Source organism: Centroberyx affinis, unplaced genomic scaffold (assembly GCF_046629955.1).
Source record: "Centroberyx affinis isolate AG114_WGS23_722 - 3 ecotype Tasmania unplaced genomic scaffold, CSIRO-AGI_Caff_v1 ptg002102l_1, whole genome shotgun sequence".
Taxonomy (NCBI): domain Eukaryota; kingdom Metazoa; phylum Chordata; class Actinopteri; order Beryciformes; family Berycidae; genus Centroberyx; species Centroberyx affinis.
Genome location: NW_027280428.1, coordinates 559 through 72,647, shown reverse-complemented (window position 1 = coordinate 72,647; position 72,089 = coordinate 559). Strand labels below are relative to the sequence as shown.

The following is a 72,089-nucleotide window of genomic DNA, read 5'->3' as shown; positions in this document are numbered from 1 at the left end:
TCAGCTAGCTTGTCGTCCTTCTCTAAGGTATATTCAAACAATTTCAAAAAAAGACCTGCAGCAATGTCATTAGCATCGGCGTCCCAGTGGTGACACTTTAAGGTTTCTATTGTTCCACGGATCCCTAACTCATTCACACACAGAAACTTAACTACACCACCAATGCTCTTGACATAATATAGGTTCTTTTCAAGCTGTGTTTTACCTACCAGCATACAGTCAATGGTTTCCCCTGTTGCCTCTCTGCATTTGTGCCCAGACCAGGTGACTACAGCCTGTACATGACTGTGGCAGGATGCGTGCTTCTGTAACCCCGTCACGCTCGAGTGCTGCTTCCCAGTTGTTAAAACCACGCAAAGTAAAAAAAACATCCCTCTCATTGGCAGTGACGTATTTCTGACAGGGAAACCAGAAGCATGCATCCCGCAGAACAGAGTACGCTAGCTAATATTGGCTGGGGTGGTGCATCGCCAGGGTCGCTAACCACGTGAGGTGGGGCTGAGGCAGCCAAGAGAGGGAACTGCTTTAAGGCAGTGCTTGTGGAGGGTACAGGAGCAGTGCTTGTGGAGGGTACCTCTGATGTGCTAGCAGCAGCATTGCTAGAGGCAGAAGCAGCACTAGGCTTGCTTATAGGCTTAAAAAACGATACATCACACGGTAAAGAAAAACCAAGAAAAAGCAACAGAAGGTGCAGAAAAGGACAATAATATATATATATATATATATATATATATATGTATATGTATATATAATACTTCACAACTTCAACAATATACTTCAATTTCCAACTTGAGAGAGAGAGAGATCACTGGCCACGGTCAGAGCTCAAATGAGCTGCAGCTGTGCTTCTCTTTTTATAGTGTCCTGCTTGGGCTTTAGGCTCCTCTCAACCTACATGTCATTTCTCTAGGACTTAATTTTCTAACTCCTGAACGGTAAGTGATACAGACTTGAAACCAACTAGGGTGGAGTTTTCCTATGCGCTGAACATGCTGGTCTTTGCCCCGTGCCGCTACGACCTCCCGTTCTCGAGATAAAAAATGTTGAAACTTTGTGAAATATTCGAAACTTTTTTTGAATGAGAGTCTATGGCAGCTATATCAAAGGAAGACACTAGGGGCGCCAAACTTGGTTCACATGGGCAGTGGGAAGAGACAATCACGCACACCAAATTTGGTGGCTGTACCAGTTTCCGTTCCCGAGATATAAAAAAGTTGTAACTTTTTACAATCTTAGAAACTTTTTTGAATGGGAGTCTATGGCAGCTATATCAAAGGAAGACACTAGGGGTGCCAAACTTGGCAAACATGGGCAGTTGGAAGAGACGATCACGCACACCAAATTTGGTGGCTGTACCACTCACGGTTCGGGAGTTATGAGGACGTGTCTCCGTTAAAAATTACACATCCGTAACCCTGGTAGATTTTGAATTTTTAAAATCAAAGTGTCAAGGATAAAATTGTTCCCCCAGAAAGTGTTTAGGAGCATGTTTCAGGCCATTTGGAGTGGATTGGTCCCCATTTCTAGTCGCTTTGGATAAAGTAAATGAATGTAATGTAATGTAGGTCAAACTTTGAGCTTTTGCTAGCAACACAGCATTCACAAACTGAGAGAATGGGTAAACTTTCTAGAAAAGTCACAATAATTATGTCTTTAAAAAGGTAGTAGTGTGTGGAACAGTAGTAATCACCGATTGGTGGGGAACTATTCTCTGCTGCTGGGGGCGGGACTTTGGGTAGGGGTGTGGCAGACACAGATCATTCTCCTCAGTCTGTCCTTCTCCCTTCATCGAATAAATTTGAACTGATGTAAATGGACTGCTGATGGCAATTCGCTAGTAGCTAAATCTGGTGCAAAGTATCTCCTCTCTCTGAGATTACTGTTTTTGTGGACGACTTTGGAGGAGGGTTGTAGGCTGCCCGCCCAATCAGAAGTTAGAAACGGTATGGTATTTTCTGTGCTATTTTTCCATTGGCTGACCAAAAACAATTTTTTTCTTAACTTTTGATTGGGTGGGCAAGACACACGTGCCTTGTTAACCTGTAGTTTCTGACAGTAAAGTTCAGTTTTTTCCGCCATTGACATATCTACAGACCAGAACAGCAGCGCTCTCATTTTGTCCCACGGTTTGTCGAATACGTATTTTCCAGAGAAATCTATTCATATCATATCGGCGTTTTACCGATGCATGCTGCACTGACGCCGCGGCTATGGCTCGTCTGCTGCGGGGGATTCAGAGAGAGTGAGTTAGAAGACTGGACTGTAACTTTGGAATGCTTCAAACACCTCCACGAGATCAATTATGGATGTATGGACTTTTCTTCTTCATGGGAAGTCTACAGAGGAATAGGCGGCATGGACCTTCATCTATTACGATTCTGGCCATTGTCGGGATTTTCACCACAGAGGGAAAAGCTTGGGTAGGCCGTGTAAACACACACACACAAAATCTGTACATCTATAATATATTGCCGTTTATTCAGATGCATGTGCACAAAGACAGTCTGGTTATGAGACACGATTTACCACTAAGGAACTTTCAACGGTTCTGTGCTGTTAATATGTGATGAAAAAAACTATTTTTGCGGCCGAATGTTTAGTTACAATTAGGTCGAACTAGCAGACATGTGTTTTGTGTAAAAGATTTGGGATTTATTGGCGAATGCAAGACTCTGTCCCTCCAAATAAACTGAACTGTCTGTCTGTCTCTCTCTATCTCTGTCTGTCTCTCTCTCTCTCTAAGAAGTCAAATATTAGGCTATACATATTAAAATATAATAGTGCATATTCTACAACAACAATTCTGTTCATGTTCATTCAGATATCTTGGAAATATATACAGGCAATATTATTAATAAAATAAGTATAGTAGCAGAGAGAGCAGAGAAAATTTCTTTCAATTTAGGGTCATAGGTTTCTCTTGTCATTGGACATGAGAACATAAAGTGTATTTCTGTCTCTATTTCCATGAGATTGCAGTGCTGCAGAGCCTCTGCTCTTTGGTTTTCCATTATTTATTATTATTATTTTTTCAAACCTGGAATCCCAAAGACCAAACCTGGAAGGTTTTTTTCAATTTCCAAGTTATGGTCCCCCAGTCTATATTTACTAAGAATGTTTCTTTCTGGAACTTAATGAATGTTAAGGTATTTGGCCAATTTAATTTCTCTGTTAAGTGTGTGATAACGCTTAAGTTTCTGGTTTTTCGTTCTGTTATTCCAATTATCTGTGTAGCTGTTGTAAGTGGAGGCCAGGGCACTTTACTGTGTCTCTTGATGTGTTTTGGTCTCTTGGTGTGTGTTGGTCTCTAGGTGTGTGTTGGTGTGTATGCTGGTGTTGACATGCTGCTGATGTCTGGTACCAGCTTGTACCAGACATCAGCAGTTTTCCTTTTAACATGGAGGGGGAACAGTACTACTACTACTGCTACCACTACTACTACTACTACTACTACTACTACTACGCATACTACTACTGCTACCACTTCTATCACTACTACTAGTTCTACTGCAACTACTACCACTACCTAGTGCATACACCAAGTCAAAGAGACTGTTGCTAGGACAGCAAGCACACTTAGCCTTTTCTAGTTTAATTATATATGGTCCTCTTATTCAGAATATGTGGAACAAAAGGGATTTACTATGTGAACCTGTATATGAAAAAAATGAATGGTTTGATGTACAATGTAATATATATCTGAGTGCTGAAGGTTTGTTAAATGGAGGCTGACTTTATTTTATAATGTCTTTTTATTGTGTAAACAAATGTGAGGGAATGGAATTGTTTAGACCTACACAGTGTGACCAGATCAACGTGCTCTCACACAAATACGTGAAATGAACACGATCTCTAAAACGTCGATTTACGTGCTGTGGACATGTATTATGGGAAAATAACGTTTCTCCACCACGTAATGAATTACGTTCCCCCGCAACGAATTGAAATGCGTTCCTCCACCACGAATTTAAAAACGAATTGAATTATGTCCCCGAGGTTGGTTAATGGTTAAATTTAGACAATTAAAACGACATTGGGTAGCCTAAATTTAGGCAAGTAAAACAAGTTTGGTTAAGGTTATGGTAAAGTTTAGGCAAGTAAACCAACTTAGTTAAAGGATAAGGCCGGTGTTTTTTAATGCATTGCTTACCGTCAACAAATCCTATGAAAATAACAAAATCAGCAATGATTTTGTTTTGCCAACAAGTCTCGTCCATGTAGCCGGTGCCCAATGAAGCCATGTCAGATCTTTTATAGTGTAAACTTGGTTAACACTTTAAATTGCATTCATTTTTTGTAGGTTTAAATTGCTGGGGTCAATTTGACCCCAAACATAAGAGACGTTTGTTCATTTTAACATAATAGGAGGCCTAAGAAAGGCACTAGATTCATTACTTTAATCACATCTGTGTGTCTTTGCATTTGTCCATCTTCCAAAAAGGGTTCCACAACATTTAAAGATAGAGGTATCAAGCAAACCCCAGAATGCTCAGGGGGGCTGTGGGATAAAATCAAATCCATGACCTTGACCTAGAAAGGCTTATTGTGCATGTTGGTGGGCAACCGGGATGCTGCAGCCCTCTGACTGCGTTGTTAACTAAGAACCACCGAGGAGAAAACCTGCAAGGAAAAGACCTTCAGTGAAGGAAAAGGAAATGGAAATGACCTTTGGGGAAATAACCACCAATGTGTGGAGAGGGTTACAATCAGAGGGGTTAGAAACTTGAACAGCTATAAGACAGACAGGGATAATGAAAGCCACTGCTGAAATCCAGAGAAAACTGAAAACCATGCATAGAAACAAGCAATTGAGAAAAAAGAGACAGCTGGAAGAAAATGACAAGCTACAGGTGGAAACGGATATAAACAAGTTGGAAGAGAACATGTGAAGGGAGACAGGCAACTAGACACATCAGATAAGGACCTGCAATACAAGAGCAGCTTAATGGGCAACTTCAGAATTCTATTACAGGAGAAACAAAGTGAAGTGGAGGATAGGAGACGGGACAAGGGCAAACGAGTTGGAGAAAAACACAAATTACTGATAAAATTGTGTGCAGAGGAGATTAAACGTGGGAAGTAAAAAAAATTTGAGGAATTCAAAATGGAAAATGTGGCTTTTACACATTTTAGTAGATCTTTTGCAATTGCAAAACCTTTTGGGATTATTGCTTGATGTTAAAGGAACAATCAGTAATGTGGACTCTTTAGTGATCTAATGGCAGCCATAGGAACTACAACAACATCGGCAAACGTGTGTCCTCCTCCACAACTCTCAGTACGGTGGCTAGGTGGTTAGCAAGAAGGTCCTAGATCAGTGATTCTCAATCTTTTTCATATCAAGGACCCCTAACTTAGTGCACATTAGATGAGACCCCCATCTGATGAGATTTTTCTCTCTGACCCAAATCTGAGAATATTTTTTATTGTTAGATAGGATTTTGTCCAGAATCCGATGACTATCTGTATTGTAGGTAGAGAGATAACAGTGACACTACATTCTCTAATTGTGCTAACTTCTTGTAAATGAAGTAATGGTGAGGTTTAACACTTCATCAATTTGCTGAGGACCCCCAGGAACCCCTTCAAGGACCCCTGGTGGTCCCCGGACCCCACGTTGAGAACCACTGTCCTAGATCCATCTCGTTCTCCCAGTTTTCCCAGTGTTTGCGTTGGTTTCCTACAGGTACTCTAGTTAGTTTTCTCCTTCCAAAGACATGCAAGTCAGGTGAATTGGAGACTCTAAAGTGCCCATAGGCATGAATGGGAGTGTGTTTGTCTGTCTGTGTTAGCCCTGTGATGGACTGGCGACCTACAACTAAGGATTATTATTATTTTCATATCAGGTAGGAGCGTAGCTGTATTGGCTATCTGTGGTAATGCCTTGACCAAGAGAGTTGCCATATTATTAAGTCTAACGCAGGTGATAACCTTTGATGGTAAGTTCTGCTACTTATAAAGAGATTCGGCTACATGAATATACATAGAAAGCTACAAGTGTATATTCTTACCAACGTTATAATAATACTGGAAATGTCACTGTTACTACTGGTACTAGTTATAATTTGGGCAGCTGGGATGGCATTAAAAAAACAGATGTTCTGTGTCTAGCCTGTTTCCTAAGCACAAATACAAAAAAACTAATTTGTTACTCAATGTTAGTGCACTGGTGAGTGACTTCAGTGCACCTAGAGGCACATCACTGGCTCATTTTCATTAGGACAATGGCAAGACTGTGGAATAGCTGGGCTTCCTATCCATGTCATTAGGGAGCTTGCATAGTACTGATCAGGAACAGGCCGAACTGCAATATCTACTCATTTATTAGCCATTCCTGCAAATTAAATGATCAATCCATGGGCAACTATGCGATAGGTCAAAGGGCCAGGATTTCAGCATAAGGGAGAGAAATGGGATATTCACTCATTCATCCATGAATTCATTTCTTATCGTTATCAAGCAATTCTAAAATGTTTGATTTCAGTGAATATGTCAGTGAAAATGTCATAAACTTGGAATCTTGGATTTGAAACTAAGGAGTACGGTATACAACGGTTATACAACAGGTAGTTCCAGCCAAGTTTCTGACTGGTGAAATTGTCATTCTAACGTAGCATCTAATTTAGCTGTGGCTTTATGAATTGAAGTTAATTAGTGTTAACAAGGGATAGTTACCATCGTTCTTGTGTTATACAAATAGATGTTTACTGGTAAACAGGATAAAATGAGGCAGAGAAAATGAAGGTTGTTGTTCAGACAACAGATTCCTTTTGGCACAAAAGTCTTTTCTGTCATTTGAGTCATTGCATATCAATGACCTTGAAACTTAAAAGAGCTAGCCAACAAAAGTTAGTGAACTCTGGCACTCCTTTACCTCTGACACGCCAAACTCCATCTAAGATATTAATCTTGTTAATGTGGCCTTTTTTTTTATTGGCAAACATAACACACCTTGTATAACATCACTTAAGACCAGAAAAAGCTAAGATTAGGAGTGGTACTTGGTATCCAAAAAGCAAGAAAGCAGAAAGCAATCAACAGGTGCTCTTCAGAATGGGTGCTATATAAATGTATCAAAAATCAAAGAAGGTCTGAGGCACTCTGTTATGATGAGGTTTATAGCCTTTATCTCATATTGGCAATTTAAATAGTCAAAAACTGACCAAAGCATTTCAGCTCAAATAAGCCTGTGGTCAAGGGCAGGAAAGAACCATTTTTATACCCACAGTGATTTGACCCCAAAGACAACAGAAAGAGAAAAATTATATGTGTATATATATGAATTAAAAAATGTAAGAAAATGAACTTCAAAAAAATATGAAAGAAAATAAACATACAGGGACAAGTGTCCCTAGTGTTTTTTCTTTTCTATAAGCTCTGTCGAGGACCTCGTTTTTGTAACCCCTTTGTCGACATCTGGAATGCATGTCCAACGGCTGCTTGTCAAAATCTTCCTCTAAATCACATATCCTTTAAAATTGTCCAAAAGGGATTTTGATCAGGCTGGGGGGGTGAAAGCTATCAGCCTTATCAGTTTCTTTCTATCGACTGAAGTATGTAGATCACCATCAGAATCGTCAAAGAAGTTGATTTCTGAGTTACTGATTTCAAGGCTGAGTTTGAGGCTGGCGCTGGTGGAATGAAGGTACTTCTCGTGCTTGTCTTCCCACAGTCCCAAAAATAGGCTTGCATAATTTGGGGCATAGCGGCATCCCATTGCAGTCCCAACTCTCTGCCTGAATAACTGCTTCTGAAGAAGGAAAACATTGTTTTTGTGGGTCCACAATTTCTCTCATTTCCAAGAACTGTGTCAGTGCTGTGTGGCCCTCCTTGGGGGTACAAAGGAAAGAGTCACCAGTGTTTCCCAATTCATCTAGTGTTTTTCAGAGCATGCATTATGTCCCAAAGGAATGAAGGCAAGGTAGTGACAAAAGGTTTAATAAAAAAACAAAAACAAAACCTTGTTACTGGCTCTGTCGGCCAGGTGGATTTAAAGTTCTGTGAACCTTGGGCAGCATATAGACTGTTGCAAGTCTTGGGTTTGTTTCAAGCAAGTGATCATGCTCTTTGTCAGAGATCCAATGTGCCTCCTTAGCTTTGCCAGCTCTTTCAGCCAGCTTTCATGTGTTCTAGGGGGCTAGCCTTCAGTGGTTCACAATAGTGTGGATTGTTGAGCTGGTCTAAAGCCGCTTGCATAGTTTTCCTTACCCCATACCATTATGGGTCCTCCCTTGTTCGCAGGGTTCACCAAAATGCCTTCGTTGCCTTGCGGTCATCGGATGGCCTGGCTCTCTGCTCTCGTTATGTCGGACCTCATGTTTTTTGGGGGGGTCCATTTTAGCCTTTATTACACAGTACCAAGCTGAGAGAGACAGGAAAGATTGGGAGACAGAGGGGGAACACATGCAACAAAGGTCCAGGGCTGGATTCGCACATGGTACGCACCTTAGACCGCTGAGTCACCAGGACGCCCCACGACCTCATGGTTTTTACATTTTCCTGATAAACTTCTTCTGCATCATAGGACACAGTTTTCGTGACGGCATTGAAACATGAATTGGGGTTTGCAGAAAAAAATAGTTGTTTTCGGTTTAACGGGTCTACTAACAGTTCAGAATTGGATGCTCTGTCCATAATGGTGTATGGATTTTGGTGGTACTGCACTTTGAACGGCAAGTTTCTATAGAACTTATACAAGTCAACATCAGTCTGGAGTCTTATTATTATAGTCTTATTAGTAGGGCAAAATGTAAGGCCTTTTCTGAATTGTTAGGATCCACATGTACACTGGGTATATGAGCTCACATTTCAATAAAATCTCAAGTTTTATTGTAACCATTTGGCTTGTTATGCCTTCATCTCCTTTGCGGATTAAAATGCTGCCCCATATTGGTGAGGCAAGTACAGTACATGCCAGTAGGAGAACTCCAGCGACAAATACTGAGACATGAGGTATCTCTTATAAATGAAAGAAAACAATAACTGAAAATGTGATCACATTTTGTGTGCATCACATACACTAATATGAAGATTATCAGTTATATAGTTGCCATCTCCACCAATGTGGCAAGTGGGCTAAAAGAGCACCAATAATGATTTCTAAAAATATATGTGGGGGGATGAGAATGGGTATGAAAATTAGTTTTTATTGTTTCCTTTCCCCCCCCCCCATTTTTATTTTTTTTTAGATGTTTTCGTGTGCTTTTATCCTTCTTTTTGTTTTTGTTCTTTCTTTCATTTTTTGTTTGATTTGGTTTATTTCACATTGGTCTCTAAACTGACAATTAAAAAAAAGGATGGAAGGATGGAAGTCAAGGGTTTACTTTGTTGAATATCTATCGATGACAACAAAAAGTATGTATAAAAACTTGAGGCTTCCTGGTTCTTTATAGATAGGGGTAGTCTCCAAAACCAGTGTCGCCAGTGAGCCAGAGCCTGGGGAAACACTCACAAGACAGGTGGGTGGGAGAAAGAGCAAGTCCATTCATCCAGCATCCAGTCTCACAGTCCAAACCTCCCAAACTATCCCAAGAGCTTAATTCGATCACAGCTCAAGGTGCAGCATAGGCAATCATGAGGCAATCAGAAAGTGGCCTCTTGCCTCACTAGCTGCTCCTAACTGTCTTCTTGAGTAGAGCTGCCAACTCTGAGACTGCCGGACCGATGAGCAAGAAGGTTGGTTACCAAATTATGAAAGACAGAGGTTTTTCATCTCTGAACCGGGAGCAGCTGTGAGTGATAGTACTGGTTAAAAGCTTCAGTTACAATCATCGCACCTGAGTAATTCAAAGCAGCAGGATTTATCCCAAGTCGCAGAGAACTGGGCCTTCCTAAGATGCTGAGTTCCGTACTCATTTTTGTATTTCTCACTTGCTCTCCATTATTGCTTTAAAATCTTTTCCCTGGTGCCCTCATTATAAACTTCAAAAATACTTTTGATTGAAAAAAGCCAGCAGATGAACTATCCACCACACTTTCTGAGCATGCCTACTCTTAAGATTGCTCGGAATTTCATCACGCATTCCCCAAAAAGCCAACACGCAATTAAGGCGCTATTATATCTTTGGAGAATCCATAAATCTCGCTCCATGTTTGCTTACTGCACCGTAGCTAAGACAAAAAAAAATTGCCTGGGGGCGCTGACCGATGGGAGCTGCTTCGGCTCTGCTGAGCTATGAGAATGCCAACAAATGTTTCTTCAAAAATCTGATGCACTCTCATATGGCACTGATTGGTGTGCTAATTGTTAGCCCTCCCCAGCGTACATTTCAGCTGTAGCTAGCCATACACACCGGTTTAAAGGCTAACGCGCGCATCTGATTCAAGTCACTGGAGTGCCACTCTCAGCAATGTCGCTCCACTGGGTTTGACAGTAAGAGTTCCCCATATAATAGCCTGAGGCTGCTCCACGCCTGAGGGCTGGTGGAGGGGGCGGGCGGGGTGGCGGGCGTTTGGTTCAACACGGCTGTCCTCAGCCATGACAGAAAAAATGTCCACACAGCTCGAATCTTACCATGGTTTATTCAGCGAGCTGCTAGCACAAAGACACAGACACACTGTTGATTTTTTTTTTTTTTTTCTTCTTGGCATCGGGAGATGAAAGGGCAATCATCTCCGTGGGATGTGGGAGTTCATCAGACAGGGTTCTTGTACTTGACACGCTGTCAAAGTGTTTGACACTCGTCTTCCAGTCAGGAAATGGTTGTGAATATTAAACCCTGCAGACTGGCACAGGAGAGGCTTACAGCGAAGACAATAGCGGTGTCTCCACAGCATGAGCCCATGTCGGCCCTGAGTAAAACACATACTGAGTTCTCTACTGCATTTACACTAGCAGAACTGTAAGAAATTGTTAAGGTGGTTGTATTGTAAAATACACAATACCTGTGTCAGTTTGCCCAATTTCTGCTCTACTGTGAAGCACAAAGGTATTATGTGCTGCTCTTCAGTCTGTATTGTATTTCTAATAAGTCAGTCTCAACCTGTGTTGAATAAAAGTGATTCAGATCTGTACCTAGTCTAGACTAGGCTAGACTACTGCAATGCACTGCTCTCTGGCCTTCCAAAGAAATCAATAGGACTACTACAATAGATCCAGAATGCTGTTGCAAGAACTTTTACCAGAACCAGGAAGAGAGACTGCATCGCTCCAGATTTTAAAATCACTACGCTGGTTGCCAGTAAATTTTAGAATCGTTTTTTTAAAATCCGTCCATGGACAGGCCTGGCCCCTGAATACATACTTGACACGTCGACTGAATATGTTCCAGGTAGAGCACTCAGATCCACTAAAAAACCCATCTTTTAGTTATCCCTAAAACTAATGCCAAAACATAAGGAGAGGCTGCTTTCAGTTCCCATGGCCCCAGGCTCCGGACACGCACAGCCTCCCACACTGGATGTGAGGCCCGCTACAGCAGCTGAATCCTTCAAACGCAGGACTTAAAACACACCTTTTTAATCTTGCTTTCGCTTAGAAACTGCCACTGTGTTTTTGCCGTGTGTATTTGTGTTTTTGCCTTGTCTTGCATTTCAATGCGCTACATACATAATATTTGCTTTGATTTGATAATGGCACAGCTGGAGGGCCCTTGCAAATGTAAGACCCACCCATCTAACAGTCTGGGAAGACCAAAACAACAGTGAATGATAGTGTTTCATGACTGATTCAGGTCTGCTCTCGATATTTAAATCTGCCTTAAACTACATGTTCTTTGATGTCTCATCAAACCAAGCTCCTCTCAGAACTATTCCAGCAGTAAAGGGATTCTGGCAGTAAAGGTGACCTGGAGGCGATTGTTCTCCCAGTGAAGAAGGATTAAAGCTTTGTATATAGGATGGGGCCGACCTAGCCTGGGGCTAAATGATCTTTCTGTGTCCCAAAAGTGATTGTTATCCACCAATAAGAGGAACCTGGAGATGAACTATCATTTCATATGGATTTTCCAAATGGCAAATCATGGACAAGGGACCTGCAAATGAACGCTCTCCCCTTCTTTAGCATAAATTCATGCGCAGGAACACGGGTAGCTAATGAACGAGGTGAAGGGAGATAAATAGCTCGCATATACTGCCACTACCAATCTGCCATTCCGCGTGGAGCCGCACATAGGGAATGGAGCCGGCTGAATCTGTAATGACACGGCGCTCTGTTGCGGCGCGCCATTAGAACTGTCTCCTTTTTATGTTTTTTTTTTATCGCAAATAGGACTCACCTGCTGCTTTTCACACCGCTTTTGTGCACGAGCGTCTGTTCGGAGAGAGAGAGAGAGAGAGAGACGGCGTTAGCACGGCGGCGCGCTACGAGTTCAATCGGTCCCCGACGTTTCTTTTTCCGCGCGCACGCCAACCCCTGAGGATTGTCAGATGTGGGGAAAAGTAGAAGGCAAAGCGTAGCCTAAAGGTAAAGCCATGCCTGCCTCAGAAAAGAAAAGAAAAAAAAATCCAGAGCTCTTTCTTATTTTGCTCATGCTCCTAGCTTGCTAGCATACGGTGAGGGTGATTTATTAGCTCGGACGACAAGAGGCTGGCTCTTTGAAGTCGAACCGAACCGCGACTGTGTGATCTTAGCAACTCCTGAGACCCCAGATGAAGGGTTTATCTATAAATCTGCATGCCTTGCTTATGATACAGTGATACGTCTTAAATTAAAGGTGTCTGCTCTATAATCAACATTGCCAAACCTTGATCTTCAGGATACCCTTCCATGTTTTCAAGGCTTGTTTCTAATTGTCTCTACAGCATATTGAGTTGATTTACTTCCAGAGTGTAGTGTGATCCATTTCTTTAGAGACAGATGTGGGAAATAGGATCAAATTAATTTTACCTCCTATGGAAATTGCAAAAGTATTGTAAAGGTGCAGGGTCTTTAAGTTTTTGGATTGAGTGTGTAATTTACCATAGCAGGGGGGAATGATGAAATGAAATTGGAGTTGCTGCTTCAACACCTGACCTGCATGGAAACACAAGAGTCTCGCTATTGTTGCAAACCTTGTATCTCCAAAGTGTCAGGAACAAAGAAAAATAGCATTTTTCAGCTCATCCAATGGGGTTTTTTCGAAAGGGTTTCATGAGCCGAAGCGTCGTCGAATTTCCCCCGACCTATAGAGGAGCGTTCGACGTAAACGTGAAAATCGCCAAAACGGGAGTTACGAGGTTCTCACCCCGGCATCGACGATACGTTCTTTCTCTCCCCCGGCGTATGTTCCGTCTTTCTTTTCCCAAGTCCAGGCTGTCGGGGGACGATAAGCAGGAGTAAACCCGGAGAATAATGATTTCCCTGCTTCTCAGAGGTTCTCTTTTCTTTCATGCTTTACCGTTAAAATGTCACGGCGGCCAAGGAATCCCTATATAGATCAGCTTATGGAATTAAGTCGTATTGAACCTCCATAATTCACCAGGAGGAGGGGATTTCCGCTGAGGAATGGAAGCGGGTGGTCCTTTTCAGATAACGCGCGTGCCGGACGGGGCACTCGATTGGTCGGGTCGATTTACTCCCGCCCCCCCCCCGCCCCCCCCCCTGCTCGCCACACCCTCCATCGCTCTATTCGATCGGCGTTAATCGTAGCGCGATCGTTACCATAACCGGTCGATAAGAACAACGCAAACAAATAACACCTCGCAGTGTTTTTTTCCTCCCCGTCAAAACTAGTCAGGTGGAGAGCGAGGGGGGCCATGTGGACATATGGGGAAGAGAGGGCGAGAAAGATAAAGAGAGAGAGCGAGAGAGTAATGTTTACTAGTTCTAATTCCTTGATAAATGGCCTGGAGTGGTGTGTGTTGAGGTGGAGCCACTTGTTTATTGCCGCTGCCCTTTTACTTATGTTAATTAAGAGGTCTTGCCACGGCTGCTCCCTCTGCACACAGGTACAACTCATTCACCGTGCTCTTAAATGTCAGTATCAGACGGTATGCTGTTCAGTGCAAGCAGCATGAAATGAAAAGGAGGCTCGATGCAGGGCCGGATCTAAGGGTTTGGGCGCCCTACGGTTTCAAACCCTCCTTTGGGTTGCAGTTTCAAAAGCTACACAGCGTGCAACTGCGATGGCCTGGGACCTTTGTCACATTTCATCCCCCTCTCTCCCCTCTCCAAGTCTTACCTGTCTCTTTCTACTGTGACAACAACAAAAAAAAGGTGACTTTTATTATTGTTATTTAATAGGCAACAGGTTAGATATACAGCACGTAAAGGTAGTTTATTCCTGTTGATGGATTTGTTGATCCATCAAAAGAAATACATGATTTAAAATCATCGCTGAAAATGGTCTGTCTCCGTTTCTTGTAAATGCATATTTTATCTTGTTTTTAAAGGTCACGGAATATTGTGTTTTGACTCATGGAATATGACTTTTTTTTTTTTTTTCAGTGGAAAGCTGAGGGGGAGTAACTTTACACTGAAGCTGACACTCTTTACCCAGAGCGACTTGCAATGAGAGAGCAGGTAGGGGGGACAGAGGCTTGCTCAGGGACACTTGAACAGGACGCCTGTTGACGGGCACAACATTGATTGTTGCAGGATCAAAACTGGCACCTCTAGCTACAGGACAGCCTCTCTATCCACAATTCTGCCTTTGCTTTGACTGCAGCTCTGCCTAAATAAATAAAATAGAATACGTAAAAACAAATTGAAGAACTGATTGTAAAGATGATTCTGATTGTCCCAGCCTAAGCTCCACCTGCAGCGTGTTTCGGAGCATTGTGGCCTGCAAAAGCCCCATTACCTTTGGTCTTTTCCCTTGGCTTAACTTAGAGATTAATGGTGCATCTTAATTACAGCATGACCTTCCTGCTGAACAGAGGGCATAAAAGTATATACAGCGTTCAAACTCCCTAAAACTGCAAAGTAACACAGGTAAGTACATCATACATTTGGAATACACAATTGGACACTGAACAATGAATTACAATATTGAAATATAAACATCCGTAATAAAAAAGGGCAATAAATGGACCCCAAACTGAGCCGTGTTTGCCCTTTTTCAGCCCCGTATAACCAGGAAATATGGCAATTGTAACGAAACAATAAGGTGAAACACAAGAGTAGTCAGTAGTCAATCCTGGACACTGACCTGGAAATGACTGGGTGGTAAGCTGGGATGTTAGAGCAATTCGCTTTTCAGTAATTGGTGCAAAAATACAAACCATACAGCTCTCTTGTTTCTGGGTGTAAAGTTGCACCGGTCTGTGATTTATCACGGAGGTCACAGCTGGTCATTTTCTGCAGTGATGTAAAAATATCAAACTGGTATTGCCGTGTTCAAAGGGCTGCGCACATCCCACATCGGAGTCGGAATCGCTTTTGTTTGCCAAGTACAAAGGGCGCACAAGCAATTTAACTCGGTTAATTGGCGCTGACACATTAGAGGACAGCTAACGCAATATTGAAACACCGGGTTCAGGAGTAGACAAAGTGCAGACTGCAGTTTCTTTCTTCCCCCTAGGGTGTCCTGAAAGACTAATTCACTGGTAAAGGCTTGCTATGCCTAGGCCCCACTTACAAACCCTGTATTAGCCTCACTCGTCCCTAAGGCCCTTGGTTTGGTGTGGGCGGGAGTCCCTTTCCCTTCAGGTCACTAACCCAACCTTAGCTCCCATAGGCCTAGAAGCTGTTCCCCCAAGAGAGAGAGGGCTAGTAGTTTTACATTGCTAGATTTATGACCTATCCTTGTATCTAGACTTTATTTTAGCCAGCCAAGTTTAAAGTACAGGCCACCCTGGCGAGAGCAAACTATTACCCCTGAAAAAGTGTCAGTAGGCTTACCTTTTGTGGTCCCAGGCTCAGAGACAAGGAAAAATAAAAATAAAAGAACGGTGCAGTCTTGGCTTTGTCTTTCTGAGTTGTTGTTTTTTTTTTAATTAAAGCTAAGTTCACTACACAACAATCCCTTTCAGAGGGTTCAGCTGTCTAACAAAAAAAGGAAGCAGTCTCTGTCTATCTGCAAGAGAAGAAGAAGTAGAAGTGCTTTTTGCAGCAAGCAGGCTGGATATATATAGCAAGCGTCTGTGGGGGTGTTTCCCCTCTAATCTAAACACAATTTATTATCATTTATCAGCCACATGACTACAGTCATAGGCGGCTCTTCATTTCTAATTCATTCTTTTGTCACTTGTTCTTGAGTTATAGTAAGCGTTGTTATTCTCTGCCATATGGTCTCTAACCCAAGGTGGTTCATATCTTAATTATTTTTCCGTACATTTCAGTTTCTGCAAGCGAAGCAAAAGGCATAACACAAAGCTTAATATTATTTCACATATGTCACTTTGTGTACAGAGCACAGCAGCATACAACTCACAGACTCTTTAATGGTTACATACATGTCCTCAGCTGTATATAATTCACAGGCTCTTCCGCGTACTAAGTTTACATACATGTCACAAAACCCCTATAGTGGCTTATATCATGAGGTTCTTGGGCTACATACAGTTCATGAACTATTTTTGACACTGCTTTTTCATCTGTGTCTCGCTGATCCCTGGTCCGTTGCATCCTAGTGGATGGGCCTACAACCCCCTCGCGTTCCCCAGCAGCGGGCTTAGCAAGACAAGATGTGCTGTACGGAGGCAGACGAAACTTTAAAAGACAAAGAGCTGAAGTGACAAGGACCTGGCAGTGTCGGTGCAGTCGCTGCTATGCAAATACAACTAGTTTGATTAGTAGCGCTGAATAGATTTTCTCATCCATGTACAGATTAAAGGTGCATTTTACTGTCCCTCAGCACAAAATGACCATAATATATCTGCAGGGGTTGATAGGGTTGTGGATCAATACCAATGACTCAATGATTACTTGGCCAGGTGCTGAGATTTCTGGGTTCCAAAACTCACTTTCTGGCTCGTGCTCTGTTTTTGGAAACAGTACCCACCCCCCCCACCCCCCTCCCACGCATTTTCAGCTGCGGCGCGGCAACAGAGCGACTGGCCTTTGCGACACGTTCCGCTCTCAAGCCAAAAAGGCAAATGACAAAGCAGTATTCGGAGGGTGATATATTACCGCTTCACTAGACGTTTCTGTTCTGTTGTGGAAATCTGACTTTATTTTTGCCAATTACAGGCCACCAGAGACCTGTCGATGTTGTTCAGTTCTTTGGTTGCCAATAAAAATCAATAAAAGAGAGAGAGTTCAGCCAGTCTGTCAGTGAGGGTGGTGTGTGTGGGTGTGTATGTGGCGAGCTTGCCACGCAACAGCTCCAGGACGATTGTGTGGAATGCTGAGCTGTCCACAAACAGGATCCTAGCGTAGCAGCCAGAGGTGTCCAGATGCTACAGGACATAGTGGAGACCCAGGCTGACTGTATCATCCACAGAGCAGAGTCTGGTAGGAGGGGGGAGGATAGAGGTGAAGGCGAGGAGGTGTTGGAGGGAGGGGGCTTGGCGTTCACACCACCGTAGAATCTGTTGAGCTCATCTGGTATTTGACATATCCCATTTGGACTCATTATTAGCAGCAAGAGGTCTAGCAGTGGAACTCGCCGTTTCAACCCACAGCTGACTCTGGAGTCAATATTCTCTGTGGGTCCAAGTACTACAGGTATGTAAGAGACAAATCCAAGCACTTCCATGCTATATAATGTAATACCAACCATTTTAGAGCGCAATTGTCACCAGCAGAGACAAAGTAAAATAGTAGCGTATAATAAAAACCTTAACTCACCATTCAGTAAAGCTGGAAGTGAAGATTCTTGTTTGAGGTGGATGAGTTGAAGAAAGTTTTGAATGTCCATTGTGTAGAATTAGTCTGGGTGGAACAGTTACACCTAGCTAGAAAGTCAACATCCTCGCCCTGTGCCCTCTTTCTCTCCAGATAGTTTGCCAGGCTGCTAACAAAGTGTCCAAAGACTTCAGTAATAAATTAATGTAATTGGTGTTTTACACTGACTTTCAGAGGCATCCTCAGTTGGCGAAGGCTCAGGACACAATATCATTGGGCCAATCAACATCATATTTGGACATCCTGACAATCAGGAGGGGAAACCCCATTAAAAACTCCTGACAAAGGGAACTCCTGTCATACAGTGAATTAAGTTGTTACTCCCGCATTACCCAAAGTCTCTTTTTGCTTTTTGTTCCATTTTTCAGTGCACTTCAATGTACATGTGCATATTAATAAATATTGATTCGCAAGTTCAGTGACGGTGACATTTCAGGATTCAGCAGGATAACCTCAGCTAGATCATTAAGTGTGTGACACCCCGCCGTTGCCTAATTGTCGAGCGTGAGCATGAACTGAGAGACAAAAACAATTCATCTTCCGGTGTGTCCCCAGCCTCGATTGTCACATCATCCCTCTCTCTCCCCCATCTTTTCTGTCTTTCTCTACTGTCAGCTGTCCAATAACACACAAATGCCAAAAGACGTTGATATATTATATACCTCTGTAGTGTATACATATTTGCAGTCAAGAATGCTTTGCCTGTGCAAATTAATGTACAGGGCAAATGTATTATTAATAACAGAAATAAAGACTGACAGCACTGGAGATGCTAAACCAGACTAATTAACCCCTTAAAGCCAGGCCTGGAGGTGCAGCCTGGGGGCTTCGCTACCTGTGATTAGTGAGTGTGAACCAAGTGGGGAAGGGCCTGTCCGACTTGTCCTTGTATTTTGTTTTGGCGGGTCCTGTTGCCTTGTTGAGCTGGGTTTCGCTGCTCTGTATTCCTCTCTATTTCCTGCCTTGCGAGCTCCCTCAATGTGTCTCAGTTGACTGAGCTCTTTGGTAAACCATGGCTTGTTGTTGCACCTCACATGAATGCAAATTACCTCTCTGGAACCACAGGAGTCTTCAGTTTCCAATGTTACCCTATTTATGATACTGCAATAAATCATAGGCCCCAGAGCATGTTTTTCTCTTTTCTTTTTTACAGATTTCACATTGCATCAGTGCTAGAGAAATTAAAAATAACCTCCAGCCAAAAATATTGACCATGTGAAATATAGGCAAATGCTTGATGTTCTGTCACCCGCCAATGAAGAAAACATTTAAAATGAGGTATTCCATGTCTACACTGAGTGAGAAATTCATTGGGTTTCGAGCCGTATCTACCACGCTTCCTAGTGAACTAGCATGACATGACATATGACATGACACCAACCAAATTCATAGGATCTCTACTTTAAAGATGACTTTTCCATGTAAACAATGTGGATTTGTTTACATTCATAATTTCACTCGTACAAACAAAGAGCATGCTGTTAGACCCCATTGACTATGTTGAATACATGTATCTTCAAAGATGTTAGTAAAGTCTTGATTTTTTATGTGTACAAGGCTACAATGTTTACAATGTTAACCCTAACCCGCATGGACAGGAAGCTCCGCCCCTTCATTTGATTGACGGCCTAAGTTCCAGGTGTTTCAGGTAACCATACCAGCTACTTCACCCATTGGCACATCATTTACTAGAATTTCCAGCTCAATATAGGATTGTAACACAAGTAGCATAGCTAGAGTACCATATTTTTCTTGAATAGTGGCACAAACAAATAAAGGCCGGCCCCAAATACAGGCCGGGAAAAAAACAAAGGAAAAAACAACGGTGGATACCAGTAAACTCCTGGTGCCTGTTATATAATGTAACTATAGTTTCTACCAGTGCCACAAGATGGCAGTATGCCACAATACGGCTCGGCCGGCGGAAGTCTCTGGAGCATGCCGTCGTCGATTACCGTAATTATCGGTAATGCGTTGCAGTAACAAAAAAACGGCTACCTAACAAACCCCAACAGAAGCAGATCAGAAAACAAGGAGGCTTCGTACTAAAATATGAGCAAATATATTTATCAAACAGAGGGAATTAGAAATAAAGGCCTGTCTCTAATATAAGCCTGCTTCCAATAAAGGCCTGGTACCCTCTGCAGTCCTGTAGGGGACATTGTCTTCACGACTGGTGGCAGCTGGAGTGTAATGAGGAAGTATACTAGGATTTTGCTGGTTGTGGCTTGTAAACACAACTTTCAGTTGACCCCTCCTCCATGCGGTTGCCAGAACACTAAAAAAGCACAGCCAGACGAAATGCCAAGCAGACAAGGTACGTTCTAAAACGAGAGTGAATCTGGGGTTGGTTTTCACTCATTGGCGAGTAGGGGATAAAGAGTGACGCAGAGTTGGCCTGTTTTCTGTTGGACAGGTAGGTGCCGGTTAGCTTAGCTATCAGCTTTTCTACTACAAAGAAGCTACGCTAACAACGGTAGCTAGCTGCCAGCTCATGACACACACTAACTCTGTCCAGTTCCTTTTTTTAGAGTTCGGACTGCTAGCATAGCCAGCGTGGCTTTTAGATATAAAAGGATTGAGCAGGTTTTGGTTGCAGACGGACACACCTGCTGCCAAAAGGTTGACGCCCAGAAACGTCCTGAACATTCAGAAATTAGAAAATCCAGGCAGAATGCAGGCTCTCTACACACACACACTCACACACTAACAATGGGCATAAGTAATAATTGAGTAGGATAATTTTTGGATGAGTTCATGCTATTTCAAAGGGGATGATCCTGCTCAGTATGCCTTTAATCAAAAATTATTTCATTATAAATGGCATTTACATTTTGATCTTAAAATGACTTTTCCAAACCAAACATAATCCAAAATACTGTTGACAAACAATTTCAACATCTTTAAAATATTGAACATTCCCAACCATGAGCCAATCATGTCTGAACACGGCCACCCCAGGCCACCACCTGGGCATGGCACTGCTTGCAGCTTGCAATGAAATTGTTGAATCGTGATAGAGCTTATTTTAATTAATCTAATTGTCATTCGGTTGAAATAACGTTTTTTAGATATTCCTACCTAGGTTCCCACAATGAAAGGCCTGATTTGTATTTCCACCCTGTTGAACAGACTGTTAAACAGCTCTCCTGGTGACCTTGGTTGTCACAACAGTTAATGAGGTCGAGGCTTTTACACCGAAGCTGAGGGGATTTTATATATTCCTCATCTTGGAACAATTATTTATTAAAATAAACGAGCCATAGTTTGGACCCGCAGCATAGCAAGTGAATTTAACAAGCTTCACAATCTCTGCATGTGGGAGTGGCAGACAGGCCGGGGAGTGAACACAACACCGGAGGGGAACATTAGCCGAGGAATAGTGTGTCGTGAAATACAGAATGTAGATGGGAGAAATGTCATGTCACCAAAACATACACCTACAATGAAGGATTCAATTAGTGCTTGTATGGTGGCAGCCTTAATTCTCCCAGTCAAAACTGCAAAAGTGCTCCCAACCAATTAGTGAAAGACAGCTCTCCCAAATAGCAACAGTGAGCGCTATTTTGCTTTCAGTATTATTGAGCAGTACTCACATCCTCCGATAACCGGTTGTTTATGAAAGTTTTGATAAGCGCTAATTAAATGGCCTAACCGATAAATTAGACAGTCTGTAAAGTATTTTGAAAAAAGGGTTAGAGCAATATACCACTCGATATGCCAAACCTCATCGTTAATGGCCCTGCTTCAGAAGCTTAATGACGGGTAAACGAAATTTTTGGGGCAAATGCAATATCGGGGTGAGAGGATGAAGATGAAGGATGAAGCATGAGGCATACAGTAGCATGAGTGCGCCCCATAGTGCATAGTCCATCCCATTCCATCAGGTTTTCAGTGCATGAAGCCATGAGCGAAAAGTTTAGTAAAAGTTTAAATTGATATTTTTATGTTTGCAGTGCAGTACACAATTTCCTTTTGAATTATGTTAAACTGTCTTTATATTCTTTGTAAATACATATGTTTCTATGAATATATTTTTGATAACAGTTTGCTGAAATTGGAAAAAATAAGCTTTCATATAGGGAAGCCCGTCCTCAGTTAATAAGGCTCCTGCTGTGAGGTTCAGTCTCCTGGCTGCCTTATGATCAAACAAACACTCTTGCATATAGGATCCTGTTGGATACGGTAGCTCACAGTAGAGTAGCGCGGACTAGCCTGATAATTCAAAGTGTGTGAATGGGTGTTGTTTTTCATCTTGGAACCAGACTAACTCACTAAATTTATTGTTAAGCTATGGCAAATTAATTATAGCCTACATTTGTGGCCAATGTTTCAGCTCTCATATTCACACACCTTTTTGTGCAAGTGCAAGCTCATTTGCTGCTACTCGCTAAATTCACCTTTAAGTAAAGATAGACTGGTATCAGAGGTAAGCATTGGCGTCGAGTAGATTTGATATTCTCTGTGGCTTTGGCGGTCTTGCAGTTGTTCGTTACTTTCAGAAGCAGGTCTACTTCGTTGTCTATCCAGACAAAAATGTCCAGATTGCTTTTGTCCACCTTCTGTCGTGATTTGGACATCTTGTCGGTGCTTAAGGCTCTGCTACTGCAGCCCTGACAATACTTCCATAAACGGTGGTAACGACATAAAGGTCATGGGTCAGAGGCTCTTTTTGTTTTTTTCTTCATGTTTTTTCTTTTAAAATGAATAGATGATTAGTAAGCATTCAAAACAAATGATCAAAGCTCAAAAGTAATTGCCTTGATAAAACTGACATGGAATTTGTCTTTCATGAGTTCAGTGTATTTTGATAAACTTAAATATTTATATCCTGTTTTTCAGTTGATATTTGGTGAAGTTAATTGGATTGTGAGCCACCACACATCAACAGGTAGAGTTTGGTGATGTCAATTTCAGTGGACAGCCCTCGCTATGAATAGTCTCACAGATGTTCAAATGATACAGCACAATGACACATCCTAGGCACAACATTAATTTTAATGGGCAACATAATTTAATGGACAACATATTAATTACAGTGTGAAGCAGTCTGTGGACCAAAATGGTGCCACCAAATTATCTGCTGATGCCAACAAATAAAAATGTTGCTGCCATCAGTGGAAAAAGTTGGGGGGAAAAAGACTATTTTTTACATTCCATTGTGGTTGGATCTCGCAGAATAATTAACATAATTAAAACTGCCTGAGGCCAGAGTTATCAGACTGAATTGACAGAATTCTCTATCAAGAGCATTCACTTCGTATTTAATGCTGAACGCTGCCTTTCATCTTGGATACTGACTGAGATGCACAACAACAAATTAAGTAGGCTTTACAGGCATCTCCTCTAGTGCCCAGCCTGTTCAGATGGAAATTAAAAGTGAGGACAAGTACTTTCTGCTGGAATCGGGAGACACTCTGTGTGTTTTTAGGGACCCCGAGAGGAGAATTGTCAAGCTCAGTGTTTTTGCGCGTGAACCGTGACAGTCAGCTTAGGGAGCTGGACCTCAAATCCTCCAGCATCTTCCTTTCTCGTTTGGATGTGGATCTGGATCTGGATAAAACACTCCAGACAATGCCGGCAAGTACATTGGTGCCTGAAAAGGAGATCATCGCAGCAGTGTTTGGATTTTCTAAAAGAAGGGCTGGGGTAGTATCAAATGTGCTTACTTGCATCAATGGAAATGCTGCGTGAACTGGAGCTCCTATGCCCAAAGACTGTGATGTCTATTGTCCTTGCCCTTAGAGTTTTTTTTCTTAAGAGCAGTTGACAGCTTATAGTGTCAACCAGTGGAGAAATTTTGGCATCAACAGGCCTCTCAGGGGATCAAGCCGTGGAAGCATTTTGACTGGAAGTTGAAGCGTTCAAAGGTGCTGGAGGAATTTACTCACTCTGCCCATATCTAATGCTCATGTAGACAGAGCATTTTCCCAAGTGACACTGCTGAAAGAAGACATCGCATGGGACTCCCACTCCTTCCCAGTCTCATGGATGTGCGCTCTGGCCTCATCTGGAATGGATGGACATCAGCAAGATTCAGACCTTCCTGACAGCTCTTGGGGAGATCTGACCCATCAACGTATTAGCCGACCCAAGTTAGTTCTCTATTGATGTTCTTCATGTTCAAAGGAAAGTTTTTAAAGGTTACTTATGTAGTGCTCCTGCCCCTATTTACTTCAACATGGACAAGGCCCTGAGTCCTTTTACCTCGGCAACACTCACTTATGCTTTCTGTTATTTATCTTAGGCTTCCTTATTATATGCATAACCTTTAAATCTAATGTCAGCCTAAAAACTCAATACGACGCTGCCTATGAATGCCATTTCCCCCTTGTCAACAAAATTGTATTTACTCGCAAAATATGAGTTCCACCTGTAGGTATTCCCTCTTTTCATTTATTTTTTTCAAATAAATGTAACAAGCACCACACTCCACTCAGGCTAACCCTTTCAACAATTTACAAATTATTTACTTAAAATAAGTTGTAAAAGGAACATACAATTATCTTGGTTTTCTTTAATCTAGGTAATCAATTACCTCTAGACACTTCTCCCAATAACATTCAAAAATCAATTCACAGGAAACACTTCATAGACACATCTGTAGCTAGCATCCATGGCTACACTGTAACAGAACTGTAACCATAGAAATATCTGTAGCTAGCCTCCATGGGCTACACTAGCAGAACTGTAACCATAGAAACGTCTGTAGCTAGCATCCGTGACTACACTGTTGCAGAACTGTAACCATAGAAACGTCTGTAGCTAGTATGGGCTTCACTGTAGCAGAACTGTAACCATTGAGAAAATAAACAAATCAATCATCAAATCTTCCATGTTTCTAACCTTTAACCAAGGTTAGTCTTCAGTAATCAAAGAGTGCTCGTTAGTTTGATTAGAAATCAAAAGAAATGATACAGGCTTCTCGAGAGTGATATGATTAGATGTGAAGCAGCTGTCTGTTACTCAGAAATAGCAGACCTCAGAATGCCTTCAATGTCCAGTCACAGCTGAGTGATCAACAAAGCTGTGTAATAATAAGATACATTCAGCGGCATACAAGCTAGAGATGAACCATTAACAGACCCAGCTCTGGTTTCTATAGCAGCTGATAGACCACCAGTCTATAATCGCAGTCTGAGCATCAAGTAGTGTCAACAGAGGAGAAGAATGAAGGTGTTTTGCTGTGGGATTCTCTTTCATGTTCACCAGCCTTACCTTTTGCTTCCCATCAATTTAAAGAAAAACAAGGTCAGACCACATATTCCTGTCCAATTTAGAACTGAGTCAGGATATGGCTTTTTCAATGCAAATGGAACAGTATTTGCATTTGTGCCTGCCAATTTGCATTTATAGTGTTTCAGTAAGCTTGTTTAGATGTGTGTTTAATCATCAGGGGTACTTTGGAGAGAAGAGGCTCATTAAAGACTGAGCTCTTGTATCAATATATAGTTGGCTTTTCAGTGAAAACAAGAGAAAAAAGGAGAAAACATTCCTGTAGACTCAAAGTTTTGATGAGGTTAGGTTGGGGCAGGACTATCAAATGTCCAAACTCCAATATTAGCGAGATTTATTACAATAATTTTGTTGAAACAACTCTGAACACACTGGATGTAAATAACAGCTGGAATGATTAATTTATTCCAAAAAATGACATGCTGAGGGGAGTGTGCGCAGAATTACAAGTAGGGAGGTGAATATATTGAGTCAGATTTCATTATCAATGGTATTACTCTCTCCTCTGTTATTACTAGGATGATAAAGACCAGCCACAAGGTTGCTGAACTCATCCGCTGCTGTCCTCTACACTGCCATACTTTTGTAATCAGATGGCAAAATTACATTACTGGTGGGCTATTGCACAGTGTATTGCAGAGAGGAATCCAGAGGCAATAAGAAAACGTAGGAAACATAAGCACAGGAAGAGCAGTATTTGAGATAGCTCAGCTATTGAGATGATATTGTTCATAATCATTGCTTTTATATGGCTGTACAATTTACATTTCTTTCCAGTTGGCAAGCATCTACAGTTAAATCCCTCTGGATCTACTGAAGTTGCTAAGAGACTGTAGTATTTTCATTAGGTCCTTGAACTGCGCATGTCTGAAAATGTGGTAAGAAGCGTTATGGGCCAGCTGATGGTTCTCTCTCTCTTTAGACACTAGTGATAAACACATTGTAAAAAGACAGAACATAGCAATGGACACAACCTCTAATAATCATTCATAACTATCACTCAACACATATTGAAAAGTACTTCAACTTTCTAATTTCAACTGTCAGGCATAAACTTCAGTAATACATCTACATTACAGGCTGCTACCCTACACTAATCTTGTATTATGGCTAACTTCAATGCAACAACTCAAAACCAAACATAATTATACTAGTTGACTCCCAATTGACTCCAACAACCAATTGATGTGATTGATATCCACTCATGCATTAAAGGACATCTAATGGTCAGAAAAATACAGCTCTCCACTGTTAGGAGTGGAAATACCAAATATTAAATGATACAAATAGATCTGATGAAAATGCTTGTGAACTGAAACAGATGCGTGTGAATTCACAAGTGATAAAGTGATAGATTGTCATGTGATCAATCCAAAGATCATTTGATTAAAATAGAGGTTTTTATGGTATCATCATTTATCACCACTTTCTATCATTCATCATTTAAAATTAAAATGTTGGTGCCATTTAGAGTTATAAGCAATTTACTACTGTCCACTTCTAGTTTACATTTTGCAATGCATGCCATATGTAAATAGAATTTTTAATCACTAATTTTAAAATCCAGTTCACAGTGTCAAATCTAGCTTGACATTAACTGCTGTCCAAACAAAACTAAATAGACATGGCTGTTCTGCTGAGGAAGTTTTTCTGCCTGAAAGTAGTTCATATGAAATGGATTAGACTAAGATGGTAAGTAAGCAAATTTTATTCTTAGACATGTAGATGCACAAATGATTCAGACCTAATGCTATTAATAAGTGTGTTTCTTATGCACTATCATCTAGAAAAATCCCTCTAGCTACAGGTTACCACAAAAAAATCACAGGGATTTCATAAGGGAGAGAAGGCACTCTGGGGAATGGGCTTAACATTCTCCAAGACCAAAATGTTTCTTTAAGAATAGGTTGATTTTAAGTTTACTGCCAACTTTTGGAAAGCACAGTTTGAGAAAGTACAATTTTAGTAATTTTGGAAGCCCATAGCCTTCTCTGATAGGGAGAGAGATTCTCTGTCCTGGGCTTTCGGTAATAGCATTAGCTGTTGTTTTAATGAAAAGAAATGCTGTCATGAGCCCTGTTATTAATTCTCCTTTAGGCTAACATCCTTCCAGTCCTCCACGGACCTGTGCTGCTCTCGCATTAATACTCCCTGCCACCACCAAGCAAGCGAGCTGGATTCCAGCCATATGTTTACCAGAATGCCATCTCGAACAAACATATTGAAGCAGAAAAAAACACAAGTTCATATAAATATTTAATGAATTTGGAGACTCAAATGGCATGCACATTAATTGTGATGGATTTGTTTTGTTGCACCTGGTGTGTAGAAGTTTTTGGGAGATTGTTCCGTTAGTCAGTTTCCCTATTTAAGTGAGGAGAACATAGACACCAAAACCATCCATGTGTCCCCGGTATATCATTGGCTCTGGTGCTCCATGCTAACACTTTAGCATACACTATGTTGAGTGATAGTAGGATCCATGCTAACACTTTAAAATACACTATGTTGAGTGATAGTAGGATCCATGCTAACACTTTAAAATACACAATGTTGAGTGATAGTAGAATCCATGCTAACACTTTAAAATACACTATGTTGAGTGATAGTAGGATCCATGCTAACACTTTAGCATACACTATGTTGAGTGATAGGTATAGTGAATGCTAATGTGTTAGCGTGGAGCCTACTATCACTCTACATAGTGCATGCTAAATCATTGTGACAAGTGTGATGGTACTGGTTACATTTTATTTAATTGTGTTACTTTCTACATCACTGTCTTTTTGTTTTTTCTTGTATGTAAAACACTGTGTAAACATTGTTTTAGAAAAGTGCTATACAAATAAAGTTAATATGATTATTATAACTGCTACTGATGGACAAGAGAAGACATTGGAGTGACTACATATTCTCACAACTCAATACTGAACTGAATAGTCTGTCTAAACTCATAATTTCATAGTTTCGACTCCAGACTCGTGGCGCCCCAGTTTCCAGACTACTCTCTGTCAGTTCCTCATAAGATATGGAGGATCTCGACTGTGGAATAGATAAAATCGCACCGCTGAAGAATTCACATCTCTCGACAGTTTCAAATACAGTCTTAGGAGTTGTCTGATGAACTAAAGTACATTCAGTTTCCCCTCAGTAACTCGCACTTTGAACGCACACTCCCTGCCACACTGTCACGTCCCCCTATCTTCACAATCAGTTTATTTCATTTCCCTTGTCATTTCGCCGCAGGTACACTTAATCACCGAGGAGCTGAAACGTCATCGCTGTGGGTAGAAAAGTCATCTCTGCAGAAATGAGAACCAATCACATTGCAGAAGAAGTATACAATTTTATACAATGTATTTGGCCCTCAATGGTGCCTCCTAGTGGCGTCTGGCCCGTCCCCACCTGGCCCCAACGGAGCCCCAAGACGTCGAACATCATCCTGGGTTGATAGTCCAATTCTAAGCCCCATTTGGACTGGATTTATTTCTCCTGGGTAAGAGCGATAATTGTAATTAGGGTAACAGTAATTATTATTGAGCTATTGGTTCATTTTAATCCAGAGAGACCATGTTAGTGATTTGCTACCTTGATCCTGTTATTAATTTCAGTCCCAATTCCCCTATTGTAGGTGGTCTAAAAGCTCTGGTCCCATCCAGAGAGGCTCCTCTGGGTTTCCACTCATTTGCACATGATTTGGCTGTCACGCTACAGTGTTTCCAGTGTTTTCTGTGAGAGTGAAGATGGGTCGACATGGAAGCATTTGAGGAGGTATTCACTAATTTAACTGGTATGAAAAACCACCTCCATCTATACCATACGCTCCTTCGGTGAAGGCTGAAGTTGCAAGTCCATCAGGAGAGCTAGCTGCTGCAAACTGCTATGATGGGCCAATGTAATGACAACTATCTATAGACTAACCAGGGTTGAATTTATGGAATCACAGTGAAAGTGACACTAGTCAATCACTTTTTAGCATACCAATCAAATGTCTGTCTATTAACGCCACATTTCATAATTCATTAGGCATCAAATAGGTCTATCTTAAACTATCCAATAACATTTTAATAAACCCCCGACACATAATTCATGACATATTAATCTGATGTAAGTATATTAACACCCCTGTGGGTTAAGGCTGGGTCCATGATTTCCCTCGCTCAATCGGTCCCCAAGCTGAACACATTTTACCCGGGTTGCATTTGGGAGCATCTGACCAATCTGCACGACTCCATCCGTGATTTGGCATCGACATTAAAAAAAACAAACATCTGCGGCGATGAATAAAAGGACAGAGGAGCACGGCTAGTATTTTATCGGCCTCGTTACCCTGTAATTGTAATTCCCTCTGGACGAGGCTCCAGACGGGGTTTCAACTCCCCGCGTGACAAAGCGACGCTAAGCGACGGCGCCACGCACCGTTGTAGGCTTGCCCTTCCATGAATCCAGCAGAAATGTACCTAGCGAAAAGTGACGCCCCCGCTGAGACAGCAAAGTAAGAGAAATCCGATGAGGATGTCTCTATATAAAGCATTTTGATGCGTTGTAGTTAATCTCTGGCAGCTTGCTGTGGAAAAAAAAAAAGCACTGGCACTGAAACTGATGCGCACCTGTGGGAAATAAATCAACGGCGGCAATGACAGGCTCTCATTTTTTACGAGATTGAATTTGTAGCGAAATAATACCATGACCGTTGAATCCCTAGATACATCTCATTAAGCCCTGTCTTCTTTCATATTTCTTTAAGCAGTACACTAAATGATTCAACAAACCTCCCAGTCCTTCCCGCTTTTACACAGGGGAGCTGAGACGGCGTTGTGTGCAAAGCGATCCCGTCTTCAGTCCATACCGATCATTTTGATTAATGCTGCTGAATTTATTGTTGACAAATGTGATGCTGGAAGTGAAAGAACTGCAGAGGACACAAGTGCAAAATTGCTGGCATTGGGGTTTTTCAAGTGTGAGACACATTTTCACCTAAATGAAGCAAATGAAGAAAGCCGGCTTAAATCTCTCTGATAGTGAGTGACTGTGGACATGGAGTCGCTGTGATTTGTGTCCATGTTTTTTCTTCTACTGTTAATTGCTTCCCTTCCTTCGGCTCTGGTGTGATGTAAATCCTCTCACCTGTATCTTGCATTACCGCCTCCCTGACATGAAGCCCATTCATCACCCAGTCAGGGCGATACAACGCCGCAACACTCTTCCGGGCGAGGCCACGGCAGCTAATAAAACAGCACGCCGAACTGTAAATTGCATCGGGGGGTTGGTTGCCGTTAAAAGTCTCCGGCAGTGTTGTTAGTGGATTACACTGGCAAGGTTGCGTGACAGCGGCCAGATTTAAAGGGCAATGCCTCACTCGGATTAAGAATTCACGTTGGTCAGAGACAGTCCAATTAATATTTGTGAAGACGAACGTCTGTCTCCCGAAGGCAGGAACCAGAGAGCAGAGACTGAACAAGTGATGTAATCAAGATGAAAAATCTGGAACTGCCCCCTTAGGAATGAATTAGGGAAGAGTGTTAATGTGACTGGGAGCACGCAGAGTTATATTCTAGAGATAAAGGAATTTTTTTGAACTTGAGAAGTGACAATACTTCTAGAAGATGGCTCCTTTTGGTATGAAGGAACCATCTCCCCATTCATCGTCTAATAAGCAGTTCATCTTCCTTGGCATCGCAGGTTAAGAGTCTTTGTTCTCTGGTTTCTGGCTTTGGGAAAGAGTTGCTTATATTCACTTATATTAAAGCTGCACTGCGCAACATTACATGTAAGGTAACTGTTTGAAAAATGTGAACTTCAATACCCAGAAGTGAAGCGAGGTGAGAGATGAGAGAGGAAAAGATCTAATGTTGGTGAGTCCAGTTAGAGAGGATGAGGCACTCTTCTCTGTCGCAGCCCCACTTTGTGATTTAGGTTGGTAAGATGACTATATTTTTACATAAAAATCTTGTCCGGTACAGCTTTAAGAAAATGGTGACACCGTCTTAAGCAGTTTGCAGGTAATGTTGTGAAGCTGAGTGTCTTCTCTGTGAGTAATGACCGCTCGAGGAAAATCACTGATACATTTCAAATGTTCTTGTAAAACCTCTGGCAATTGTGGACCTTGTGGCAGTTATGCATTGGGTTTTTATGATTGACCGTGATACCAATAATGGTAGCAGCTAGTTCAAATCTGTCCATTTTTACATGGTTAACCCAAGAATAGGAGGGTATAAAATGGGAACATCAGTAGAAATTAGGATAATATGTGAATTTGAAAACTACACTGACACAATTTTCTTAAGTATAGCCTATCAACTGGACATGACAATGACATGAAGAAGGGTTGCTTATACAGTATGATTTAAATGTAATGTAATGTAATTAACAAAAGTGTACATGTACAAATAGTGCAGAAAATGTTTTGGGCCATTTCCCATCAAAACTCCCATCGGACTCTAGCACCATAACGTTTTGGGATCACCTAAATAAACCGAAGCATCAGTAAATAATCGATTATAGGAATGTAATGAAAGTTTGTGACATGAAATTTCGGTCTACAGAAGCACTGAAAGACAAGGTGAATTCATTTTTTTTCTAAATTTATCTCGTTCGGACATGTTAATACATCATTCAGACGAGTTCATAAGTCTTTCCATAGCCTAAAACAGATGCATGAAACAGACCAAATCCCTTTCATATACTGAAGGAAACTTAAGGTTTGACCAAAATCTAAGCCTGACATAATCAAAAGGGTCCTTTACATATTTGCCTCATTATACCAACTCTAACACTATGCAAATCTAACTTATGAAGGATATGTGAGGGCTACTTATGAAGGCAGATGAAAACGACGGCTGACAGCCTAGCCATATCCAAGCTGCAGGGAGACATCAAATCACTGCACATAGAGAGTCACATCACAGGCTAATGGAAAGCATGGGAGTGCAGATACAAAGGACACTGAAGGTTTCACCAAAATCAAAAATCTTGCATTCATAGAACGGTTCCTTATATGTAAGTCTCAATTTGCCAACCTTCACTATTCACATGTAACACATTTAATATGTTCAGTAAAAGTTTGTTTACTGCCCAAAACTCTAAAGAAAGTACCTGACTGTGGTCTCCATTTGATCTACAGTACTGTGCAAAAGTCTTAGGCATATGTCAAAGAAATCCTTAAGGCGAAGATGCTTTCAAAACTAATGAAATGAAAAGTTTCTGAATATCAAAAATTTACAATAAACAGCAGTCTACTGACACACTAATGCAGAAAACAAATAAACATCTAAGACCTCTAACAAATTTTTTTTTACTGTAAATCTCTCATTATAAAGTGCAGGCACAATTATAACAACTGTCGGGATATCTGCACCTCATCTGACTCATCTGGCTGCTGGGCTGCCGAGGCTATAAGCTTGTCAAAGGCAAAGTGCACTTACAAGCACATTAGAGAATGTGACAAACTCTGAATATCTAAGAAATGGCATCTAGAATTCTCTTTTGCATTGTCCAGCTGAACTCACTACTGTATGCAGAGTAGTAGGAGATCTGATGGACTCAGGACAAAGTTTTCAAGTTTTCAGTCTGCTGTCCTATCAGTCTAACAAAGGCTGCTAGTAGCGCCAGCAGTTCACTTTTAATTGTTCGATTTCTTGTATTCATCTGTTCAATCCTACTGTGGCGTTACCTGCAGGCAAAACTGCTGTTTGAAACACTTAAACGGAGTCAAATTAGCACAGTGTGGCTTATAAAATAAAACGGTAGTAATTTTGAGGTGTAAATGCACATATGAAACAATTCAGTGGCTTTATTCTAATATCAGCCATTCCCTTGTTAAATGACCTGTAAAAATGAGCCGAGATGTCAGTGTTGTTTTGTGATTACATTGTTTGAAACATTTGTCAGATAACTATGCAGATACATGAAGACAAGACGGGCTTGGATCAGCCTGGAAGTTCAAGGACTGTGAATATAATTACGCTATGCAAATGGCGAAGATATTTGAAAATGTTAGCGTTGATGTAAAAATCATGATATATTCATGAAAACTGAAAAGCATTTATTCACAAATGCTTAAACGTATTTATGGTTCTGTTTTTCTGAAATGGGTTACAGATACAGATTCAAATCACTCTGCATTTATTAGCGCATTGTGTTATGAAAATATAGGGAGGGAGGTTATGTTTTCACCCCTGGCTGTCTGTCCGTGGAGGTTTGCGCTTTACCGAGTCTCTCCTAGTTCACAGATGTTTTTTACATATTTATAAGTCGGTTTACATGTTTTCCAAATACAAATCGCTGCATTTATTTGTGCAATGTGTTTGAAACGTGGTGTATTTCTGAGTCCTGTGCCATTTAGTGTTCCTTCTGAAACGTTTATCTCCATACTTTCCTTTACCACACAATCATTTGTTGACATCACTTTAGCTTTAAGCTGTAGTTTTCAGAACCCAAAGTCACAATCAAAGTCTATGACAGTGGTCAAACTCTTCCGAAGGCAAAGGTCCAATTCAAGCTGTTTTTTTCTTATTAAAACCCGGTCGTTTCAACCTTTCTTGACAAATGTTTTCTTCTTCCCATCTGTGCTGGTAGGGAACATCACTTGATATGTAAAGGAGTGCAACCCTTAAGGTAGAAGGGATGTGCCAGGGAAAATATAAATAACAGTGCCAACTTTTCAATAGGCCAAACAGAGAGGCAAAATAACAAGGTCCGCCTATGATTTATATGGAAATCAGCACAAGACTTCCAGACATTTCGACATGAAATGAAAATGCAACCTTGGTGCTGATATGAGGTTTCTATTACTTTTGTTTTGGTTAGGTGTGACTGAATCACAGTTGGAAACTCTCTCTCTCTCTGCGCGGACCAGGAAGAGGAAAATTATGAATCATAACAACATGTTCCCCTTTGCTTTTCTTGCAGTGTTTTGTCAAGAATTATAATAGAGGCCTAAATGACTTTTCAAGTAAATTCCACTTCCCAAACAGATTCACTTTTGCTTCGAATAAGGCTTCATAAGACTGCATTTATCTGAAGGAGAAAAAAAACCAGAAAACATTTTTTTCACTGATTGAGCTTTTTAAATGGCACTTGGCATCCAGAACCAAATGTGCCTGAAAAGATTAATGGCATTCAACTCAACTTGGCCATTCCGGGTTCAAAACAAGCTTGTTCATTTAATCTTCAGGGCACGAGATAATGAAATAAGAGCCAACTGACTCATCTCAGACAACCTTGTGGCTGTACTTTCAAGGCCAATGCAAACTTTGATATGCCCCTTGAGACGTTATACATCATTCCTATGGGACTCTACTCATTAGATCATTAAGGGATTTTACATGAACGTAGTATTCTGGATAATAGCTCATGTCCCAGTTAAGGTCATAGTGTATGCATCCTCATATCCTATTCATGAATATCCCTGTATACAGTTCATGAATAAACATAATATTTTGTATTACGACAGAAACAGGACTCGGGCACTGAAAAACAACATTAAACAGGATCAGTAGCCCTGGCTTGTATTTGTATATTTTGGTTATCATACTCAGGATTTTCAGAATTGGGATAAGAGCTTATCTGGTTTCTTGTGAACAGGAAATATTTACATGCTGCAACTCCAAAATGTAATACTTGAGCATCCTGAATATTAAGGGGACATTGGACTGTCCTATTTTATAAATGTGTCTGTCAAGACCATTATCTATGATATATTATCTTCAATACAGGTAAACACAGCTTAATACTATAATGTCCAGAATGCAGGTAGTCCAAAACTGCGAGGTACCTCGCGGTTTTGGACTACCTGCGGTTTTGGACTACCTGCATTCTGGTACCTATTTGCCTGGACCCGGCTCCTGGTGGCATGAAACATTTTTTGTTTTTTTTGTCTGCCATGTAATACTCACAATAGTTGACTCTTCTTTCCTTTCCCCTCCCTTCCAAAAACCTGTCTCATTTCCATATGAAGACAGGTGGTTACCCTATTAGAAAGTAACAACAAGCGCATAGTAATCACTTCACACATGAGTGAGCTGCTCTGCAGAGTGTGTTATGGTAAACTTAAGACAGCGTCATGGCTAAAAGTTGAATTTGCTGTCCATATGTCCACTGTGTGGACTATTTTGGAAAATTAGACAAGGTAAGCATGATTTTTTTTTGTTTGTAAATGTGTTAGCTTATTCTGTAATCTATTAGGTCTCTGCTGGGACAATCAAAATTCATATTTGCATAGATGACTGCGAAACAGACTTTTTTTGTTAAATATGCGGGAAATTGCGCATGTTATGTTGAGTTTGTTTGTTGTTTCCTACATTCAAAATCGATATCCTATGAAAGTATTTGTATTGAATATTGATACGTAACTACTCGAACCAGAATTTCTCTGGTAAATGGTTGAAGCCACTGAAGTTTCCTTTATGTATGATTAGGATGTCTCATAGTAGCCTATGTGGGCATTTATATGTTGTGAACAGTGGAGTTATATCTTTAGTCTACTACTTGATGGGCAGGTTTGTAAAAATTAGTATTATGTAGCCTGTGCAATAAACAAATATTGTTATAGGTCCCCAGTAGTCGGAGCTCTAAGGTCATATAGTCGGTCATTTAGTAATGTTTAGGCTGTTGGTCTACAGTAAGCTATATGGCTGTACTGAGCACCACCGTGCCTCCAATGCGCTTGTTGTCTTGATATGTTCCGGAACCTTTTCCCTCCAGACCGACTCACGGGAACACCGACCCCTTGGTGTTCCGGGACCTCATCATTTACAAATTAAGCACTGAGGGTAAGGCAGCATCTTGTGGCATCGTCTCATAGAAAAACACATCCAGGCACTCAACCTACTGGCCCTAGCTAGGAGGGGGGGGGGGGGTCAGAAAAGTAATATGATAATTTCTTCTGTTTCTTCAGTTCAACCTCTTAGCCCACCCCTATCAGCGACGGGTGATATTCTCATTCCATCATGAGCCCCGGCACGTCAAACGGGGAGACGCAACTTTTACACAGATGACACGATAATTGCCTAGCACAACGGCCCACAATGCAGCGAGGTCATTACTCCCATGATGGGGTAATTTTCCAGCCCTTTTTTCACAGCAGTCAAGCTCACACAATAGAAAGAGAGAGAGAGAGAGAGAGGGAGGGAGCAAAACGAGCGAGGAAAATTAGCATTTGATTTCAAACCAGACTCTGGCACCTAAACGCTGGCTTTGCTGAAGCGGTTGTGGATGTCTCTCTATACAGGCTGTCCTGCAGTAATAAAACGCATATTGCATTAGGGTTTTGGGGAGATGGGAGGGGAGGGATTTCACAACACAATTAGACTTTATATCAAAGAAAGTTCAGTGTCTTCTGTTGATACACTTTAGCCGAGATCGAGGTTCCGTTTCGTTGCGAGAACGCGCTACCTCTGGCAGGTGTTGGGTGCCGCGCGTCCTCCCTTCCTCCTCCCTTCTTTCCACTTCAAGGAAAATTACCGTCTCGCGAAAGCTGCAGCGCACCCCCTCGCTTTAGCGCCGCAACTTCTGAGGGAATTGGCAGACGTCACGGGAAGCCCCCGAGCAATCGAATCTGGGCCGATGACGCGGAGAACAAAGTAACGAGGTAAAGATTTCCGGGAAGCCTCCGAGAGGAAGCCCTTCAAGGTATTGCGGAAAGTTGTAGAGGGGGATCCAAGGGAGAAGTTTCAAGGCACCCTGCTTTCTAGCCTGCCTAACCCAGGATGAGGTGCATTTGGGGTGAATTAGGGGCGCAGTAGGATTATTGACAGATGCAGCATGCGAACAAAATGGCTTTTTTCTCTGGGACTTCCATTTAGCTGGAATGGAACAGTGTGCAATAGCCCCGCAAGACAGAAAAATCCCAATTGATTCTCTCGGCTAAAGCCCATCAACAGGCACTGTTATGGTACAAAGTGCGTTCGATTAGGCTTGCACGAATCTGCCACAACACCATGAGGGGGAGAATACATTTGATAAACATGAATTCACTGTCAGCAGCTGTCTCTCGAGGAAATGTAAGGTCAACGCAAGCCCGATGTACTCTATGTACTTGTGAGAAGATGCGTGTGTTAGGAATACGGTACATGGGGGAAATTAATATGACATGAAAAGCAGTGGACGTGTGACACTAATGTAAATTTTATTTTTCCATATGTGCTGTGGATCCATGAGTGTGTGTGTGTGTGTGTGTGGATAGGATTCGTTACTCATTTCTAATTTGTCGGTTTCCGTCCTTGTCTATTTCCAACCTCGTATTTTTAAAGTTTTGAACTCAATAGAAACCAAATGAGTCCGGTCAAAACGCATCACATGTGGGTCAACTAGCCTCAATTGAATGGTATGAAGTAGATTCCCTTGTTCATCCCCCAAAGCAAAGTCAGTGCGGGTCTCTCTCCATCTTAAATCAACAGTCTCTTTTGATATAGCACCCACTGGAGCACGCCCAGTCCATCCTGTGTATCCAGTGACAGCCGGTGAGCACAGATAAAGACGTGTGTGGTCAGACAAGCAGACTTTGATCTAATGCTCCTATCTCTGCAAACAAGAGCCCTGCCTCCAACCAGCCAGCCACAGAGCCATCCATCCATTCATCCAGCCAGCCATCCGACCATCCATCCATCCAGCCAGCCAATCATCCAACCAGCCAGCCAAGTGCCATGTGAGGGGAGGCAGGATGGAAAGATCAATGCTAATCGACTTCTCTGCAAGAGCTATTTCTGATTTAATATAGCCTTGCTGATGTGAAGAGATTTTGGGGTTTTTTGGGGGGTTGGAGCCGGGGGAAAGAGACAGTGGGGATGGGTGGGCTTGCACAGAGTGACACTTGTAGCCTTGGTCTCGACATGGGAAATCAATAAGGATTCATAATTGTTACAGAAACTATACTGTTTTTCCCATGGAGCAGCCGAGGGCATCACGCAGCAAATTCAGGTCATGCATTCAGTCAGTCAGTCAGTCAGGTGACGCTTAGTGAGCTGTCGCTTCGTGAGATGGCCTCTAGGGGGTGTCTAACTAAGAGATCACCTCTCGCCGCCTATGGACTAAACAGTCTTTTTCTACAGGCTATGGCCGGAATGCACCGGTACGCCGTTCCGGGAGTGAATTTGACGACGTAACGCGTGTTCCGGTTCTGAAAAAATAAATACAGAGCAGTACCGGTGGTTGTACCTGTTTTAGGAGCTTAAACTGTTCCAAAACAGCCCAATGGACAGAAATCTATCTGTCAATAATTATGTCTCAACAGAAGAAAAGAAGGGAGGACAGTGAGAGTGAGGGCTGGGGGAAAAAAATCCAGTCACATAGTGAAGAGATGTGGTTAAACCCAGACATTATGATTTACCATTTAAAGAGGCAATAACTAAGATTTTTACTGTCCCATAGCACAAAATGACCACAATATATCTGCAGGGGGTTGATAGGGTTGTTGATCAATGCCAGTGACTTCTTGGCCAGCTGCTGAGATTTCTGACTTTCAAAACTCACTTTCCAGCCCATACTCTGTTTTGGAACAAAAAATACACACACATACACACCAACTGCTCAACGAGTACAGTGCTATGAGCGAGCGACCGCAATCGTGCGACGTTTCAGCTATGAACGCTAAAAAGCCTTGTTCTAAAGACAAAAAAAGCAAATGACGAAGCAGTATTATAATCAATAAAAATGTGGTCACAAAAGAAACAAAGCAGTATTACTATTCCCGGCGATACATTAGGCTACCTCTAGTTTCTGTTGGATCTGTCTAGCCTACTTGCCTCTATTGTGAAAATATGACTTTACAGGCCACTGTAAGCTGTGCCAGAGACCTGGCAGTGTTGCTGCAATAGACCCTTTTCACAGCAGCCATTTTGATGTGTCATAGCAGGGTAAACACGGGTGTATCTAATAACATTAATAATGGTTCCATTCCATTTAGGTGTTCCGGAGCCAGGGCCCTTGTATTGTGCATGCTGACTCATTGGAATAGCTGTGGTTGGTGATAGTTCGATAATAGTCACAGATTATAGTACTTAATGCACCTTTAAGTGTGTGTGTGTGTGTGTGTGTGGACGAACATGCCGGGCGTAAGGCATGGTTCATAATTTGTGTATCAGAATAAAAACATGACTGTGCGTATACCCATAAAAAAGGTAGAATGCAATTTTGTACATTCAAAAGTCACCATTAGGAGCCATAAACCAAGGGCCAACTCGGTTTTGAGGATAGAGGCTGTATGGGGAGGAGGAGAAAATTATAGTGAGCACCTTGAATCATCCGAGCTCTTCCCTGCTTCATGCTAATTGAAATGCCAAAGGACGACTCTGGAGCCATGGGAAAGCCTCATGTTGAGTGCATGAAAATTCCGGTCTCTCTGCGAGCTGCTATCATCATCATCATCATTTACTGCTACCGGTATTCATCATCACCCACAAATCCATGTTATTTCAGCAAATTATAGCAAATGCAGGTTTTTCATATTATGTAGACATGCACTGCATACTGTATGTCATAGTTTAAGTCTAGTAACTAAAGGAAAAAATCATAGATTCATATTTTAGTGTGGGAATAGAACAGACCCCAAGAGAAATATGAGTGCTAATGAGGTGATTTTTTCTCATCATAGCAGATGTCAATGCTACTAGTCCAAAACTTTTTTAATGAAATGTATTTTAATTTTAATGAAAATGTGCACAGATATCCTCTTATGGTTTGGTTTTTATAAAAAATACAAATTTACTTCTTACACAGAGACATACATAACAGCAATATTTTACAGGTCCATCTTTAAAAGAATGGCTACTATATTTCGTAATCAACTAGCTTTACATTGTGGCAAATATGCAGGAGAGGTGGCCGTTTCAAGATTTAAATACTTTCAAATAGACATAAATACAAACACTGTGAGCAGAGCAGGTTTTGCAACAGAAACACAGCTATATTATAGGAAATCACTGCAGACAAAATGTAGACATTCATGCAAAAGCTATCAGGAGTCTTCGGCTGGCAGAACCAACACAGAGCAAATAAGGCATACCAGTCTGATCAGCAGCAATGAAAAAGGTAAAAAAAAAAAAAAATGTATGACATGTTTGCCATTAGGTTAGCAAGTCATTGGTGTCCATGCTCAATTCAGCCAAGTATCCAGAGCCACAAATTACAAAAGTTCAAGTAATGGCAAGTAAAGATACCGTTGTCCACTTTTGACAAAAGAAAAATAATTATGAGGTCCTTGTATCACAAATGATGGTGCTTTGTTTGTGGTTGGGAAAAAATCATATGATAATGTCTAAGAGTCGTCATCGGTTTTTATGACATGGAAGAGGGTGACGTTGAATATTACCTGGTGTCCGTTATTCCAGGCGTACAGCGCCCTCTCTCTGGCGTTGTAGTCGAGCATGGAGATGTGAAAGTACTGGTTGTGGAAGGGAATGTCAGTGTACTCGTACGTCGAGGTCTTCGTCGAGTACGCGTAATACACCTTCGCCCCTGACAGGTGGGAGTTGGTGATGTAGAGCGTGCCGCAGATCATGAACGACTCGCCCGCGTTCCTCTTGGAGTACTCGGTGTTCCACGTCTTCAGCACCTGCAGGGTGTCGGGGTCGATCTGCGAGATGACGATATTCCCGGCGTTCTGATTGGTCGCGTACACCACCCACATGCCCAGCTCGTCGGCCATGACGTCGATGTCCGAGAACCCCCCCCACGTGTACGGGTACATGTTGTGGAAGCCGGCGAACTCCAGGGCCCGCTGGGCCAGCACGCTGCCCGACTCGAAGCTGTACTTGACGATGATGTTGCTCTGGTACTTGTTGTAGTAAAGCGATCCGTTGTAGACGATGTGGTTGGTTCCCTCCCATTTAAACGGGAGGCTGTAGGTTCGAGAAACCACCCCCGCAACAAAGTCTTCCATTGTCTTGTACTCGCGCACAATCTTGCTGTTGGTGTAACTGTCCATATACCAAACCTACATCAGAGAGGATGAAGATAATGGATAGAATGGAGAGAATTAGCGGAAGTCGATAAACATGTCAAGCATCACAAACCAGTAAAGGAAACTTTTACATAATCCTCTATATGATTACATAAACAAACCACTGCACTTGGAATATTCTAAATCAAGAGACATGATGACCCCACATGTGAGAATCTATTAAATATTTCCAGCTTAAAACCCACCACCATGATATTAGTCGGGGCGGCCTTATGATAAAAGTGATACATTTTCTGAAAACACAACACAAGATATTGTGCACGCCACACCGGCCTCGGAGAGCACACCGACTCCCCTGCTTCCGTAACTCACCCTGTTGTTTCTCGTCGCTGCTTGGGGATCAGTCATCCATGCCCCGAACCGGGTTCCAGATGTCTTTATTGTAACGGGTCCAGTGATTTTCATTAATTTCCCACACGCTGTTAATAAAGAAATGCAGCGATAAGATGTGCTGTGGTGGGGTTTTTTTTCTTCCTCTAACTAGATTTCTCAAGCCAATTTCATGCCTGCGCCACCAGAGAGTTTGCCCTCTGTGCATACTAAGATACCACCGGCAGGAAGCTGTTGTGTTTATGTCGGAGCATAGCGGCACAACTGCTGTATGTAGCTAATGACAACACAGCTTTCTCATGTCTAGCCCATGTTATTTCCTGTAGGACTTGTATTAAGTAATGCTCTAAAAGCTCAACAGCTATATTTGATGTGTTTGGGTTACCTTCTGCATTATTTCTAATATGCCTACCAAAATCATCATAGTCTTTAGAGTTATGACTCAATCGTTTTACTTACAATAGATATGGCTTGAGCACAATTAGCAAAGAACATTTAGCCTTTGATTAAATTAATATTAATATGAAATGCAGCAACATTGTTTACAGGTCTAGTCATACTCTTCTTTCAGACACACTGAAATCTTGTAAGCCGTTGTAAGCCGGCTGTAGCATACTAGCTTCAGCAATGTCATTCACCTAGTTTACCTTTTCATAGTAAAGCACCACCATATTGTTGACATGCATGACAGTAACATCACTTTGGTAGCACTGCAGCTGAGATTAGCTATCGAAGATTTGCTAAGGCGATAAAACATCGCTTCAAAAGCCGGCATTAGGGAAACAATCCACAAAAAAATAAATAAAAAAATGTTATTTTCTTCCCTGGTGTGAAATTGAGCCGAAGACACCGCCAGGGGAAACACATTTTAGGGGAAACCAGTTTTGGCACAGTTTCTAATGGTTAAACAACTATATAAACAGCTAAACATCTCTAAGAACATGATTTTACTAGCCTAGCATGCTAGCATGGGTGTTCACTATTTAAGTGATGCTGAACTTTGGTAGTACCTTGGGTTGTGTAGCTAGCTGGCCATGCTATAATTGCAAAATCTGTGATTCTCTGTTATCGGTTGCTCCGGTGCTTTGTATTTATATATATATATTTGTCACTGCCATTGTATGGTGAAAATATCAAAATCACACTTATAGCAAATAAACGAACATGAACAAAGTAGATTCTGACAATATATAAAAAAAAATAGTCCTGTCACTGAAAACTAACAGATAATTGACAATTCTGGGGTTATATCATGGCCGGGGAGCTACACAAACCAAGGTACTAGTTCAACACTAGTACTTTAACACTTTAACATGACCGTGTAATTGACTGATTCATCCTAACATCTAGCTGCCTTAAGTGTTGGCCAGCATGGGTGTTCACTATTTAAGTGATGCTGAACTTTGGTAGTACCTTGGGTTGTGTAGCTAGCTGGCCATGCTATAATTGCAAAATCTGTGATTCTCTGTTCCCTGTTGCTCCGGTGCTTTGTGAGAGTGGAGATTATGTTTTTTTCCTCTCTCTATTCACTGCCATTGTATGGTGAACATCTCAAAATCATACTTCTAGCAAATAAACGAACACAAACAAAGTAGATTCTGACGATATATTAAAAAAAAAATTAGTCCTGTAACTGAAAACTAACAGATAATTGACAATTTTGGGGTTATATCATGGCCGGGGAGCTACACAACCCAAGAAACTAGTTCAACATCACTTTAACATGACCGTGTAATTGACTGTGATTCATCTTAACATCTAGTTGGCCACTCACTTAGCTTGCCCATGCAGTTGCGCAGCCTGCTGTCCAGTCGCAGGACCCGCTGGTAGAGCTCATCGTAGTCGTAGGCCCCGAGCTCCTCCTGGATGCCCGTCAGCACCGCCGACAGGTTCCTGATCTCCTCCTTGAACTGGGAGATGAGCACAGCGTCCGTCTTGTACTGCTCCAGCACAGGGATCAACGGCTTCAGCTCATCCATCTTATCCTTAAGCTCCTGGAGAGGAGGCGGTGACAGAGGGAGAAATGGAAAAGAGAGAGAGGGCGAAGGATGTGGATTAGTGAGATGCCAGGAGCAGACACAAGAGACGTTTCCTTACAACAGTGATGGGAGACAAAGAGTTGGACAGCAGAGCGAGGCCAGATTCAATAGGTTAAGCATTCACCATTAAAGGAACACAGAAAGTTTTTGCGAGATTGGCCTATTGGTCAGTGACGAGATGCAAAAACCATCCATCATGCTAACACTTTAGCATAAACTCTGTTGAGGCAACTAGTAGCCTATTATCCAAAGTAAGAAGACTGAACTTTTAATAATCAAACGTTTTTAGTGTTTTTTTATTATATCGGCTGTAGATTCATACATTTTAAAAATAAAATATCATTACATTAATAGTTTATATAGCCAGGTTTATTCTTGGAACTATTGCAGGTGAGCAACCACATATTCATCCCAAAACAGTACAACAATTTTGTATCATAAGCCATGTAAATTTTTACCAATCTCCTACACAGAACTGCCAGACTTGTCTGTATATCATTTAAACCAGTGGTTCTCAACGTGGGGTCCGGAGACCGCCAGGGGTCCTTGAGGGGGTTCCAGGGGGCCCCCAGCAAGTTGATAAATTGTTAAACATCATCATTATTTAATTTACAAGATGTTAACACAATTAGAGAATTAGAGAATGTAGAAGAATTACTATTTTGGTCATAGTTTCACTGTTATCTCTCTACCTACAATACAGATAGTCATAGAATTCTGAACAAAATCGTATCTAACAATAAAAATACTCTCAGATTTGGGGTCCAGAGACAAAAATTAGACTAAATTAGGGGTCCTTCAAATGAAAAAGGTTGAGAATCATTGATTTAAACCATTTAGCGGACAGTCATTAACTGTTCAACCAAAGAATAACCTTCCCTTTTCAGGATTTTCATTTGATGAATTATCAGAGGAGGCCTAGAGGCTTACAACTATTCAGTATTTCACAAGAGGAAAGCAAAAATTTGAGAAAAATCAGACAAAAAGATATGGTAGAATGTTTTTTTCTATCACATAAATTATCTTGTAACCCCCCCAAAATGATCTTGTGACCCCCCTGGGAACCATTGTGCTAAAGTGTTAGCATGACGCCTACTATCACTCAACATAATGCACACTAAAGTGTTAGCATGGAGCAATGGTGCCAGCAATCTACTGGGGACACATGGATGATTCTAGTGGCAATGTTCTCATCACTGAACAGCTGGCCAACAGGACAATCTCCCAGAAACTTGGTGTGTTCCTTTAAGTATCCAGTTCACATTTCTTCCCCTACAGTTTTCAGCTTTGTTGATGGTCAGCTTGTTTTCTTTTGAGGCTCTGTGGTGCTGATGTTTCTGCCATGCTAGTGATTGTTCCACACAGTTATGTAGTCAATTGACTCAGATTTCAGCAACTTGCCACACCAGAGATACTCTTGCTACTCCCATACCAGATGTCCAATGCAATCCACACAGAGCAACTGCAGCAGCAAAACAGTGTGTGCTCTTAGATATTATACATGTGACAACCTGACATACTGCCAAACCAAATGTTTGATTTCCGAAACTCTGAGCTTTTTCCTTTTTTTGTGGAAATGGGCTTCTCTTTAAAGGGGTCCAATTTTTACTTCCCAGAAATGTATTATTATTATAATTATAATTATTTTATTTTGTATTATTATTATTCCCACCCCCCACCCAACTTCAAATGATGCAAGCCTGCTGAGTAGAAACATTACAAAAACTGCAAAGCTGCTTTATTGGAAGGATTTAAGCAGTTGTTTGAAGGGGTGCCAAGGGTTACCAAGACGATGTCCAGTTGTGCTGTACAACTGGAGATAAGCAGATTGGCTGTAAAAGTGTTTTTTTGGAAATGTAACAACTGTCAGTGTAGCTCCTCAAACAAATTAAGATACTCTTTTCATTCAGCAGCCTTGATCAAATATCTGTATGATATACAGTTATAAAACTTTAATTCCCATAGTATTCCCTTTAACATAAGCTACAAATGGAAGGTACATATGTCATTAAGATATTGCCTGTCACATTTCATCTTAAGGCCAATCTTAAGTCTGTAAAACAGTATACTCAGGTGGTTTTTGGAGGTTTGTATTTTGTTTCACTCACACTACAAATTTACCCCATTGAACTTCCAAATGGCTTGTTATGGGTGCAGTAACCTACATACAATGGGCCTCATGCATGAATGTTTTAAGAAAATACAAAGACAGATTCAGGAAAAGCTGCGTATGCCCAATAATAGTAATATGTAAACGCCCTTATAGCCTATATAAGGGAAGCAGTCTTCAGTACTCTGTGCACACCAACAAAACCTGGCCATTGCATTTCACAGGCAAACACTGGAGCCTCACAGCAGGATGCCTCCTAAGGGCAGCAAGAAGAGAAAGTTACTATCAGGAAAAAAAAGTTGTCATTTTCAAGCAGAACGTTACAGCTCCAGAAAAGCATAAAGCATGGAAGGAAATAACTAATGCGGTTAATGATGCATCAGCTGCAAACCGCATATTTAATGAAGTTAAAAAGGAACACTAAACATCCGCTCTAGGAATGCAGCCACGGGAGCCAAACATATGAGGAGCTAAGAGCAACAGTAAGAAGGAATCCAGATTACAGATCTTTATTCAGAATTTAGGCTTGCCTATTTGTTTTGCACTCCACATATATTTTCAAATCAGTGTCATATTTCCCTTATGTCTTTGGCTCCAGTGTGCCAGCTACAACAGTCCAGTGTGACTGTTGTATGTGTTTTTAACAACTATTCGACTAGTTAAACCCTTGTTCATGCTGAAATAACAGTGGTCCCGAGCCCTCTTAAATTTAGTTCTTAACTACGTGCACACATAAAATAAAACAATATTGATGAATGCTAAAAAGTTGCTTAACTTGCACATAAGAACATTTTACGATCAGATCTGTGCATATGCATGGTTCTTGCATGAGGCCCATTGTATATCATGAGCTTGTCTGAGTTAATCTCTATCATGCCAGAAAATCAAATTTGCAAATGTAAATAATTTGCACTGAATTATACTGTAAGCCACTGAAGAATAGTCAAGATGCCCGTGCACAGCCACTTATAATCAATCATATAAAGAAATTATTCAACCGCATAATGTGAGACTTTCCTGACAAATAAAGAGAACAAATAAGCCTATATTTGTCACCTTTAGGTGTATCTGGCATTGTTACAATTAACAACGCTGTATAAAAATGTTAAAATAAAGGTCCGTTGAACATATGTTTAAATCAGGCTGTAGAATACCTGGAAGTTTCTAGCTATGATGGATTTCCTGTCATCCTCAATCTGTCTGAACTTGGTCCTCAGGCCCTTCATCTGGTTCTCCATCTTCATGACGTACTGGAAATCCCTCTGGGTTCGCAGGTTCAACACCTCAATGGACTGAGACATGTTCTGGACCTAGAATATAGCAAGCCATGATAAATAGCCACCTCAGGGTTACCATGCACCATTCAGCCAACAAGCCCTGGACATATAAGGTTTCTTCCAAGGGGGGGAAGAAATGGCTCTTCTGTCATTTATAATCACTATATAAAAAACTAAATGTGGTGAGAAAAGTCCTGCTGTGATTAGTTGAAATATTTCTGCAACAAATTTCAGCTCCATTGCTAACATTAATTAACTACATGACTTGCCTTAATCGACCTGTGACAAGGACACACTTATTGAAATGTTGGTGGTTTTGACATCTAATGACCTTAAGGTTGAAGTGGCAAGCTTGTACAGGAAGTTTCCAGTTTAAATCCCGGATATAGGCTAATTATAATACGGGAAGTGAATACTATAGTAGTATAGTAGTATAGTGCAGTATAGCATAGTGAATTTCAAAGCAGGGGAAGTGAGTATCATACAATAGTATAGTATAGTATAATGAAATTCTAAACAGGGGAAGTGAATAGTATAGTACAGTATAGCATAATGAAAACGGGAAATGAATAGTATATTATGAAGACATTCTAAATGGGGGAAATGAATAGTATAGTTCAGTATAGCATAGTATAGTTCAGTATAGTATAGTTAAGTATAGTATAGTATAGTTCAGTATATTATAGTATAGTATAGTTCAGTATAGTATAGTTTAGTATAGTATAGTTCAGTATATTATAGTGTAGTATAGTATAGTTCAGTATATTATAGTATAGTATAGTTCAGTATATTATAGTGTAGTATAGTATAGTTCAGTATATTATAGTATAGTATAGTTCTGTATAGTATAGTGTAGTATAGTTCAGTATATTATAGTATAATATGGTATAGTTCAGTATAGTATAGTTCAGTTCAGTATAGTATAGTATAGTATAGTTCAGTATAGTATAGTATAGTATAGTTCAGTATAGTATAGTATGGTATAGTGTATTATAGTTCAGTATAGTATAGTATAGTATAGTATAGTAGAGTATAGTATAGTATAGTATAGTTCAGTATAGTATAGTATAGTATAGTATAGTTCAGTATAGTATAGTATGGTATAGTGTATTATAGTTCAGTATAGTATAGTATAGTATAGTATAGTATAGTATAGTATAGTATAGTATAGTATAGTATAGTATAGTATGGTATAGTGTAGTATAGTTCAGTATAGTATAGTATAGTTCAGTATAGTACAGTACAGTACAGTATAGTATAATGTAGTATAGTACAGTATAGTATAGTACAGTACAGTACAGTATAGTACAGTATAGTACAGAGCCTCGTTTCCCCAAAAGCATCTTAAGGCAAGGCAGCTTTATTTGTATAGCACATTTCATACACTGAGGCAATTCAAAGTGCTTTATAGAGTAATAAAAAATACAGTAAAAGATTTACAATTAAAAAGTGCAAAAGTACAGAGAAGAGATACAAAAGATAAAAGACTTAAAAAGTAAACTAGTGCAGTTCAAATCAAGTAAATTAAGCCTAAAATAATCGTAGTATCCATCTTATGAAGCCTCTGTAGTTTGTGAGGTGCTTCCGAAAAGCATCTTAATTTAAGAAGCTCTTCAAATCTACGATCACTACACTAACTATATTATTGTGCATCTGCTGTGGTGCCATCGCCCGGAGAGCAATGTTGTGCGAACGCCTGAATAGTGTGTCATGTAAATTAACAGCTGTCTTGATCAGAGAGCAAAAGCTACGATATGAATCGTCACTCCTCAATCTGAGGATAGTTATTAATTTTTGCTCAAGGGCAAGTATCTGGAGCAACAGAAAAGACAAAAGCATACATTGACATTAAACACACGAACATACTGTATGCCTATTGCATTAAATGAGATAAGAGTTGGCTGTAAGCTCTCTACAGGCGATTTAAATAATGTTTCTGTGGCGATTCTAAGCATATACAATTGTAACGTATTTGCACAACATCACATAACTAGACAGTTTGATTAATCCATTATTATGAAAACAAGTGTGGTAAAGCCTGGCAATGTACTTGGGTATAGGATCTGTAGCATCTGAGTTTTGATTGGAAAGGAGCTGACAGTAACATTAGGTATATTGTAAACGACACCTAGAAAAAACAATAAAGCAAGTGGAGATTCGCTTCCTCACCATTCCCATCTTTCGTGAAAGAGTGCTTGTGTGTATGCCCATGCATGTGTGTGGGCGTAGCATTTATGCTGCATCGGGGGGGGGGGGGGTTGGTGAATTTCCCCCCTATGTGTGTGTTTACCTTCTCCAGTAGCTGGCGGAGCTGTCTGCTCTTGGCATCTCTGGAGCACAGACTCTGTTCTGGTGCCACCACAGTGCAGATACAGCGCCCATCAGCATCCTGGGCCGAGCTGTACACCTGCCAGCCCTCTTTAGGACCAATGGTCTGCAGAGATACACACACACACACACACACACACACACAATAGCGTTAGAGGGATATATTCATCAGTCAGTCCTACACTTTTGTCTATGGGAAGCTCTTAGCCCGAATTCTAATATAATACTTTTACTGGACTCCGCACACTGCATGAATCTATTATTCTTATTCTTATTATGTATTCTTCAATCTGGGTTCAGGGCTGGACATAGTACTATCACTGCCACCTCTGGTTGACATGGTTGATCATTCCTTGCTTTTAAATAGTCTGTCACGTGCTTTTTTTTAAACTCTGAACCGTAAATTGGTTTGAAAACGAACCCTTTCTGATAGGTCCCAGTTTGTAAAAGTGGGTGATTTTCGCTCTGAGTTTCTAGGCATTGGCAAAGGTGTACCCAAGGGTTCAACATTGGTTCCATTATATTTTGTGTTAATGTTTCAGCATTAACCGATAGTAATTTCCAAATATATGCTGACGACAGTTTTGTTTGTGATGCAAATTCTGAACAAGTGGCTCTTAAAACTTTGCAAAATGCCTTTAGTGCCCTGCAAAAAAAAACATTTGTAAGCCTCGAAAAGACTAAATACATGCTGTTCTCTAGAGCTAAAAACACTGGTCACTCCAAATCAGATGTTTGCACTTGTACTTTTAAGGCAACAAATGGATCGCCAACGAATTCTCCTTCAAAGTACATATAGATAACCTTGTCAAAAAACTGTGTATGAAACTTAGCTACTTGTACAGAAACAAGACCTACTTTCCCATGTCTTGAGGGAAGGAGGTAGTAGAGTCAACCTTTCTCTCAGTTCTGTATTATGGAGACATTATTTACAGCCATGCAGCTGCTTCCCCTCTAAAACCTCTTGATGCTGTCTATCACTCAGATTTATAACAAGTGACAACTACAGTACTCAGCATTGTGTCTTGTATGGAAAAGTTGGCTGGCCATCTCTCCATGGGGATCAGCAACTGGCACTGTACTTTATTGTTTACAAAACTCTTATCCATAAATTGCCCCCTTATATAGTGTTGTTAACTGACTGGAGAGTTGGAGCTGAGCTCTCCGGACTAGCTGCTGCTCCAGGTACCACAGGGGATCTGGGAAAGACTGCCTTCAGATACTATGCCCCCACAACCTGGAATAATGGATAGTGCTGGTTAATATTTAAAAAATCTGATTTTAACTCTCACCACGATTGAATGGAACTGTTTGTGGGGTTTTTTAGTGTTTGTTCTGAGGAGTGTGTTGTTTTTTTTTAATATTTCTTATCTTTATTTGTGATCTCTTTTTGTGACTCTGACCTCCTGCAGTGTAAATCGACTCCATGGAAAATTAGGCTCTCCAAGGTAACGGTTGAAGAAAAATTCTTAGTATTATTAGTGTTATTAGGGGTTTCTATGGAGAGTTTTATTATCCAACAATGGTCTAAATGCTGTTAGACACTTTTCCAACCTAACCAGAAGCAATTTCTGGGGGAAGCACTGAATACTTAATTTTTTTAAATTTTGCATGTAAATGGTTAAATTTATATTGGTTATAAAGTGTTATGATACCGATCTCGATATGAAGACTTCGTTGCAATACAGTGCACTTAAAAAAATAAATGTTACTGAGATTTTCATCTCTTTTGGTCAACAAAATATTCATATTTTTGAGGATGATACCATTTGTACTTTTGGAAAAATAAACTCATGAAATTCAAGTAACATTTTTTTCTCCAACTGAATGTATACTGTAGCATTTTACAGCCTAATTATTCATATGAACTGCAGCCTTACACCCTCTAGACGCTGAGAAATTTAGCTGACACTTCATTCAAACAAAGCAGACAAACACGCTGGGAGATATGCCTGGCTGCTTTGGTATTCGTATAAATATTAATCTCTCTACTATGCCACCGAGGGCTGTGCCTGGTAAACCTTGGTATCATCACCTATAATCCTAATGACATGTCAGTGGAAAACGAGGGAAAGTTGGAAGAGGTGTAGGGACAGAAAGAAGATATGAAGAGGAGGTTAGGAAGGTAAGCGGTAGCTGAAATGACAACAACAAAAAAAAGGGGGAGTAAAACCAATTCAAAGAAAAGAGAATAACGCTGACAGAGAAAGGGAGAGAGAGAGACGGCTTGACTGCCAGGGAGAGAAGAGGAGATAGAGGGAGATGAAGAGGCATTGAGGCAGGCGAACCGCCACAGAGAAACACTAAGAAAGCAAGCATAGGATGATGAGATGGATGGCGGATAAGCAGGGAGGGCAACGACGTGCACTGAGGAGAAAACGAAGGAGACGGACAGACGGAGGAGAAAAGGACAGAGAGAGGCAAAAACAATAGGGGATAGAAAGGTATATTGGTTTGCCAATACAGCCCATCTGGCTGATATTGGCCTTTTATTAAAAATCAGATATGATCCAGTCAGTGTTGTCCACCGCTGACATGATGGATATGATGTTTGACTGATTACATATTTATTGTAGAATTGCTCAATATTACACTGGTTGTGTATAGGAAGCCCTTCACCTCAACTGTTTCTATTGAGACATTTTGATCAGATTCCACACAAAATGTTTATGTATTATTATTATTATTATTATTTGTAATAGCAGTAGTAGTATACTGGGTTTCAGTGGAGAATTTTAGTGTCTAAATGCTGTTTCAAAGGCTTTTCCACCCTGACAAGAATACAATTCTGTTGAGAGACACTAAATGCTAACACATTTTTTTTTTTTTTTTTTAGCATGAAAACAATTTAAAAAAATTCAAAGATACTGAATATCGACATAAAATATCAGTATCTGTATCAGCCTTCAAAAAACCATATCTGTCGAACTCTTGGGAGACTTGGGAGAGGAAGAATGAGAGCTACACAGAGGAAAATTAAATGTGCAAATTGGCTTGCGTGTGTGAGTGTGCATGCAAAAGTGAATATGTGACCACTTGCATGCATGTGTGTGTTTGTTTGTGTGTGTGTGCGATGTGCTGTGCAGAGAGCAAAACTCTGCCAGTCGGCCCGGGGAGAGCTTCAAGCTAGTGGATGCTGTTTTGTGAGGATGATTAATGACTAGACTTTGGCGTGCAGCTCTGTGAAACCATTGTAGCCTTGGAGCCGGATCCTCCTCTATCTAAGTTAGGGAGCGCTGGATAATATTGAAGAATAAGACCCGAGTAAGGCTGCACCTCACCAACTGAACACACTCAAAATGGGTTTTACATGTAAAATGCGATACTTCTAAAAGCAAAATGAAGCAAGGTTACAGTAAACATTGTTCCCCCCACACATGATTCCCCCATCATTTTAAAATTACCCAATGATGGTGTAGTACAGAGCATGGTCTTTGTCTGTGAATCCATTTGTGTGATGTCACGCATCAAGTCTCAGACACTGATCAAATTCTGTGGGAATGTTGCATCTCTCCGCTGCGTTTGCCTCCATCAGTCCAATCAGTGTCATTTTTAAGGACAGCTGGTTTGTGCAGCAAGTTTCACATCAATCGGATTGATGGTGTAGGAGTCAGGGCCTTTCAGTGTTAGAAATTTTGATGTTTAATTATAGCGCCCCCATCAGGCCAATCAGTGTCATTTTTTACATGCTGGAAATCAGATGAAAGTTTCCTTAAAATCAGAGCAGCGGTGTCTGAGATACAGTATCGCCTGAGTGTTTGAGGGACAGATAGATGGACAGACAGACAGCCTGGATCCTGAGCCTATTCCTTTATTTCAGTGGTTCTCAACATGGGGTCCGGGGACCACCAGGGGTCCTTGAGGGCATTCCAGGGGGTCCCCAGCAAACTGATGAATTGTTAAACTTCATTATTTTGTCATTTTAGAATGACTATATTGATCATAGTTTCACTGTTATCTCTCTACCTACAGCACAGATAGTCATGGAATTCTGGACAAAATCATATCTGACAATAAAAATATTCTCAGATTTGGGTCAGAGAGACAAAATCTTAAATGGGGGTCCGTGGCCCTAATGGGGACTAAATTAGGGGTCCTTGATATGAAAAAGGTTGAGAACCACTGCTTTATTTAATATTTATAATTTACATGTATAACTTCCAATGCATTAATTAATAAATGCAAATCAGCCATAAACATCTAGTTATCAATCAAGGCATCTTGCGGGCATAAATGAAATTTTGGGCCAAAATAAAAATAATTCCTGCTCTCCAAACTTAAATGTGTCCTGTTCACAGCTGTGTTTCTTATAAGGCGTTGGTGACTGTAGGAGTAAACAATATCCATAAATTATATATTCACCTCACACTAAAAAGTAATCTGACTGACTTCTTTTAATGTTCTTTTTTTTTTTTTTAATTTTCATTTTCAGCAAGTATAGTTGGCGGGGCAAGTGCATCACAGCTGAAGGTGGATGGTGTCTTGCTGTTGTTCGTGCTCACAGTGGCGCACTGGGTCTATCTTCTAAGGGAAGATTTCATCCATCTCAAGGCATCATTAGAAAAGCTTCAGCAACAATCTTGAGACGAGGCGTTTAATTGCCCTGCTCGGGTCTAAAAATAGAGCCTTAGCACTCCTTTTTCCCATTTAGCACCTGGCATTCTTGTATTCTGAAGACAGACTGCATGATGATAATAAGTGTTGAGTTTTTGGTGACAATTATTTGGAGTTGACAACTGTTGATTGGAGAGTTGTTCCGCTACTCATAGAGCTGATCTGGCTCTTCTTTCATTTTGAAAAAGAAGTCTAAAATCATACCTCTAACAATTTCAACAGTTTCCACATTATACTTTTATATGTAATATTTTATGTGTATTACTGTGTCCAGTCACCTAGATTGAGATCTAAAAGGAAAATGTCTGAATGCTGGTGGTGACAGCAGATCCCCAGCTCATTTTGAACGTTGACTGCCCCTGAATGGAGGTTTGCATACTGACAAATGAAAACGTTCTACCACATTAAAATATTTAAAGGGTTTCCGTCTGAAACGGTTAACACCTTTTACTAATGTAATTCGTTTTTACTGCCTGAGTTTTTCATCTTGTAAAACAATGGCTCTGTCTCAAACCCAAGGAAGCTTCCTGTTTAGGTGGCATTTCTAGATACGAAGGCGAAATTTTCAAGTTGTAGTAGTTGTAGCCAAGTTGTATCTCAATTTGGTAGGACACAGGAAGCATCTTTTTAGGGTACTTGTTTTCCCAACTTTCCCAACATCCGCTAACTGGCAAATGGAAGTCCCCGCTTTGACAAAATGTTTTCCAAAATGAACATATGACCATAAAAAATAACATACATTATAATTTTTTATTCATTTTTTTACGTGAAAACCATTGGGAATCATATTACTTCATTTTAGTACAGTCAATTGTTTCTGGAATGCTGCTGAATTCTCTGTCAGATTGACAGAGAATTCTGGCTAGCTAGTTTAGCTAGCTGGTTTAGATAGCTAGTTTAGATAGCTAGTTTAGATAGCTAGTTTAGATAGCTAGCGATAACGTTACTACTACAGCTGAGCCTATTTAAAGCTTAGTTTAATGGTTGATAAATTAACTGGTTGCACAGTATCCACTGTATAAAAAGACAGGTTTATTTTTCATAGCCAACAACTACACAAAGCTGGCAAGCATTCTCATTCTCATTTCTTTGAATGTGTTTTGAAAAAGCAGTTTGATCTGGCTGTTGGTGCACACAATGTAATGTTAACTGCAGTTACATGAGGTTGCCTAGGAAGGCTGACTGTCTCAAACCATTTATTTCTCTGCTACCTACAGTTAGACAGGGTACCTTAAGCTTCCTAGTTAGGTATCAAGGAAGTAGGAAGCTACCTTCCCAATGAGACAGAGCTATTGCATCCTCATGAAACCTCCAGAGAAAAGCATATTCAAATGCAAAGTTAAGTATAAACATACCACCCAACTACAAAATATTTTATATCCCTTATTTTTTTTTTTTGAGTATGTTGCCTAACATTAATTTCAACTCATTTCACTGGTTTATGACCTCTTTCTGTCAACTTCTTTAGGTTCTCCTAGATTACATTGAATATGTCTGTTACATTTCTTTCAACATTCTTTCAACACTGAATCTTTTTAACATCATAAATCTTTGTCATTTTTTCATGTGAAATCAATTGAGGGCTATTCTTACATCACAATCTCTTTTTATCATGAGTTTCATTAGTATCTATTTAACCAAGGAGGACTGCCCCTGGCTGTCTTTAGGAAGCCATTATTTTGTGCTCTAGATTGTAGAAACAAAGATACGACTGTCTGCTCCACAGCTACCAGAGTACAGCCCATTCCAGCTGATTCTGTCGATTTCCTTCTATAAAATCATTTAGATAACCCTAAATATTCTACAATGACAGGGTTTTTAAACTGTGGACATGGCGAGCCGGTTATTTGCAGACCTTCTGACTCTAAGATTATAAGAAGATAGCCCAGTAACCACTAATAATGATTGATGATCACTTTATTACTTTTATTGCTGAACCCAAGGTCAATCTCAGTTCTAATCCCTATTACTGTGGGACTCTTTTATGGCAACCTCATGGATGTGAGAATTATGCCTCAATGTTTTCATGCCTCAGTGACATCCAGGGTTACATTTATGTATTTTTTACTGAGGTGCACTGAGGTATAACATGAGATACCCCAGACCATTATGATCATAGTGGTACATATAGGAAGTAACAATTTAAAAACAATCCAACATGTTCAGTAGGCAATCTGTTAAATGGCACCTCAGAAGAACTGATAATAACACCAAATGTAATGCCATCAAAAGTTATTTCAAGATGAATAGCTTGTTGTCCTCGTGAGTGTTTTTTTTTTACGTATATTTGGCTTAAGTATTGTACATCTAATGAACTGGTGTCGCTAAAAGACTGTCAGATTTTCATTAGGTCCTTGTTGAACTGTCCATGTCTGCAATACCTGTGGTAGTAACCTTTATAGTCCAGCTGATGGCCCTATAAAGTTGTCCCAGCTGACGCTAGTTTTCACTGCAGTTGCATTGGAAGATTGCTTTTTCCATTTCACATTTCTCTACAATTCAAATTTGCTTCTGGGAGTGTTTGGCTAGCTAGTAGAAGATCTATTTCAATTCCCTGGTTTCCTGATATGGTAAATTGTGTCATTTTACAACATTAGATTGTTTGATTTAGGTTTTACATATTGTTTTTTGGACTTCTTCATTGTAAGCGGGTTTAATCCTTTGTTGAGGTTGTTACATTACCATAGTAGGTAAGTGTATGTTAGCAGTAATTTTAGTTGTAGTAGTAAACTATTAGCAATTTGATCATCCTTGTTTTGTAGTAATCTAGATGGCTTGTGTGCTCACAGCTGGCTACCAAGGAACTTTTTTTTTAAATAAAATCACAAATCAAATAATAACAACATGTGCAAAATCAACAGTGCATTTATAAAGAGTAAACAATCATGAAAATTGATAAAACGCTATGGGAGGTGTGATTCATGCACATCTCTTCCTTTGTTATTCCATCTTCACCTCTCATTTTACCTGGGCCACTACACCTTCGCAATTAACTTTGTCCTCATCAACCTTTTTTGCATGAATGAGGGAAGACTTAGGGGGTTGATGAGAGAGGGAAAGTAAGTAAACATGGGCAAGGGAAAGATTGATTTGGGGAATAAGGGAACTGATTTATTAGTTTAGGGAGAGTTAGTGAATGCCAGTAGATAGGAATGCTTCACCCATGGCCTTGGTCCATTTAGATTTACTGCTTTGTATGGTCGTGACAAAGAGAGACTGTACACATAACAAATAAATGTTTTGTGTGTTGCGTGCTTTGACAACACTTATCCACTTCATTTTGTAAAGCTTTTTTTTCAATTAAAAGAACCTTGTTTGGTCTATTATCCTTTATGCACTGCATGGGAAAGGTCGTATGCTATTATGCAACAATGTCTTTTTTACCCATCGCAGAGTGTCGCAGTATATCTCCATATAGGTGACTGTCACTCTGCACCTTAAATGAATCTCCACCTTACTGGGTATAGCCTTGGTTTCTTGATTCAGTTTCTTGTGCCAGTCTCATGATGCCTGATTCCATTTTCTAGGTTGCTCCAGTATGAGTCTGGCAATCTAACAACATTCCCAGGAGGGATACGATGGGTGTGAAGCTACTGTTCAAAATTAAAAGATTCTCAGGCGGTAGCAGCAATCAATTATAAATAGCACCTAGATAAATAGCGGGAGAGGTAACCAACTCCCTCTACAGCGGTAGTTGGAGGCACAGCCAAGTATTAGCCATCATCCTTGTTTTGTCACTGGAGTGTAACACATGGAGCTGTGACTATATGAAGACTAGTCTCAATTGGCAGTGTCTCAAGTGGCACTTCCCTTTTCCCTCTCCCCAGGCATCAGGCAGGAACAGGGAGGTTTGGCTGGTAGACTTGATCATGTCGTATCTCTCAAAGTCACAGGTGCCTTTAAAACCAAATGTTTACTACTACAGCACATTGAATATCTGTGTCCATCATCTGCTTCTATTTTGACATTCAGAGCATATTTATGAACATCAGAAAGTAGCAGGAAAAGGGCAGCAATTAAATCATCTTCACTACTTTGATGATTAGCTTAGATTTGCTTGTCAGGCTATACCAGCAGGAGTAAACAAAGTTGTTGATCGAGGAATTCGTCCTGTATCCACCCTGCTTTGTGTCAACTTGGTGTGAAAGGTGGATCAGAATTAAAGGCACATATCAAGCCTGTCTATAAATGTTAAAATAACTCCAGGTGCTAATAGTGATGCCAGCACAGCTAACTCTATATCTCAATAGTGCTGCCATCCCGCCTGCCACGAGACAGAGACCTAAACAGATGATATCTATCCAGTCATCTATCAAACTGTCCAAACAAAAAGCCACCAGGGTATTGGAGGCAAGTGAAGTGGAATGCGCATGTCAGCGCTGTAACTGATGATCATACTCCTTAAATGAGTTAACATTTCTGCTCTAATGGCAGGGGAAGATGAACTTGCGTGTGCACCCATCTCTGGAAGCGGATTGATGCAGACATCTTCAGTCAGCAATGACAAATGGTGACACCCCAGACACAGCAACAAACAGCCGTCTCGGCAAAAACAAGCACGAAAGCCTCACACCAGAGAGGCTCCGGTGAAACACGGAGAGAGGCTGACGAACAGTCGCTACATACAGACTGAAAGAGGGAGGAGGAAAAGGAGACGCAGCGAAAGAGAGTCATCTTGTCTCACAGATGTGACTATGATGAAAGGCGTGCAGGGAGATTAATTTCCTAGGGGCGTGCCACCTTCTTGCCTTTTTTGACCCCGGTGAAGAGGAGATTGAATAGATAATTCCGCAGGAGCTCGGCACATTCTGCCCTAGACATTCTCTGGAAGGGCTACATCATTATCTCGTTCACACCCTCGTCCTCCTCCTCCCAGCGTGTGCTTGAATGAGTCTTCTGACTGAACAAGGCGACGTGTCAGTCATAAGCCCCATGGAGGATGATAATGAAACAGTCATCAAACATTATCTGCGAGGTAAAGCCGGTGGACAGCTCCAGGCCACACTGAATGGCACATGCGTACATGAGCAGAATACTAAGCAGATGGGACAATGCTCCGATTTAAGCTTATTTCTTGGTGTGTTGAAATGAAGTCAGGTCGGCGATGTCCAGTAAGGACTTTACAGCAGCCTGGGTGAAGTTCCTATCAGCTGTACTACCAAGATCGATTGCGTATGACTGTGTTCCAAACCTTTTCTGTACAAAATTAGGCAACCTAGGCAACCTGTGGCGGAGAAGTGTCCGTACCTGCCACCGGAATTCCCTTCGGGTAAATTGGACGAATCTACAGTGTCTCAGTTGGGGGTTGATGGGACGCTCTTCTCTGTTGCAGCCCAGTCTGCCAAAAGTCTTGCCTTGTGCAACTTTGAAGGAAAAATCCACCCTTGAATACTCTTACACTATTAGATACCATCAATCTGCGACGATCAGTGCATTCCAGGAGTTCTTTGGTGATGAAGTGTTGTAATTTTTGCTCTCAACCTGCCTCGTCTACCTCTACTTCAGTTAAAAGAGAACCGGTAGCTTTCAACCAAAGGTGGCCGTATGGGCATATAAATGTAACCAGTTGGCCAGCTAGTTCCTGAACACTGGGGCATGTCTATGATCGTAGCTGCACCCCTTACTCACAATGCATCATGTCTTGTCTGGCTGCATTGCATTCCGGTCTATTACGGCTGCTGTCGGTGGAGAAATTGGTCTCTCTGCCTCTTCTACGATGGATTTCTCCCTGTATGATTGTTGAACGTCGGTGCAAAATGGAGAGTCTAGAAAGAAGTCCTTGATCCACAGGAATAGGAAAAAAACACCACCAAGGATATAAGGTACCGTGTTACAGTGTTTTAGGGTGGATTTTTCCTTCAACTCAAAGTTATTCCTAAGTAACTGTTATCAAACTCAAACTAGACCCTGCTATAGCACTTCGACGTCACTCCACACCCGCCTCTCAGTGCGAACGTGCGTAACAGGTTTTATTACAATTTATCCTCGCTAGTTAGAAATTAACAAGCATAGCCCATAATCATCTCTCCAGTTGATTGAGTACAGTATAAATTTATTGAGACCCAAACTGTCCTCCTTTTCCTCTCAAGTCCAGCCTTCCAGCATTCATGCAGCGATACGCGTCTGATACGGGGACCGCATCGCTCCTCTGGGCTGCAATTACAGTAATTACAAGAGGAGCAGAGGGAGAGGGCTGTAAGTATGCCCCTGGTAGTTTCAACATCATGTCTCAACTCCTGTAATTACTCTTAGAATATTATTAGCTGAGCTGCATTCACCCAGAGAGAAAAAAAAGAGCGTGAAAACAAGGGAAAGTCACTTCAAAGAGTCAAAACCGTCATCTGTGAAGTGACAAGTGAATTTAAGTATTTCGTAATTATATATTATTAGTGTTGACTCTTTTGTCGTATCTCCATGGAGATTGAATGGTATGGACTGGAAAAGCCAAAGTAGGGTACATGGGTGGCATATAAAGTGTGTAAAATGACCAGAACAGTAAAAAGTAGGGATGGGACGATATATAGAAACGCAACATATCGCGATGCGTATCGTGGGGCGCGAAAATGAATCGCGATATTAGCTCTGTTTTATTCTGCTGTAGTAATCACAAATGAGATGGCTTGAACATCACTGTTTCACAAGCTCTCCATCCAAATGATATTATTTGCACTTTGTAATAACATTTTGAAATTGTTTACATTCTAGCGAGCCAATGCCATCTTCAGAAATAAACATAATTCAGCACAGGCAGACTTTGTTGTCATTGAGCTTTTATTTGTTACATCGTATCGTATTGTGAACCCCATATCACGTATCATGAGATAAGCATATCATCCCATCCCTAGTAAATAAATTGTTTACTTGTGACTGGTGTTGATCTGACACTTCCATCGAGTCGGTATTTAGTCATTGTATCTCTAATCGATAGAATGAATTCACTTGCCTGACGAAAACAGACTCAATTGAATTATTCCCCAAAAGTGCCTCCCTATCCCACACACCTAGCAATTGAGACATCCTAAACCACATATTCAAAGTAAGTGACAGAAATCCCATTACAGCCTGACACAGGTTCAACCCATGTTATGTCTCTCTAAGTCCTAGCAGAAAGTGCCGTATATTTACCGCGCCGCTGGCATAAATGATTCACATCCATCATCAGTTTAACTTACTTTCCTTATTTCCAGTCCATCAGCCCTGACACCGCCCCCCCTCCCTCGCCCAGCTTAAAACTAGGAGACACGCCGCATCACAACTAATGACTTTGTTGGCAGTCTTGTGGCTAGGCCGTTCGGCTTTGTTTGTGTTGACACATAGTTTGAGATGCCATCTTTAATTTGGCCTCGAGTGGAAACGGTGATGTGCGATATAAAACCTCCAGTGTGTTTCAACCCCCCCCCCCCCCCTCTCCTTGTGCTAACTCGATGTGTGTGTAGGTGTGTGCCCTACCCCCCCACCCCCCCCCACCCCGCAGCGCAGCGTCTCTCCTCTCTTTGCTTTTAGCGTGGCGTCTGTGCCAGCCAAATTTCCCAGCGAAAAGCCTGAGTATATCATCCGCATAAATGCTAATGCACGCCGGGGTAAAAAAAAAAAAAAAAAAAAAAAAAAAAGTTTTCCACTTTAGTGAGAAACACCATCAGCTCTTGGCAGCCGGCCCCCCCTTTTTTTTTCTTTCTTTTTTTTTTCTTCTTTTTTTTAACGTCTGCAATGCAAAATAACATCAAAGAGTGCCTTCGCGCCGTTTTGTATGATTAATGAGCGACGGGATGTCACGTCAAAGGGAGGATGGAGCCGCTTCTTTTTGATCTTCGCAGGATTTGCCCAACCTGTGCGAGCGTGATCGTATTTCACAGTCTGATTATATGACCTTAAACCTTTTTGACGGAGCCGGCAGCTGAGTTAAGTTGAAAACGACTCGCATTTACATTCCAATAAGTGGATTACAATGTGTGTGTGTGTGTGTCCACTGGCCTACCATCCACACATGCAACCACCTACTCACAGTGACTAATTAAGTCTCTCCCTCTCTCTCTCTCTCTCTCTCTCTCTCTCTCTCTCTCTCTCCCCTGATCGATATATCCTCCAGGTGTAGCATCTAATTTATAATCATACGACACAAATTCCAGCCATCATTTTGGTCATGATGAGAGTTAAGTTGAGCCTTTATCAGCCACTACGCAATTACTTCCCTGGCATGGGACCATAAGGGAGAGAGCGGCTATGCAAATATTTCATTTCCTCACAAAGGCTCCTTGGGGATCACTTGTGGACACTGCAGGGGTAAAACCTGCCAAACTGAATCATATCACACCATATCAGTTGAAAGTACATGACCATTAGCCGTCGATGGCCAGTTAGGCTGGGAAAAGTTGAGTAACCGGTTATTATAAAGCTGCAAAACGGAATCTGTATGAAAGACACAAAGGCAGCACGAATACATCGACTTAAAGGCCAAGGGGTGGAGGCTGTTACCACTCTTTAATATGAACAAAGCTATGAACAAAGCTCTGTGTACAAGCCCTGACAGTCTGTGAGCGACAGCTTAATAATTGTCTCCAGCTTAGTGTGGCGCCATAAAAGGTTTGGCTTTTCAGATAATTTTTAAACAGTGAAGCAGAAAGGCCTTTGGGGCAGTGGTATCAATTTGCATTCCGCCCCTTGCGCCACCAATGTCTCCTATTCCTCAATAGCTGCGGTGTATTCATTGATTTAATCACAAACAGCTTAACAATTTTTTTTTTTTTTTTTTTTTTTTTTTTTATGATGGCAATTCCTTCAAGCCTCTTAATATAAAAAAATATGGAAAGCTGAACGGAGTGAAAGAGTTATCAGACATAACCGGAGGCAGCGCTGCGAAAACACATTTCTGAAATAAAAAGAGAATGAAGTGTTTAATTCACTAACGAGGTACCTGGGGGGTTCGCTATATGACTAAAACACTGACATGATGACTAAAGCCTGTAGATAAGATGAGGGACAAGTCGAGGATGTCAGTGGTGAAGGAAGAAATGATACTTGATAGAAGCAACATCATCACCTCTCCTGCTTCCAAAGTATTGACAACACTGACGTCATATGAATTCCAATGACATTTTCTCTGTTTTGTTTTTTCTTCCCTTTTCCATCATATTCTGTGGGCTGACCAGAGAGAGGACAGCTCCACACCTTCAGCTACACAGACTTAAGCAGAAGACGCACCACACAAGCACAAGCCTTGGGGCAACACATTGATTTATCCATTAATCATAAGGGACTTTCAAGCTGAGTTGTCAGCCTTAGTCATGCTTATTCCATCTTTCCCTTAACAGAAAACTACAAATCACTGTCCCTGTAATTCCCCTTTTCCTCACAAATTCACTTGAAGTTTGGCACAGAAATAAAGTGAATCCTGACTGAAACCACAGATGCTTAATATTAAATTCATAGATATAAGAGGATCTGTGCTGGAAGGAGGTTTATGTCACAAGGACACAAACATGTTTCTCCTGAACAGTTATCATCTGGCACAACTGGCAGCATCTGTGGGTTGTAAACATGGTACAACTACCCCGATGCGCACCATCTATTAAGACAGGAAACATTACAATATGTTGAAATGCTTGTAGGCTATAATCCGCTCGCAGTCAAATCTGAATTAAAATTCATTTAACCTGAGAAAATTAGATCAGCATGCGGCCAAGCGCAGGCTATAAAATCAAAGGCATTAAGTGACTAGACAAGAAAAGAAATTAGTTGGATATTGCAGCTTGCTGTACACTTAAATGCTATGCTATTCAATGAACAAAATGATTAAACAAAAACTGGTTGGATTATTATAGCCCAGATACGTGCCGTTCTCTCTAATAGAGGAAACGTCATGCCAAACTCCATTCAGAAATGTGTCAGTTTAAAGTTTCTCTGCTTATTGACGAAAACACATGCCTGGTTAAACATCACAATATTCTTCCACAAATAAATAGAGTCTATTGGTCCGTTCGGCATATAGATAATCTGCCAAGCAGCACTGTATTTCAATACAATCTCAACTTTTAGGATTGATTCACACCGCTTGTTGCCGCCCACTACTATGTATTTTAGCGGTAGAATTGACGGGAGAAACGGGGGAACCAATTCTCAAAAGTTGAAATATTATTGAAATAAGTACTGCTTTGTGTATTGGACGTGTGCCGAATAGAACGACGTCGCCTACTGATTCATAAAACCTCTTATATCTTGTTCTACCACATTTGTACCGTTGCCGATAAGCGAGGCGGCATGAAACAGTAGGAATTTTGAACGGAATTTGGCCTACGAGAACGACAGGTATCGGGGGCGAGGGTTACTGAAGAGAAACTGTTCTCAAACGCCAGGAACAAATGGCTTTCAGTCATAATAGGCAGTAATTACAGCAACGCTCCGTTCCGAAACAGATGCCGAAAACAGAAAGTGTAAGCTAGGAAACTCACCATAGAGGGATATAATCCGAAGATGGTGAGAGAAAGGACGGGATACAGGACGCTCAACAGGACCCGCATGCTGAGGGGGCTCCGGTTTGCCACTTTTCTCCGAGGCGCAGTCCTAGACCATTTAGAGCTCCTGTCCTGTGTTCACCTCCTCGCCGCTGTCCTTACTGCTGTCTGACCGCAGAGAGAGCGCTCCGGCGGCGGCACGGCGACCACACGTCCGTCGGCATCACACCCACCGCTCCCCGGGGCTCCGGCTGCAAAAAGGCAAATGCCCGGGTGAAAAAAAAAAAAAGTTTGGGAGCCGGTGGAGAAATCTTCAGCGGCGGCACACTGCAGGGGAGGCGCGCCGAGGATGTGACATCACTTGATGGGTCCTGAGGTTTAGGAGGTATTTATTTATTTATTTATTTATTTATTTATTTATTTATTTATTTATGTCAAATTTTTATGTCGCCTCATTGTAAGTTATAGGCTTAGGTTCTTTGCTGTTACACGGACAGCACCTGTAATTTTGTTCATTTTGTTCAATAAAAAGCAAAAAGATAAAGCAAAACTACTGTGTGCATGTGTTTAGCTGCCATGCATTCTGTACATACATCTTAGGCTGCATAATTCATTTTTGAATGAATAGGCCAACTTAGTTCACTGGGTTAGGGTTAGGAATTGACTCTAATGGACGTTTTGATTGGATTCCACATAAGTAGGCGATGCATGGATGATAATAATAATTTTATCCTGGGTTTCAATGGAGAGTTTTAGTGTCCCATAATGCTCTAAATGCTGTTTCAGAAGCATTCCCGCCCTGACAGGATTTGAAGTTTGGGGGAAACACTGAATATGTGTAATTTTGGAATGAAAATTGTAAAATGTGTAAATAGGCTACTAGATAAACGCAAAATATCGGCTTTAGCAGCTTAATTTCTGAAAATATTGGTAGCGGTATCGGCCTTCAAAAGCCCATACCAGTTGAAACCGATCAAGTTCACACAGAACATTAGTTCAATGTACATAAAGACATTTTTGGAAGAATCTATGAGGAGAATGAGAATGAGATGGAGAAGAAAAGAATGACTACACCTCTCCAACATGACTCAACACACACACACACACACACACACACTGCTCTCCAGTTACTAATGCAAAACAAATCAAAACAACACAGACACCTGAGGTAAACCAGTTACCTCTGTTTCACTGTAGATGTATGGGAGCAGATGATGAATGTGGCTGCACTGATTATGAGATTTAGAATAAGAATGCTTGCCGGATGTGAAAATTCTCCACATCTCAGTCATGGACATTCATCCATTTTATGTTTTTATCTAATGTATTGGCCTTGAAGATCATTCTGAAAAAGTTGTAGCCGTTGCAGGGATGAAACTTGCTTAACAATCCAAAAAAAAAACCCCAACCCCACTGTAAAAGAATAAGCTTTCTCACATTTTTCTTTTGCAGGAGAAAGAGAGAGAGAGAGAGAGAAGCAATCCGAGCCGCCCGGTTCTTCTTTTTTTTTTTTTTTTTTTTTACGACTCTCATTCAGAGCTAAAGCTGAGAGGTTTTTATTTACAAGGTCGACGGGTGGATGCCTTCACACATCTGCCGCTATACCTTCATATCCCCCCCCCCCGTCGCCTGAGATATTCATGAAACTATTCATCAGTGGAGCAGCGATGGAGGGGGGGGGGGGGGGGGGGGGGGAGAAGATGAGATGCCGGCGCAGGCTAGTGTGACGATTCCTCCTCTGGAAACAGGTCTTGATAATCTTCTGGTCCTCTACTGTAGCGATACATTGCTCCGGGTGGGAGGGAAGACGCTGTCCGATGTCCCGCGTCCTCGAGAGGGAAAACCGCTCCATTGTCCAGCGTTATACTCTATATCTTCCTCTTCTTGTCTTCTTGTCTTTTTCGTTCCACCAGATCTTTCCCCGCTCTCCTCCACGGCCTCTTGACCCTCGATTGTTTCTTATCCCTTTTGCCGCTTTGTTCAACCAGAGCCAAGACGGCAAGCCCGCTGTTAAGAATTCACAACTGCATTCATTCTCCAAGACACTTGAAAGCCTGTATGATGTCCTTTCAAACTGAGAAATATCTAGCTGGCTCTGGATCTCTACTGAGCTTTCCTTAGGCCAGTTATGCAATTCACCTTCCGTTGTAGATCTGTATACTAAAATATAGACAGATAGGAAGTGCCTCGAGTGGAACAAGTATGCTCCTTATATGCACACAAATGAAAAAATATGTGTAAGTAAGGGACCAACACAAAAAAGGCTTATATACATGCAGCTATGCAACATGTTTCCCTTCCCTGTTAGTCCCTTACTTACTCATGCACTTTAGTTAATTTGTGCGCTTATATGGAGCATTAATAAACTTAATTTTTGCATTCAAGATACTTCCTATCTTTGAGCAACCTTTGGAAGACCTTTCCCCACTGTTTTTATATGTGGCTACTCCATTATATAGCCTACTAAACCAATCTCAACGAAGCATGAGTGTAGTTTCATCGTGTTTCTTTCCGACAGCTTCCGTATGAACCGAATTACAAGCCAAGTCGCCTAGGTGAGAGGTTTTACAGCAAGAAACAAAGCGGCTTCTCTGTCTCCTTGCTGCCAGGGTTTGCTAACATGCTAATGTTGACTAGAAGAGCTAGCGAGAGGAGTGCAGTCTGTGATAAAGCTACGTTAGCCTCGTCGCTAACGTTAGCTTTCAGTTGAGTTTTGACAGTTTGCTAACCGCTTGTACACGAGACACATCTGCAGTTCTCAAACTAGTGTGACACACTTTACGGCCTTAACGATTATATTATATTTCCCTATACGATATCGCTAACAAACCGGCAAAAGCGGCGATCGGGAGGAAGTCGTTTCAGATGTGGACAGCCTGACAAGGTTTTTCCTGTTTTCGAGTAGTCTGTCAAAGAATTATTTCGGCACACTGCCTCCAACAGAGAGGGAAATGTACATTGAAAAAATGAACATAATTGGCCTCCATCAATGTCCTTTTTCATTACTCCAATAAAGCTGGATAAATGATCCCACACAGTGGCCTGAAGTGAAATACTTTGACATTTACTATAACTTCATTTAATCACAAGGTAAGATAATAAATTGACCTTGAATAATTTCCCTTCATATTTAAAAATCTGAAGTAGGCTACAGCTATGCTTTTCAGACTATAAGTTTGGGTGACGCTGACCTGACATTGGTTATTAAAGTGTATTGTTGCTAAGTTAACTATCTTATGTTAGCTAATAAGTCTGAGATTTCTCATTACTTTTGCACCCTGGACTGGCGGTCAATACAGAGCAAACTATCCTGAGACCCACATGAACACAACTCATCTGTTTTATCGCTCTGTAATGTTAGCTTAGTAGCAACCTAATGTTAGAACAGCATGGTAGCTTTTAAACACATTTAACATTCAGGTTATCTTACAAGAATATAACTAGATAATTACTGGTAACTTACCAGTGACAAAATACTGGCCACATTATAAGTGTGTTTACTCTTGGCGTCCCAAAGTTTCCCCCTCTTCTACCATGAGCCACTGTCAGCGCACAAAAAACTGTAATTCGTGGTTTTTAAGTTTGTTGGCAGTGAAGCCCACCACACAACAGCTTTTAGGCATGTTTCATTTGGGCAATAATGACCTACAACACCTTCACACAAAGTCTCAAGGCCTGGCTTTTGAAAAGTCAGACGTGAACATTTCGACTCCACTTAGTACATTGCTCATTTAATGATTATCATTGTTATTATTGGCTAACCTGCTGCTAACTTGTCCCATGTCCTTTACCCGTTGCCAGGCGGCCAGCTTTGCATGGCTTAGGTATGTATGGAATATCTACTAGTATTTTCTAAACAATTTGGTAACACTTTAATAAGATCTAAATAGTGATTGCTGTATTTTATTTATGTTTACTGGTTATTGCTGCTCTGCATGACTGCATGTGTCATAAGTTGGTTGTGGTCAGTATTGCTTGGCTGTGTGTTGTTGCTTCATGTTGCTTGCATGACTATATGTGCCGATATGGTGTTTGTTGTTGCTGTATTGTTGTGCTGATGCTTTGCTGTTTCCTGTTGCTTTGCATGGCTTATGTTCTGCCTTGAGAGTTCTTGTTTTGTTGCTGTCTCTATGGCGTCTTGTTGTCTTTGTTCTGTACATTTTTAGCATTTTATAGGTTTTAAAACATCTCGCCACAAGGACTATAGCTGAAAATTAGCCAGCTGGCTAACACTAGCACATTTACAGAAATGTTAATTAATGTGTGTTGTCCTTATAAATAAATAAACAAACAAACAATGATGTGCATTCAGTCACACAAAGTGAATGGAGAGCGGTGCAGTGATTTCCCCCATGATGGCCGTGGTCTATTTTATGCACTGTCTTTATAGCAATTAACACGTCAAATTCCGTAATCGCCTTTTTATGCTGTGCTAGCCAAATTACCATGACAAACAGTGGAAGAACCATTCTATCCCTTCAGGTTCTGTGATCTAGACTTTGGAACTGCCAATAGAGACCTCTAGGTATAATGTTGGTGATGTAGCTTGGTAAAATGTTAAAATCAATTCTAAAACTAACAGGTAACCAATGTAAAGATGCTACATTTGGGGTGATATGATCTGTTGATCCTTGTACCATGTACCATTGTGTACCATATGTGTCCCCACAAATAAAATGATTTGGGTTCTGATTCCAGCTCTAGCATATTTGACATGTTTTCAGTGGTCTGTTTTCTGTATCACCTTCTTCTCTTCAGCAGCACGCTCTGTTCAGACTGCAACGAGGTGCTGCCTTCACAGCTGATAGACAAATCTCCTGTCATAGTTAAGAGCAGTGGGGAATGAAACTCCCTTCCAATACACCACTTTACTAACACTGCTTAACAATGAGCTCCTCAGAGCCGTCCTCTGCCCCATTTGTTTAAAATGAAAACTTTGACACCGAAAAGGAAATAGGCTTAGCCCGTATTTGCGTGGATCCCATGTTAATTAGCCCTCTATTTGCGCGAGCTCTATTTTTTGGGTGAAATGGAGAAAAGAAAAATCAAATGAAATTAAAAAGTGGATTAGGACAACAACACACAAAAAAAAAAAAGAGTGATGAGAGTGATGCGACGATTACTCGCACAAGTCTAATCGAGCCTAATGGAGCAGGTTTTAATAGAGCTTGTTCAGACGGTTATGTCGGAGTAATTAAAATTAAACAGGTCTTCTATTGGAAGGGACCCATGGGCTTATTTCTATATTCTTTTAGAAGATTGTATTTGTGAACTGCAAGCTCTGCTGTTTGTCATGTGTAATGTCGTTAACACATACGCATTGCTCCTGCATTATTCACCACTCCATTAGAGGACATTAAATGGACAGTAGTATTTGTTCTGCTAATTAAAAGGGTCCACCTCCCTTCTCTTGTCGTTTCACATCGCGTAGCCGCTCTGCCTCTCGCTCTCTCCCTCTCTCTCTCTCCTTCTCATCTACCTTTCTCCCTCTTTGGCATCCTTGAGAACAGCCGGCCGGTTGCTGGCATTACCAAAGAAACGTCTGTAATACGACAGAACTGAGACGTGTAATGGATCAATTATTTACACAAACATAGCGTGTGATCCAACGCCAAATCCTGTGCACACATGCTGAAACGTTTGTTTACGTGTGTGTGTGTGTGTGTGTGTGTGTGTGTGTACTTGTATTATCACAAGTGAGCTGCCATTTGGCGAAAGGTTAATGCATCAGTGAGGGTTAGGGAATGAATATAATTAAAACAGTTGTGTGTGTGTTTGTGTGTGTGTGTGTGTGTGTGTGTGTGTAGGGGGAGTGCGTGAATGCGAGCGTGCATGTGCATGTTCATCTGCATTGGTTTGCCCAGTGAGCCTCTAATGAGCAGTCTGGGGAGGTGGACTGTGCTGTGAGGTAGTCAGTCAGAGAGTCTTGGTAAACAGTTAGCATTGATTCTGGTTTACCGACACCAAACAGTAACTGCAGTGCTGACTTATGCTGGATTCAAAGGTTAGCTTGAAATGGATTTTTGGAGGCCGATACCCAGCATTTTTAACTGAAGCTGCCAGTAGTGGATATTTTGTGCCAACACACACACGGTTTGTTTCCTTAGGACCAAAGCAGCAGATGGTGAACGCAGTCAAAAAGTAACACTGATGTTCACCGTGTTTTTGAATGGGTCTTGTCTGATGCGAGTTGCTTCTTCCATTTCTTACTGCTTTCCTTTATCGGAAGGAAAGCAGTATTGTTGCTGGGACTTACCTTCTCTGTGGCCACTAGCCTCGCCTTGATAGCCACAAGCAGCTCACTACTGGCCACGCCCATATGGCACACCCACAGCAAACGGTACATGCCCCAAAATGTCCCAAAACAGACTGATAATTAATCCTGTTTCATTATTGTTATTTTTAATGTCAAAAAAGTGCAAATTGTAGTTTTGAATTTCAGCATTTCCATGCCATAAAGTTACAAGTATTCAGTGTTTCCTCCAGAATTGTATTCTTGTCAGGGGTGAAAGCCTCTGGAGCAGCATGTGGACCATCATGGGACACCAAATTAAAACCGAAATCGATTTAGGTGGGTCAGCAGCTCCTTAAGGCAGGGTGATGCAGGTTTCATTCCAGTTTTTACAGACTATTGGGTAAAATCCTCCCACACCACACTGGAATGATTTCTCTGGTCAGACACCTGAAATAATAGCAATAATAATAAAAACATATTCACTAGCTGTGGTCAGGGAGGAGCCTCCATCATGTCAAAATAACTGGCTAATCTCTCTCTCTCTCTCTCTCTCTCTCTCTCTCTCTGCTTAGCATTTTGCTCCAGTATTGCCTTCCTTCTCTTTTGCTTGAGTCTTCTGGAAAACCTTGTGTGCTACTGCTGTACCGTCCTTTCCCTGTCATTCTCTCTGCTATTCCTATCTTATTCTTTCTCGCATTAGTTGCTCAGCAACATCAAGTGGTGGTTGGTGGTACAGAGAAAATAGAGGGGAAGAAATGGTACATTTAGTCTGAGGGGTCCTTTATCATTTTGCTCAGAGCTGGTGGGCTTGAAAAGTGCTTGGATTTCTGAGTGGAGCTCTACTAAGCCTGTCACTCACTGATTAAACAGCTCTGTTATTGGTGAATTACAAAATACATAGTATTAGCTAAAAGGCCAATTAATTAAAAGTAGGCTAATTAATTCCAAATTAGCATTGTGAGTTACTTTTGAATATGGGTTTGAATGAATGAATAGCTTTTTTTTTTTTTTTTTAAATGTCATGAATGTGAAGAATTATAGGCTTTTGAAGTTATGCATTAAGTAAGATTTTTACTGTTCCATTGCACAAAATGACCATAATATATCTGCAGGGGGTTGATAGGGTTGTTGATCAATACCAATGACTTGATTACTTACATCACTGTTGCAAAGGCACTTGTCCCCCCCCCCTCTGCACACTGCAGAGAGAAGACAATATACACAGAAGTGGTGTTATATGCATATTGAATATTGGAACTGGAATAAACTTGTGCAAGGAGGCAAGTTATTTTTTTCCCACAGCACAAGATGTGTTTTTCAGGTCAGTCAGTCTAACAGCGGTCTCTCACCTCCTATTGAGTGATGCTTGCTTTCCCAGTGTATTAAACACGTGACAAAAGATATATTTTTTGCGGGAGAATATTTGAGTTACAACTAGACTGAGCTAGTAAAGCAGTTTTTGGGTAACAAGTGTGGAATGTATTAGGTTTATTCTCATTATTCCAGGACTGTAGTAACTTTAACTACAGCAACAGTTGATGCTGCACACCTAGCTGGGCGTTGTGGGACTGGACAGCATCTGGCCTTGTCTGTGTATAAGTAGAGTGAGGCAGTGCTCTTCCTGTTTTGATTGAGGCTCCTCCTTTGTGCTGTATATCACTCCTGCACATTTCACTCCAAATCGTACCCTGGGACACACAGGATAAACAAGTAGAAAGCAGTACATAAAATAAGCCAATATTCACTGAGATGGTCTTGTTGTTCTATGGCCATTATATTATACTATCAAAATTTATTTCAGAATAAT

General features: G+C 41.0%; 1 protein-coding gene across 1 annotated transcript; it reads right to left on the bottom strand.

The window, feature by feature from the left end:
- Positions 1–39,902: 39,902 nt before the first annotated feature.
- Positions 39,903–64,169, bottom strand: LOC139654517 (noelin-3-like). The gene is made up of 6 exons (XM_071531611.1): positions 64,045–64,169; positions 48,948–49,091; positions 46,535–46,690; positions 43,006–43,225; positions 41,214–41,320; positions 39,903–40,874 (listed from the first exon to the last, which is right to left on the bottom strand). The coding sequence occupies exons 1-6, from the start codon at positions 64,111–64,113 to the stop codon at positions 40,197–40,199; spliced, it is 1,374 nt and encodes a 457-aa protein (XP_071387712.1). The 5' UTR covers positions 64,114–64,169; the 3' UTR covers positions 39,903–40,196.
- Positions 64,170–72,089: the final 7,920 nt, after the last annotated feature.

Bases quoted from the DNA above. Each gene is read 5' to 3' on its own strand.
- LOC139654517 (XM_071531611.1), bottom strand. From the start codon at position 64,113: ATGCGGGTCCTGTTGAGCGTCCTGTATCCCGTCCTTTCTCTCACCATC. The intron at 41,321-43,005 runs GTGAGTGGCCAA...CTTTATTAACAG, and splicing joins CAACTGCATGGGCAAGCTAA to CGTGTGGGAAATTAATGAAA. The intron at 40,875-41,213 runs GTGAGTTACGGA...TCTCTGATGTAG, and splicing joins CAGCGACGAGAAACAACAGG to GTTTGGTATATGGACAGTTA.